The sequence below is a fragment of the Prionailurus viverrinus genome, chromosome C1, assembly GCF_022837055.1.
Source record: "Prionailurus viverrinus isolate Anna chromosome C1, UM_Priviv_1.0, whole genome shotgun sequence".
NCBI lineage: Eukaryota > Metazoa > Chordata > Mammalia > Carnivora > Felidae > Prionailurus > Prionailurus viverrinus.
This window is the reverse complement of record NC_062568.1, coordinates 38280044-38352132: the sequence shown is the minus strand read 5'-3', so window position 1 is coordinate 38352132 and position 72089 is coordinate 38280044. Positions and strand designations below refer to the sequence as shown.

The following is a 72089-nucleotide window of genomic DNA, read 5'->3' as shown; positions in this document are numbered from 1 at the left end:
ATGTTCCCATTCAATATAGTAAAAGTTGGGCGTCGGAAGGAGGCGGACTTCAGTTGTTAGAGTGATTCACCTCGGCAAAATGAAAACGTCCCAGTTCTACCGGATAAGTGCTTCTTTCTATAGATGGCAGACAAGCTCCTGCTTGGAATTCGTGATGATTTGGCTATAATTCTCAATATGAGCACGTGAGAAAAAAAAAGCTTGGGGGTTTTCGTATCCCGATGGTCCTCAGGTGGGGTCTTAGCCTCCTGTCGAGGCTTCACAGTCCCTGAGATTCACTAGCAGGTTTCAAAGAAGATGTTCATCAGACAACTTTAATTTAAGCCATCCCCCCTGAAATGTACAGTGGATTAATATTTTAATGACTTCTCTAATGCTTTCATGAATAGTGCAATTGCACGGCACTGGATTTTGCGTGTACGTGTGTTAGACATAGTGATATGTTTAGTGGAAGCATTAAAGACGTACTACAATTTCTATAACCTTGTTTTGGCATTTCTTCATGTTGTAGTCTACCAGGAGGCCCCAAAGTGGGTGCCACCTGGCACCTGTGGGCTTTGGAAGGCCTTGTGGCAGAATGTGCTCCGTGATCACCCCTGCCTCCCCTCTGAATCATCTCCTCCAGTCCGCACCTCATGTCTCTGGCCACGTTCTGCCTCCTGTCATAGTTATTGATGAAGGTGTTTCATCTGTCTTGCAGGATTGTGAGCTTAATTACCAGCAACTATCCCTCCCGCAGTAAATGTACCTAGTCTTTGTTTTCTTTCTTTCTTTTTTTAATGTTTATTTATTTATTTTTGAGGGAGAGACAGAGAGAGAATCCCAAGCAGGCTCCGCACTGTCAGCACAGAGCCTGACGCGGGGCTTGAACTCACAGACGGTGAGATCATGACCTGAGCCGAAATCAAGAGTGGGACGCCTAACCGACTGAGCCACCCGGGTGCCCCTACTCTTTATCTTCTACCTGTTAAACCATTTGAGTTCTCTGTAGTGTTTGTTGCACACACCTTCCAAGGTAACGAACGCTCAGAACTTATTATGCTCAAAGGAAGATCACCCAGAATGCTTTGCTAGAGAGCTTGAACACCTCACTGCAGTGGTGTGCTGGCAAATGGTGAGCAACTACTCCTGGGGCTGGGGGTGATGGTGGGGGGAGGCGGGGAGAGCCTGACTCTTAGTGTTTCCTGGCTCTGCACCTCTCTGAATGTGGAGCTGGGCCATGCACACAATTGGCTTTTGCCGGTCAGTCAGACTTCAGAAGTTTCCGGTGTATGTCTGGCTCACGGCTCAGGGGTAGTGAGAGACGCTCTTCTGTAAAGAATGGAGAAGCCCACTGAATCCCTTCTCCACCTGCACGAGGCAAGCCTATTCACCAGACCATCTCACTTTCCAGGTTTCACTCCTCTCAGCCCTCCCCAACTAATTGCACAAGATCTCGACAAACCCTGAAATAGCTTTCAAGTCATGGGCAGTGAGTCATAAAATGGATCCACTCAGAAGCTTTAAGGGTCACTAAGATGAAGGCAGTTCAAAATTCTCAAAATTAGTAATGTGTATGCACAGGCTGACTTCGGGGTCATAGTCATTAACCCTCCCAAACATTTTTTTCAAGCATTAGCTCAATTCCCTACCCCTTTGCACACACATACTTTTTAGCCATGTGCTAATGTGTCCGTGATTTGGCAGTTTTTCTCAGTGAGAGGCAGTGTCCCCCCATCCTACTTCCTTTCCCCCACTTCCATTTACCAGAGGGAATACATTTTGAACTTCTTTAATCAGGAGTTTTGGTCTATTCTTCTATCTCCCAATAAGATGTTCTGTTCTCAATAGATAGTCAAAAAATATTTAACTCTCATCTTATGCGGTATATGAGAAATACACTTTTTCCAACTACAGGTGCTCATAAACGTTCATTAATTCTTGCACACACGAGATCATTTCTAATATGGAGGAAACGTCTTGTCTTGAGAAGGACAAGTTTCCCTGCTTAGACAACAAAGGTTGGACGAAGGAGGTGTCTGGCCTCGCTCTACCCTTCTTTGTTATAATCACAACACGTAGGTGTTCATCTCCCACAATCAAATTCTTCCCTAAATTGCCACAGTCTCGGAAGCCTTAGCCAGCTATGACCCAGATCTTGTGCTCAGCTACTCTGGTTTCTGGGATTTAGGGGGTGAGAAAAAATAGAGTCTTAAAAACAAATAAACCCATTGAAGATGACAATGAAAAAGACAGACAAAAACAACCACTAGTGAGGATGAAGAGAAACTGGGTGCCTCATGAGCTGTAGATGCGAATGTGTAATTGTACAGACCCTTTGGAAAATAGTTTGGGAGTTTCTAAAACGTTAAGCCTAAACTTGTCATATGGCCTAGCAATCCTGCTCGTAGGTATCTACCCAAGAACAACGAAAAGGTTATTTCCATATAAAGTAGGTATGAGAATGTTCACAGCAGGTTTATTCCTAACATTCCCAACTGGAAAAAATCCAAACGCCTGCCAACCTGTGACTGTAAGTAAACACAAACTGTGGTATGCCCATACAGTGAAATACTCTACAGAATAAAAAGTAAAGGCAAACGGGCACATATGCTACAATGTTGAGGAGCCCCGATTACGTTATGCTAAGTGAGAGAAGCCAGACACGACAAACTACAGTTATGTGAAATTTCTGGGAAAGGCCAATCTGTGAGAGACAGAGCGCACAGCGGTGGTTGTTTGGGGGCAGGAGATAGAAACGGGGATTGACTACAAATAAACACAAGGGTTCTTTTTAGAGTGATAGAAAATTGCACATTTTTGTGCAACTGTAAATTTACTAAAAATCATTAAATTGTGTGCCTTAAAATGGGTGAATTTGTAAAAAAAAATGTGATGTTTTTATTTATTTTGGGGAGACAGAGAGCATGAGTGGGGGAGGGGCAGAGAGAGAGGGAGACACAGAATCTGAAGCAGGCTCCAGGCTCCGAGCTGTCCTCACAGAGCCCAATGCGGGGCTCGAACCCACAAACCGTGAGAACATGACCTGAGTTGAAGTCACATGCTTAACCTACTAAGATACCCAGGTGCCCCTAAAATGGGCACATTTTATGACATGTAAACAACACAAGTAAAGGTCATTGCTAATTCTATGTAGCTTTCGGTTTTTCCTGTCTGATGACAAATCCCAGTGCAGCTACATGTCACCCAGTTACATCTTTTCTTTTTATTAGCCGATGAGGAGGATGGATAAATATGTTGCCGGAGGAGGCAGGGGCTAGCTCAGGCCTGACAGATCCATAGATGCATTGACAGGTTTTCTTTGGCAGCAGGCATGCTAGTTACATAGTCTGCAGGGAAGGACGTAGCTTATTCGTAGAGTTTCCACCTTTCCTTTCACATAGTGGGGCCTGGGAGGGAATGATGTTTCTGTGGAGGAGTGTGTGCCTCTGTGGTCATCTGCATGCTGGGGGAACTATTTTGGATGTAGAGTTTTCTGCTGTCTTGATTCCAGGAGACAAAGACACTCCTTGTTAAACTGACGCTAGTCTTAAAGAATGAGATCATTTCTCTGACCGCTAATCTCTTTCTTATCAAATGTCCTCTCTCCAGGCCCTAACAGAGCAGGAATCCCATAGGGAATCTTCTGGTTTTAACTTGAGCTTTTGATGTTGCCTTTGAAGAAATATCCCGGAGCCTTCTCCAGAACAGCCAAATATAAGGTGGCAAATCCCATAAGGGGACCAGCCAGGCGTTGGGAGAACGGGAGCTTCAGCAAGAAGTCTGTGATATGGTTCCAGCCCCCAGTGGAGAAAATAAACTATTTTTTGCCTCTCAAAGTGGCAAACTAGAAAATGAGAAAGTACACACTGTTCTAATTTGGAGTATAGAAAATAATGAGCCTGAGAGTATAGCCTGGGTGGCTTAATTTGCTTCGAGCAATACCCCTAAGGAATGTTTTGCCCTGGTGGTCTAGTTCCTCTGCCCCTGTGGCCCCAGCTACCTTTTGGTTTTCATGTCCTTTGATTCTTCTGTGTGTACCTGATTTTTTAAAGGTGTATTCGCCCTTAGAGAAAATAAACTTTATTTTTTTTACTATAGGAACACTTAACATGAGATCCACCCTTCCGGTAAGTGTTCAAGTTTACAATTCAGGATTGTTAACTACAGGCATGTTGTTGTACAGCAGATTTTTGAATTCTTTCATCTTATATAACTGAAACTTTATATCCGTTGAACAGCAGCTCCCTCCCTCCCGCCAGACCCTGGCAAGGACCATTCCACTCTCTGTTTCTACAAATGTGGCTATTTTAGACACCTCGTATAAGTAGAATCATGCAGTATTTGTCCATCTGTGTCTGGCTTATTTCACTTAGCATTGTGTCCTCCAAGTTTATCCATATTGTCACATATAGCAGAATTTCCTTGTTTTTAAAGACTGAACAATAGTCCATTATATGTATATGACATTTTTTTCTTCATTCATGCATCACGGACATTTAGGTTGTTTCCATATCTTTGGTTGTTGTGAATAATGTTGCAATGGACATGGGAGGGCGGATATCTCTTTCTGACCCTGATTTCAATGATTTTGGATAAATACTCAGAAGTGGGATTGCTGGATTATATGGTAATTCTAGCTTTTTTTTTTTTTTTTAAAGGAACCTCCAGCCTGTTTTCCATAGCGGCTGCATCATTTTGCATTCCCACCAACAGTGCACAAGGGTTCTCTTTTCTCCACATCCTTGCCAACGGTTGGGTTGTTGTCTTTTGTTTTCTTGATACTAGCCATCTTAACAGGTGTGAGGTGATGTCTCAGTGTGGTTTTAATTTGCATTTCCCTAATGACTTGTATTTGCCTTTCTATTACTAGTGCCTGGCAATGCCTAGAACAAGCAGATGTTCAATAAATATTTGTCGAGTCAGTGAATTAAGTTGTAAGTAATCCCTTCTTCAGTACACACACAAATGATGATTCAGTGTGAGCTATGAAGGTGGAAGGGGGAGCGTAGTGTCTATGACACAAAGGCCAAAGGTCTCCGGGCTGGTGGGTTTCCCTGGGGTTTCATATTTGAAGGCTGCCAAAAATGGCTGGGACCTGGGGACTTAGAGAAGTTCACCACAAAGGGGAAAAAATTAGTGTTTTGAGAAGAAGCTAAATTAGAGTATTTTGCACAATCTTGCAAAAATCACTCTCTTAAATATTTGCATTTTCTGAATGTTCGTGCTCTGGAGCAAAGCCCAGGAATGCTTGGTTTTTTGTTTGTGCTTTGTTTTGTTTTGTTTTGTCTTTTCAATGTCTCCCATCCTTCAAGGCTCAAGCATCTATCTCCACAGCTACTTTTCCCAAATCTCTCACTCACTGTAGCACAAGTTCTCTGCAACAAATATTTGTGTTCTCTCCTTCCTTTGGATCCTCGTAGCTCTCTATACACTCCTCGCCACTCACCCTACTCTACCTTGGTCTCCTGTGACAGCCCTCTGCCCTTACCTAATCCTGCCTCCTCCATGGCAAGCTCTGAGCCAGCAGCACCCTTGTGTCCCATACGGAAACCGCCACTTAGGTACTCAACATCTGTTTAAATGGACTGATTACTGAAATCATTTCATTAGTATCAGATTCCTTTTTTAGGCAGGGAAGGCAACTAATGAAATGGCTTATGGACCGCATGTACTGTTTAAAAATAGCTCCATTTCAAAAAACTGTTGTCTATGCATAGGTGTCGTGATTCAATTTTAAAACAGAAAAGCAATATTTTTCCCCCAAAATCCTTGACGGGTACAGAAGGAATATTTTCAGAAAGGATATTATCAAAAAAAAAAAAAAAGTCTAATTTCAGGAAGGAAGGCAGGCAGAGCTAGGGTGAGGTTCCAGGTCTTTGTTAGATTGTTACTATGAAAATATGTGGTCAATATTTGACACTAGTGAATGATATTTATGAAATGTTTTGCCCCGTAAGGACATACCCCTAATTAATATTTTATATGAACAAGGCAAGCTTAAAAAATCAATCTGGACTTTTGTTAGTTACATAGTGTCTGTAAACAGTTTCAGTGTAAACCTTTCTCAGTATTTTCCCCAAACTCCTATCAGCATGAGCATTTCTGGAAAGATCATGGTTTTCCTTCTGTCTCTACATGGCATGACAGAGGCAGCCACATCCACTGGGTGATATTTGTGTGAGCTGGAGTCTAATCGTGACTTTGGCAGTGAACAAATGGGTAATCTGGAACAGCCACTTGAGACCTCAACCTCCTATGCGAATCTGAATTATAAGGGAAGTGGATATCATGATTTGTCATCAGCAAACAGTAGGATTTCCTGTTCCCTCCTCACCTGCAAGGCCCACAGCTGAGGCTCTCTGGTTCACTTCTTTTTTCCCCTCCATGCAGCTGCACCCAACCACTTTCAAAAGAATCAGGATCAAGTTCCTGGAGGCTGAGTGATGACCAGCTGATAGGAAGGCTGTGATACCGTGCTTGGGGTGGGCAGCAGGGACGGGCCGGGAGGTGAGGAGATGTGGGCATGGGAAGGAAAAGTCACAGTGAGCATGGATCCTGCCCATGCTCAGCATCTTGGGGCAGAGGGAAAGAGAAGACAAGGGGGTGAAGACGGAGGGAACTAGCTGGGCTGGGAGAGCTGTGCTCGAATTGGCTGGGCCCCAAGTCTTAGTGTCGTTCGTCACTAGGAGACTTAGGTCCTTAGACAATACAACCTCCCTCTCCAAATCCATGCACTCTAGGGTAGACTTCTAACAGCCTCATTAAGGGCCAATTCTGGTTTAAAACTTCCTTATATTATAGGGTAAGTAAATACCCAGCAATGATTAGATCTTCTGGGGCAAAAGGGCACGAGAACATTGTGAGTCTAAAGTGCCAACAGGCCCCCTCTCTACGGTGTGCTCACCAGAGAAAGGTTTCTCTTTCCCAGTTGGAGCTCATGTAAGCCCACCTCTGCTCCACTGGGTAAACCCTGAGGGTTTACCTCCGCTCCTGGACTCCACATTTTCCAGTGCCTTCAGTCTTCAGGATTGTGGCCTGACTCCCTGTACCAAGGCTGGACCTCAGGAATGCAGGACTGAATGCTTCCATGCCTTTCTTTCAGTCCAGCTGCAACATTCTTTTAAGTTGGGGGAGGGCAGAGTTCCAAGGAGGGTGCAAACAGGAGACACAGCTTACGCTACTTTCTGATTTTGCTCAGGTTGGGCTGGGCCTCTCCTCCACATTTTAACAGACTAAACTAAGAAGCCAACAAAAAGGCAGTGCAGGGGGCATTCGGCAGCGTGGAGTATGGCACGTTCGTTAAGGGAACACTGTGCTGCCCTATTCTTAAAACTCATCTGCCTTGGCTAATAGCTCTGCAATCTTGACCTGTACATCTCACATCTGCTCGTCTTTCCTCGTATTTATTTGTAAAGCTTCCTGACAAGGCAGGTATGCTAGAATTTCCTGAAGCATTCTTTACCCATCTCCACAATTAGGGTTTTTTTTCTTTTGAAGAAAAAAAGTCTTTAAATTAGATATCCAATATCTCAGATGACTATTAAGGAAATCTTACTGCTTTGCCCTCTCTACCAACTCAGATCCTAGTCCTGTTTCTACGGGATATTGTTTTATTTAGAGTTAGGGTGTTGTTGGTAATGTTAACCCCTACATCACTTTATCCTCACTTTGAAAAAGCCCACAGCAAAATTTCCATTAGACCTAAGTATGGGAAGCTTTTTACTTCTTTTTTTTTTAACTAGTACATTTTTATAGATGATAATGTGATTCTTTTAACAATCACATTGCTTTTTCACCTTGGCACAGCTCAACTATAGTAATTGTGTAAAAATCCTACGGCATGTCTCCTTGGACCAATTTTCAGATTGGTTTCATCACTGTGTGTGTGCGTGTGTGTGTGTGTCCTGGAAGGAAATAATTCACGGTTTCAAAGTTTCAACTGAACAGGTTAATTTATGAGTCCTTTTTTGCATGTCCATATTTTCTAATTTGTGTGTGTGTTGAGTAACATTGCTTTCATACCAAGAGAAAATTAACAAAAGAACTTAAATAATAAAATAAAGCATGGAAGGAAATATGTGAAAATTCTGTCTTAATGAATTCCTTTATTAATGGATATTTAGTTGTTTTAACTCATCTACTTTTGTTGGCCATTTAGATCATTCTGTTGCTGTTGAACAATTCTTTTCCCCCAACTTTTTGGTATTGTAAGAAGCAAAGAACATAAGTAATTTGCTTAAAAAAAAGGAAAGAAAGAAAGAAAGAAAGAAAGAAAGAAAGAAAGAAAGAAAGAAGGGGCACTTGGGTGGCACAGTTAGTTTAAGTGACTCTTGATTTCAGCTCAGGTAATAATCTCATGATCATGATCTCATGAGATTGAGCCCTATGTCGGGCTCTGTGCTGACAGTGTGGGGCCTGCTTAGGATTCTCTCTCTCCCTCTCTCTATGCCCCTCCCCTGCTCATGCCCTCTCTCTCATTCTCTCTCTCAAAATAAATAAACCTTTAAAAAAAAGGAACCAGTTATAACAATCAGACAAAAATGCTTACGATGCACAATGAGCTACAAGGTCAGTTCACAATATACATTCCAAAATCACCAGCGCTAAAAGAAGCAGTCATTGTGGTTACTCATTGTCATAAAAGTATTATTTTACCAATTTTCCTACTGACCAAATTACTTTTAAACTAAATACCTATAAACACTTTATATTTGGTCAAATTGTGTTTGGCGAGATTTCATTTGGCCAGATTGTTTTCAGTCAAATTATCTGCTGCAGTTTGTGAACTGCATTTCCAGTCAGGGCTTGATATGCTTGATATGCTGGACTGTGAGGCAAAGAGGGTGGTTTTATCAGTTCTGAAGCCAGTGCAGTCTACCTTCCGGAAGATGCCCACCATTCAAAAGAATGGCTTGTTCTAATATTTCAGAGATAAGCAAGAGCTCCATTCTGCAGTGAGGAATGTGGCTCTGGTGGAAGTTTGGCCAAATAGAAACCAAAACGAGAATAAGCTATTCCCCTTTTCCATTACTTTAGGTAACCATTTAGTCCATTATGAGCCTTGAGGCCACTCTGGATGTAACTAAGACTTTTTTTTTTTTTTTAATTTTTTTTAACGTTTATTTATTTTTGAGACAGAGACAGAGCATGAACGGGGGAGGGTCAGAGAGAGGGGAGACACAGAATCTGAAACAGGCTCCAGGCTCTGAGCCGTCAGCACAGAGTCCGACATGGGGCTCGAACTCACAGACCGTGAGATCATGACCTGAGCCGCAGTCGGCCGCTTAACCGACTGAGCCACCCAGGCGCTCCTGTAACTAAGACTTTCTATCTGAGTCTAGTGCAAGAAAAGAAAATCCGAAGTAACACTAAAACTTTGCAGTAAAAAAACTTCATTCTTCAAGATGTTCAGTTTCCAGGGAAGTTGTCACAAAGCTGAAATGATGGAGGCTTCTAGTGGATGTAATCCCCATGTTCACAGCTTCTTGCCTTTTGTATATATTGGGATGAGAATAGGGGTAAGGATAGGCTTAGAGTTTAGTTTCTTAAATGGCTGGTAAGCAAAGGTAACTTGGAGAAGATAATTTAAAGTCTTTTTGTTTTCCATAATAAGTCTTTTTGAGCCATGTCGCTATCCTTAAAACCCTGCACATCCTGATACTGTGCTTTCAGGGTCCTTTTGTTTCTAGTGTCACAACATTCTACCTGCCCCGACATAGTTTTAGAGCTATTTAAAAACAGAATTTCCAACAACAGCAACAAAAAACCCATCTGTGTAGACCTAGTGGGTCTGTGGATTGGAAAATAGTCCTGGAGTCTAGGATTCTAGCCTAACTATGCACCTAACTTCCTGAGTAGGATGGGACAAATTGGTTGCTTTGCTGCTTACTTTCTTGATCCATCTATTCGTCCATTCTTCTGACAGATAATCATTAAGCGGCAGGACCCTATGGATACAAGAATAAGTAGAACTTGGTTCCTTTATCAAGATCCTTAGAACTCTGGGAAAAAGACAAAAATCAAAGGTTGTAATGCAGTGTGGTAAGTATGGTGTTGGAAGTGTGCGTACAGTGCTCAAGGAGCAAAGGGAAAAAACATCAAATCCCAGTTGGAGGTGGTGGGGAGGAGAATCAGGGACCACTTGGAAAAGCTGATGTCTTCTGGAAGCTTGAACTCTATAAAATGAGAGGGGTCCTTTAGTCGATCTATAAGAACAGTTCTACGTATTATGTTAATTGAAGAAATGCCCAACTGAGCTCCTTGCACAGGGAGATGCTTTCCAGAGCTTCAAGAAAGAAACAAAATATATTAATAAGTTTGCCTAATTTATCCATGACTGCTTACATTACTCACTGTGCATCGTAAGCATTTTTGTCTGATTGTTATAACTGGTTCCTTTTTTTTAAAGGTTTATTTATTTTGAGAGAGAGAATGAGAGAGAGGGCATGAGCAGGGGAGGGGCATAGAGAGAGGGAGAGAGAGAATCCTAAGGAGTGGCCTAGGTCTCAAGACCTCCTTCTTAAGGTGCACCATGAAGATAATAGTGGCTCCCAGGATCTTCCTGTCACTTATTTACCAGCAGTCATTTGAAGGGTATCTGGCCTTCATCACATGCCAGCCACCTTTATGGCTCCTTCCTCTGAACATTTCCTTGTAATAAACTGTGTAGTCTTTTTACTCTAGGTGGAGTCATTCAAGTGTAAAATATTCACAGAGAAGCAACCACCAAGCTTTGCCTCCATTTATGGGTACATGTAGCCTGAAAGTTAGTTGTTCACTAAATATCATTTGATTTCTAACTCAAACAATGCCTCACTTTTCTAAAAGTAATCTGCTCCAAATCTGAACTAATTATAGAAACATTTACAAATCTACAAAAATTATTTGAAAACCATAAGCCGACAAACAACTTCAATTTTTAGCATACACTGTTGGTTCTCTTCCCAATGTCTAGTTTTTCCTCTTCTTGTTCCTAAGAGAATTCCAATGTGGTCCAGGGTGGATGCTAGTTAGCCCAAGTCAATCCCCGAAGTTGTAGCCCCGAAGTCAGTGGTTGATTTGAGCAAGGGCAATTCTGGGCCCTGAGGGGGAAGCTGGCTGAGGGAGCTGGAGTAGATCTGGAAAAGGTTTCCTTCCCCTAAAGGAGACACAGAAGGAAATGTTCTCTCTTCTTCCTGGGAACATTGCTGTGTCTGGGATGTGCCTCTGGAACCACTGCAGCCACATTGCCACCTGGAGGATGAAGCCAAGTGTGGAAGACAGGGGTCTGGTAGAATTATCCAGAAGTAAAATGGGGCCCGAAGTGCTGTGCTGGACTCTATCCTTTTTGGAGCCTCTTTGTTCTATGACGCAATGCATTGGCTTGTTGGTTAGGCCGTGATGGGTCGGGGTTTTCAATTATTTGCAGCCCAAAGCATCCTAACTGATAGCCAAGTATGCACTGAAGTTTATGCACTCTGTTCATAGAACATTATGTCAGGCATTTGGTTCTAGGAAACAGGCTTATCTGATTTCCCAGTTCTAGGAAACAGGCTTATCTGATTTCCCAGTTCGTGGCAGATTAGAAATAGCATGTTTGAAGTGGAGAAAGGGGCTGTTAGAAGCAGGCAGCCAGACAGGGAAGGAAGCATAAAGGTAGAAACCAGAACCCAGCATGTAGCAGTGTGGGATTAATGTTGGGGCGAACAAGTCTGCCCACCTCCCGGCTCTTGTGGGTATCAGAGTACATCTCAATGACTAATCCAAAATGCCGACCACGTGCCATCAAGGGAAGCTTGCTTTCTGCTTAGTGTATTCTGCTTTAGAAGGGGGGATGAGGCTGATTAATATTTTTAAACATTTCTTTGTAAACAAAGAAAAGGTTAAATGATTAAAGGGATAAGCTTATCTGAAAAGGCACACAGAGAACCAACTCACTCACTTGCTCTGCTCAGTAAATGAGTGTCATACATACATGCAAATGGACTCTGTTAGAAGTTTGCTTCATCCAGAGAAAAGGGAGGGTGAAAAATGAGGCCGTGTTTTGATTGCTGCACACAGCAGCTCATTTCTGTTTTGGTCCCCGTGAGAAGCCCCAGCAGAGGAGAAGCAAAGCTGGTGAATAAGGACCTGGTGCGGCTCTTCTGCAAGTTACTTTATTTTGGTTCAGTGGCTCAGCAAGCCTGGCTAAGCGGTTTCCTCAGAAGCCTGCCAGTAGGAAGTAAATAAGCTGCTTGACTCTCCTACTACGGGGGGTTGAGCACTTGTAATTAAAATGTAAATAATTCTCAGGGCCAACAGCGTGTAGACAAAAATGACTGGAAAGATCACAGACACTAAAATTGTACCACACAAAACAGGTTCTAAGCCTTTGTCTACACAAATGCTAAGCCCACCAGTCGATGTAGTTGCTTCGGTGAGAAAGAACTCAAAATAAGTCATTTGCAACTATGTTCAGGAAGACAGCTGGTTGCCATACTCCTCTGACTCCAGGGACTGAAATTGAGGGTGGCTTGTTTTCTCAAGTTTCCGGGGCCTGGACAATTCAGAACACAAGTGTTAAGATGAACCCAGGCCTTTTCTGCAATCAGCTGGTGAATCTGTGGCCCCACAGGCTTCCCACCCCTTGGAAGTGGGAGAGCAGCTCCAAGCTGCATAGCTGTGAGCTCAGCCTGGTTCCCCGTTTGCCCACCCGTGGCCTGCCAAGGCTCAGAAGAAGATGTGCTGTCTCCACAGCCCTCTGCCCATCAGGGTGTTACTTGGGTTTTAAATTATCCTCCGTTTGCGGGGTACCCTGAAATTTAAATAATATGCAAATAAAAGCTAAATTAGGTGGTAGGAAACCTAATACTACATTTTGTAATTACCATCAAATGTGCATGTACCTTATACACAGTAGGTACTCATAATTTTTGATAATTGATAAGTGATTTATCAACCTGTATGAGGGAAATATATAAAGAATCAGAGAATTTCACTAGAGAAACAGACTAGGGGTGTCTGGCGGCCTCAGTTGGTAGAGTGTAAGACTCTTGATCTCGGGGTTGTGAGTTCAAGCCCCATGTTGGGTGTGGAGCCTACTAAAAAAGTAAATAAAAAAAGAATGAAACAGACTATTTAGAGTCATTGGTTTCCAGAGGCATTTTTCCTTCCTCCTACTGTTTTGCTGTTCATATTGAGATTGTCACTGGAAATTATTATTATTATTATTATTATTATTATTATTATGAGTCAACATTTGGGGATTGCACTAAATGCTTTATACTTGTGCGTTCACTTTGTTATCAACAGCAAGCACACAATTATTAAACCCGTTTTAAAGATGGAGAAAATGAGGCTTAGAGACATAAGGTCACTTACCAGGGGACATAGATTGAGGCAATGGTTGGATTATCAGTCATTTATAAGTCTGTTCCAATGCCAGAGCCCTAACTACTATAGTTATTGATGACAGTTGTGTTGAATTTTTCCAAGGTTTTCCCTAGTTTTTTAAATAAAAGGGACTTGAGAATCTCTCGCCAGCATTTGAATTTGTTGCTTTATAGGAGAGAGGAGACTGGAATCATGGCTAATATATAGACAATGGTGAGAAATTATGCACACTCATGAAGTCTCGTATGTTGTCCCAGGAGGGGCAAGACTAACACATGATATTAGAGTTATTTATTCAGGCAACTCTAATTAAAACTGAGTTGAGCCCAATGGTGGAGTATTCTACAACTCAAATTTGTAAATACTTTTCATTCTAGTGTTTTCATTTTCCTTAAATGTTTAGGATTCTTAATGATTTTTTTAGGTTTCATTAAAGTTTTCTTACACTCGATATTCATTCATATTTTAGACTCATTCATTCATTCAGTTAGCATTTATTACCTCCATAATGTCTAAACAACACCATGCGTGCAGTGGAAAGTAATGACACTGGAGACTTGTCTTCATGCAGTCAATTGTGGACTTTCCTACTTTCCTTCTTGATGACTTTTTGGGCTCACAAGGTGTACCAGACACTGGGTTTCACTTTGGTGATCTCCAGGTGGATCCCCCTGCATGCCTTTGGGATGTATAAAGTAGTTCAGGTGCCCATATTTTAGAGTGCTGTTCTTCCATATTAATTTTTATATACATTTGTATATATGTGTATATACATATATATGTGGATATATACGCATATATAAATTAATATACCTATTAGTATACATAATATACACATGATACATAACACATAATACATAATATATACATATATACATATATGGCTTTGGTAACATATATGCATAGAAAATACATGCTTACTATTCTAGCAACTCATGTTCACAGAAAAAAAGTATTAAATAATAAGAAAAGTATGAAGCTGAAGTGCAAAATTTCAGAAGTTCTACCACTAAAGATAATAGGCTTTTTTTTTTTTATTTAGTGTTTTGCCTTCCATGTTTTGGAGTTGACTATTTTGTTTGGAAGAGTTCTTGACTCTACCTCTCCCCCATTTTTGTGGGAACTTCTCTTTCCTTCACTTTTTTATTGACCCCATTCGGTTCAATTCGATTCTACTTCCAGGAGTTTTTCCCCTGGGTGGGACCCTGTCCTGGAAGGGAGCTGTGTCCTCAAATTCCCTATTTTGTGGATCTCTTCGTCGCAGTCTTTAAGACCCCCAGGTGCTTCTTCTCTGTACCTTTTCTCACAGTGTCTGTGGTTTGCCATCACCTGTTTTTACTTTGTGGTCTGTGGGAACATGTTGTGCCCTGTTTGGCTGCATACGTTATTCATGGGCTTTTGGTTTTTCTCTTTAGTTGTTTTGTCTCTATGTAGAAATACAGAAAGATTCAAAAGCGAGGTCACTGTCAGTTCCATCTTCCCAGAATCTCCCTCCACTCCCAGGCCTCGTATGAATAACACGTTAAAGCTAGCTCCAGAACAAGATCAATGCCATCCTTGCCTGGCCCCAGACTAAGAACTAATGCTCTACATATGCTATGTTTGTCAACCTTGGCTGCACATCAGCAAGGACCTCGAGGGCTACAAAAATGCTGATGTGAGGGTCCTAACCCCAAGAAACTCCAAGAAATTTAATTGGTCGGGGATTATGTGCTCTCCGGGTAGTTCCAATGTATAGCCAATAATAATGTAACCAGTAATGATAAGAAAAATAATTTTTAAAGCATTTCAAATTCCTTAGCAATCTGCTGAGAACAAATCAGTTACTGTTTGCTCAGTCTGCACATGAGTATAGTCTCTTTCCCCATTCTTGTCCTGTATGGTTTAGGTGAGACTTACCCATGCCCCAGAAACTGCAGTAGTCCAGTTACCCAGGTCTGGCCAATCAGGGTGCTCCAGTCCTATCTAGACACATGACCCAAGCTGAACCAATGAAACATTTCCCTGTGTTCTTTGCTAGAATTATCGTGAAAGAGTTACTTTCTTTTTACAGAAATTGTGACATGAAAGAGCAGTGTAAACCTTGAACTTTGCCATCTTTCCTCCAGAATGAGGAAAATCTGCTGAAGAATGAAACGGAGAGAGGAAACCACTGTTGAGAGATGGAAAGAGAGAATATCCTGATAACACGGCTGATGGAATTTTTAGCGGTCTAAAATATAATACCCCTCTTTGTCAATTCAGAATAAGTTTTGAAATAGATGCAGATGCAGAGGTCAGGTAAATGGAGAGGAACTGGTTTCATTACTGAGAAACTGACTGAGCGCTTGTCTTTGGGTTGCTGCCCAAAAGAACTTTCTAACACTCTACTCCTTTGTTACTTTGATTTACAACCAGTCACTGGCATGGCTGGAATCTTTTAGACTTTGCTCTCCACTGCAGACTGCTTAGCACAGTGTACGAGAGCAAACTGGGAAGACAGAAGATCTGACCAGACAGCATGGAGGGCACCGGAAGAGCCGAGCCCACATGCCCACATGCCCACGTGCCAGATCCTTTTCCCAATTCCGCAGGCCATGGCTCATGGTTTGGTGACATGAATGTCTGCTAGATTTTAATCCCCACTCGTCCCCTTGGAGCCACAGACCCAGGTCTCTTCTTCTACCTTTGGGAAAAATAAGTGAGGAGACTGAAGGTGCCAGGGTTCTTATGTTTGCTCATCCTGAGAGATTTGCAATTGTTTGCGCCCCTGGATCCAGCTACCTATGAAGCCACTGGCACTCCTGAATTTCCCAATTATGATCAAATAAATCATCTTTGTGAAGTTCTTCTGCCTGCTCACACCTTTTGCAAAAAGTCCTTTTGTTAATATTTTTTTTTTTTTGTTCTTCTTTGTAGCATCCTTTCCCATTGGCCTCCTGACCGATAGCAGATCAGTCGTGTTACATTGACACAGGCATACCTTCGCTGGCACTAGAATGTTCTCAGGAGAGCTGACATAGTCACATAGTCACTTTTAAATATATTTACTATACAAAGGCCAAAACCTTTGAATATTTTGCCCAAGAGGAAATTTTTACCGCCCCCGCACCCCCAACAAGTACAGTGCTTGGCTATTATATACAAGAGAAAGCAATTTTTCAGAAGAAATAGCCCCCTCCTTTTTTTTATTGGGTTATCAAGAACACTAAAACACCAATATCTGGATAGGAGGAAGTGTCTGCTCTTCTCAGAATCCTCCAAGTGGTGAGAAGAACTTAAACAATTTATTATCAGGCTGCTGTGTTTTAATCTGTTCCTCCTGTGGTGGAGGAGGTGGAATGTGAGAGATCTTTTCTAGAGGGGGAGGGTCCAGCAGGGTTTCTGCAGCCGGAAAAGGGTTAGCCGTTGCCAACACTGGGTTATGAGGTGTTACAAGTGCGAGGTGGAGGTGTTAGAATAGCACTGGCATCAGGTGACATTGCTAATAATTATTCTTTCTAGTCTAGTGGTATTCAATTAGGACACTTGTTCTTTGGGAGAATCTGCTGAAAGCTGTGTGGTTTTTTGTTGTTTTTTTTTTTTTTTTTGCTGCTCACAGTTGTTTCTTTGCTGATACCATGTCTTTTGCTAATTTAAAACACTTTTTGCTTCTTCTGTGGTAAAATAAACAAACAATTTACTATCATTATGCTGTACACCTTAAACTTACACAGGGCTGTATGTCAATTATATCTCAATAAAACTGAAAAAAAAATCACTTAGTCAATTTAAACTGTAAATACTGTTTCTAAGTATTACATTAAAAATGAGCTTGAGAATGAAGTGGGCTTTTTTTTTTTTTTTTTGGAGCGGGGGGCGGTAATGTGCTATGGTTTCTCGTGTACTATTCTCAGCGGAGTGTATTATTTCTGTTTTCCCCTCTTTCTTCTCTTTAACCAAAGGACAAAGCATCTAATATTTTATTTCTAATCCCTAGTTTTTTTCATTACCTATCTACTAACTTCATTTGGTATTAAAGGAGCACTAAACATAATGAAGATTACTTTGGGGAGGTGTATTTTAAATGGTGCTGATGTGCTGCTAGGGTTCTGTTAGCTACGCAGTAGAAAGGACTCAACAGCTTTCACTACAATCCAGAATAGCCAGTGAGAAAACATATGGGAGAAGGAGACATCTCCTGCACAAAAGTATGAACGGGCATAAAATATTTATGAGTAGCCTTAACAAGAAATGTGCATGACCTAGATGAAGACAATTATGTAACTGTATCGAGTATATAAAGAAGATGAATAATGATAATAAAGGTTAGCATTTCTGTGTCGCTCATGCCAGGTGCTGTGCTTCATCTCTCCCTGAGTCACCTCCTTACCTACAAAGCAGAGCACTGCAGTAGCAAGCATGAGTGTGGCTGTCGAGCCGGACTCAGTTTACTTAACTTCTCTGTGCTTCAGTTTACAAAATTAGGAGAGGACCAATATGTGCCCCACAGAACTGTTGTAGGATTTGATAAGGCACTGCAATAAACTGCTAAGAACAGTGCCCGGCAAACAGCACCATAGGCACCATTATTATAACCATGTTCCAGAAGAAGGAATTGATACCACAGAGGCTAGAGGCTTGCCTAACTTCATCCAGCAGCTAAGTGACTGGGATTCTTTTTTTTTTAATGTTTATTTATTTTTGAGAGAAAGACAGAGAGAGAGCAGGGAAGGCGCAGAGAATGAGGGAGACACAGAATCCAAAGCAGCTCCAGGCTCTGAGCTGTCAGCACAGGGCCTGATGTGGGGCTTGAACCCATGGACCATGAGATCATGACCTGAGCTGAAGTGGGACGCTCAACCGACTGAGCCACCCGGGCACCCCTTGACTGGGATTCGTATGTTACTGTGTCCAACTCAACAGCTAAGACTCGAAATTTATTATATGTTTGTGTAAGAAGGCAATGGCACTCGTTCTGATACTTTGTAGAATAATTCTAGAGTTCATCTGGAAGAATTAACTGGTGAAGTATTTTATTTTATTTATTTATTTTTTTTTAATTTTTTTTTTTCAACATTTATTTATTTTTAGGACAGAGAGAGACAGAGCATGAACGGGGGAGGGGCAGAGAGAGAGGGAGACACAGAATGGGAAACAGGCTCCAGGCTCTGAGCCATCAGCCCAGAGCCCGACGCGGGGCTCGAACTCACGGTCCGCGAGATCGTGACCTGGCTGAAGTCGGACGCTTAACCGACTGCGCCACCCAGGCGCCCCGGTGAAGTATTTTAAAAATAGAGAAATAATGGGAAATAAGTCATATATGATTGCATCAAAAATGTAAACATTTCTATGTTAAAATAGAAGATAATAAGAGTGACGGAAATGTTCTCCATCTTGATTGTGGTGATGGTAACATGACTATAATCCTAGCCAACATTTTTCAAACTTCACATTTAAAAGGGATGGATTAAAAATAAATAAATAAACACATACATACATACATACATACATACATGAAATGAATATTATGTGTGAAAATTATATTATAATAAAACTTGGAGGAAAAAAAGATAACTATAATTAAAAAGGCAAGCAATCTGGAGTGCCTGGGTGGCTCAGTTGGTTAGGCATCCAACTCTGTTTTTTCAATATATATATATATATTTTTACATTTATTTATTTTTGAGATACAGAGAGAGACAGAGCACAAGTCAAGGAGGGGCAGAGAGAGGAGACACAGAATCCAAAGCAGGCTCCAGGCTCTAAGCTGTCAGCACAGAGCCCAACGTGGGGCTCAAACCCACAAGCTGTAAGATCATGACGTGAGCTGAAGTCGGATGACTAATCAACTGAGCCAGTCAGGTGCCCCAGGCGTCCAACTCTGGATTTTAGCTCAGATCATGATCCCAGGGTCATGGGTTGAGCCCCACCTCAGGCTCCATGCTGGGTATAAAGTCTGCTTGGGATTCTCTCTCCCTCTGCTTCTGCCCCCATGCTTGCACATGCGTGTTTGCACGCTCTCTCTCTCAAAAGAAAAAAAAGGGGGGGGGCAAGCAAAAAACTAGGGGGAAATTTACCCAAATATGGCAAAGAGGCAATATGTTTGCTACAGCACCAACCAAGGCTAGTTAATCATATAACCTATGACCCAGCAATTCCAGTTCTGGGTATCCACACAGAAATAAGTGCTTATATCTGCCAAAAGGCATGTAGAGAATGTTCACAGCAGCCTTATTCATAGTACCTCCAAATTGTAAACAACCTAAATTTCCATCAACAAGAGAATGAGTAAATAAGTTGTGGTATTTCCATACAGTGGACAACAACACAGCAATGAAAATGAATGAACAACACTTGCAACATGGATGAATCTCCCAAACATAATGTTTGGAAGAAACGAAGGAAGCCTGACACAGAAGAGTACCGGCAGCATGTTTCCATTCACAGGAAGTACAAAACAGGTTGAAGTTATCTATGACAGAAGTTAGAATAGTGGATGCTTGGGAGTGTTGACTGGGAGACTCTGGGTCCTGGAAATGTTCTGTGTCTTGACTGGGTGGTGGCTACAGGGGGCATACATATGTAAAAATCTGTTGAGCTATGCATTTAAGACTTGTTTACTTTCCTGTATGTAAATTCACCTCAAAAACCAAAAGACCTAATATGAATTAATAAGATGGACCGAAGACTTGAGGTCACAAAGGAAGAGATCAATGGACTTAACTCTTTATGGACACAAAGATGCATATTCCATCTGATAGTGAAATGTTATTTTTAACTGAAGAAATGAAAAGTTTAATTGAACAAGTGAATATTTGTTTTTAAATTTAAAACGCATAGCTGAGCAAGATGAGGACATTAGGAAGAAGGCTCTGAGATGAAGATTTGTGGGCCAATGATGACCAAGCAAGTTCTTACATGAGATGCCAGTAAGGAAGTGAGACGAGTAGAAGAAGGAGGGGAAGAAACCCAGGAAAGGTATAATTTCAGGTAAGGTCTCACGCTCAGCCTAGTCCCATGGGAATTCTGGAGTGTAAATGACTGGATGGTTTATTCTGCCTCAAGACAGGTGAGCTGGGCTTTCATACTCCTCTATCAGTCAGGGGTTGGCTACATCACCCTCCCACACCACGCCATTTCTGACTCTCAGTACGTCCTGCCTGAGGGACTCCCGTAACCCAAGAGAAACTCTCTGAAGAAGGTTCCAAGTGAGTTATGTTAGGACTAAGGGTGCAGCAGTTGGGGGATGGGCATATAGAAACAATAAAGGGGATCCAGGGAATCTAGGTGGAATCCTCCTGATGGTATCTGCAACAATTGTGTTGATGACAGGTTAGGGGGTTAGTAGCCAGAGGTATCATTTTGCATGAGATTGAAATGACCAATTATGACCAGTTGAACAAGTGAAGAAATAAAGCCAGGGATGAATGAATGGTCTTTCCCCAAATGACTCTGTCTTTCCAATAACCTTCTTATGCTTTTATATAAAATTATATAAAATAGGTGCTTTGTGGCCAAGTTTAGCAGATTTATAGACAAAGGAATGAAGAATTAATTTGTTCAGAAAATATTCAGATCTTATTCAAATCTTAGAATCGAATGGGTGCTGTATGTGCTAAAGAGAAGCACCTGGGTTGTAAAATTGTGTGTGCTCTCTGGCAGGTCCATTTGGTCGCCTTTAAGTCTTATCCTACCTTGCACGGTCATATACAGTCCTTTCTTTGCTAGAGTACTTTGCACTTGATCGTATTTGGTCTTAACGACATCCTATGAGGCCGCAGGGCCAGTTGTTTTCCAGACAAGGAAAGTGAGGCCAGATGGGTTAAATCTCTGCTTCTCTAACTTAACAGTACATCACAGCCACTTGTGGCAGTTTTGTAAACTATTATTTGGAGTGCCTGGAAGTGAGGACCAAACCCTATTTTTTAAAAAAACTCTGAAGGTGATCCTGAAGTATAGCCAGATTTGGAAACAGCGAGATTAAGTGATCTTCCCAGAGTCCTGAGGAAAGAAAGAAAATATACCCAAACCATTAATTTTTTCAATCATCCACCCACTTATTTATTGAGCATTTACTTTGCATTAAGGATTCTGCTAAACACTGGGAATATAACACAGAAAAGACAGTAATAATCCTCCTGGTCTCATAAAAGATTATGGTCTGGGGAAGGGTTAGGGTATTGCATCACACAATTCTAGGGCACCATTCAACAGCGTTGACAAAGCCTGCAATTAACTTGGGGATGAGACAGATATTAAATTAACGATTCCAGTGGCTCAGCTGGTTGAATGTGTCCGACTTCAGCTCAGATCATGATCTTGCGGTTCGCGGATTCGAGCCCCGCTTCTGGGCTCTGTGCTGACAGCTCACGGCCTGGAGCCTGCTTCAGATTCTGTATCTCCCTCTCTCTCTGCCCCTCACCCACTGGCACTCTGGTGCACTGTCTCTCTCTCCCTTTCTCTCTCTCTCAAAAATAAATAAATATTAAAAAAATGTTTTGTAAATTAATAATTCCAAGTGTGATAAACCTTATAAAACTGGAGCCTTAGTGTATTTAGGGAATGATAATGTCAATCATCTTCATATTCAGGAGAATCTCTGGTCATTTTGGGCTACTGGCATTGTCTTATCCTGAAGGCAATCAAAACTGCTAACTGGTTATATATGTTAAGTGCTCCCTTTTATTAAAACATTACATAAGTAAATGGGTAGGTTGCTGCACAGAGATGCCCCTGACCTTTTGATCTCAAATTCCACAAACCAGATTGAACTTCCTACTGTGGGATTTTTTATAGTTATCTAAGCAAAAGATAATCCTGCAGAGAATTTGCCTCGAGTCCAAACAGATCTACAATTCAGCTTTTATTTCCCTATTCTTTTATTGATTCAGTAGGGGACTGGGAGAAGTTGTTTGTGTATTTGTTTTCTGTTTTAGATAAGATAGGTAGACCTATGTATTTGGTGAAGATGAGCACCCAGGTTTTAAGTTTCAAGGCCTTTAGACAAATATTCTCCAAAAGCAAGTGTGAGCCATCTGTCTGGGTCCTGCAGCCCAGCGTGTGGTGAGGGCCATAGGACTCACCTTCACATGGGGACTGGAGAGTAATGGCCTCACTGGGACAGGGCAGCTCTATGGAGAGTCCAGGAAAGAGATGCAGGGACCCCAATTCCAGCACGCTTTCCTCTATACAGCAGCTGCCAACACATATGCCATTTGCCCCATAAAGTTGGGCTCTCTTTGTGTTTGAAAATGCAATCTGTTTAAAGTATCCTTAGCATATTTTTAGCAAGCCTCAAGATAATTCTAAAGAATGATTTAGTGTTCCTAACACCATTCTTATAGACTCCTGCCGTTCTGATTTATTGAATCACAGTCTCCTTTCACCTTTTTTTAAACAATTTTTTATGTTCTTTGAATTCATCAAAATCCTCGTGAGCATCATGTCAGTTCCTTCAAATTCTTCTCCTTTTTCTTCCTCTGTAGTACCATTTTGGTGGGGGTGGGTAGTCAGTACTACAGGAGTTGGTTAAGTTTTGGATTTCAAAGTGTTTCCCTGAAGACAGTATAATGTCAACAAAGCAAGTAATTAAACTGAGGAGGTGCTGACTGCGGATGAGCCCATGCCAAGTTGTTAACACAGCAAGTCATTAAGCGAAGTGACTACTCAACTCAATAAAGCAAGATTTGCCCTGGATGAGCTACCCTGGGATAATACAAAGTTGACTACATTGGGCAAATTTTCAACCAGGGGAAAGGTTGAAGGCAAAGATAACCTGCACTAAACAGCCTTTCAGAGTTGAAGAAATGGAGTGGACCTCAACAGATCACTGGTTCCAAGCCCTTCTCTTAAACACATGATTAACTGACCCTTCTGGCTATAAGCCTGTCCATCCTGGTTTTCAAAGTTCATCAGAAAAGACATGCAACTTATTTTTTTAAAACAGCTTATTCCATATGGAAGTGTCCAGTCACTACATTGTATAGCTGAAACTAATATGACACTGTATATAAACGAAGTGTAATTTAAATAAAACTTTAAAAAAAAAATCCAGCTTATTCCAGTGTTTAGTTGCTTCTAACTGGGTTTCCCTTGTGTCTAAATTCTTCCAAATTCCAAGACTCTTCCAAATTTAAGATCAGTTTCCCTTGGCCAAATTTCTAGTTTCTTGGAAAGAATTTCTCATCATCTTTCTCATTAAAGGCATTAAAACACACAGGCTCTAGAGCCAGATTGCCTGGGATATGGACACCAATTCAACCACTTGGACCCACAGCTACTTAACCTCTTAACCTGCCTAAGTTTCCTCATTGGTAACATGGAGATTCTACCAGTTAGCTACCTCAGAGGGTAGCTAGCTGTGAGGACTAAATGGGATAACATATTTAAAGTTTGCTTACTGCTGGTACATAGTAAGTATTCAATAATGTTAATGATAATAATAAAATTGTTATTATATATATAATATATATTTAATGTTTATTTATTTTTGAGAGAGAGAGACAGAGACAGAGACAGAGAGATAACGTGAGTGAGGGAGGGGTAGAGAGAAAGAGAGAGAGAGAATCCCAAGCAGGCTCACTGTCAGCACAGAGCCCGACTGGGGGCTCAGTTCCACAAACCATGAGATCATGACCTGAGCTGAAATCAAGAGTCACATGCTTAACTAACTGAGTGCCCCTAGAACTGTTATTTTTAATGCTTCTCCTATTGAAAGGTGGTAACTGAACCAAACTCTTAGTCTTCTGTGGAGCATTAAAAAAATTCAAATTCCTTTTTGAAAACTTCAAAATTGTCTCACATTTTTTTTCTGAACAATTAGTCTGAGGCTATTTAACATACTGGTTGATATTCCTATCCACTCAAAAGACTAGAAATTGGGGCGCCTGGGTGGCGCAGTCGGTTAAGCGTCTGACTTCAGCCAGGTCACGATCTCGCGGTCCGTGAGTTTGAGCCCCACGTCAGGCTCTGGGCTGATGGCTCAGAGCCTGGAGCCAGCTTCTGATTCTGTGTCTCCCTCTCTCTCTGCCCCTCCCCCGTTCATGCTCTGTCTCTCTCTGTCCCAAAAATAAAAAAAAATAAAAAAAAAAGACTAGAAATTTACTATATCATACCATTTTTTTTATAACAATGACCTTGAATCTTTAAAGGAAAGATTGCATGACACAATACACTGAAATTCTTCTGAACTTGAGGAAAATGTTAGCCAAGACACATATTAATTTTTCTTTTTCAATCAATCATTAAAGAGACAATCAGAAATTAGCTAGGTCCTGAGAATCTAGTGGTGAAAAGTAATAGACATGCTCTTTGCTCTCGTGCTGCTTACAATCTGGTGGGGGAGGCAGATATTAATAAAAATATCGTAAAAAGCAGAGGCCTAGGTAACAAGTGAGATAAGTGCTATAAGGAAGTGAAGCACGCTTCTGTGTGAGTACATTATGAAAAAGCCTGACCTCACCAGGTTTGCCTGAGGAAGTGACGCCAGAAGGGGAGACTTAAGCAATGAGTAGGCAATAATCTGGGCCCAGGGAAGGGGCAGTTAGGCTGCTGAGAGCAGCTGTGGGAGGGAGCTGCTCTGCTTCAAGGGACTGTGGGGGAACAAGCATCAGAAAAAAAGGATCAGAAAAGAGGCAGCAAGGCTGGGAGCTAAGAGTGAGGGGAGGAGCACCACTGGATAAGGCCAGAGAAGAAGCCAGGCCAGTCCTACAGACCCTTCCAGGCCTGCTGAGGATTGGCCTCCTTAGTTCAAGAGTAGTGGGAAATCATTGAATATTTCACACAGATTGCATAGAGCGAGATCTGACTTGCATTTTGCAAAGGTGACTCTGGCAGCACTGTGAGAAGTGGACAGGTGAGGGGTAGGAATGGTTGCAGAGAGGTCAGTTAGGACACAACTAGAGAAGTATAGTGAGATGCGTTGCTAACTTGAACTGGAGTCTTCACAGAAGAGATGGAAAGAAATAGACTCCTGTCATAAATTTTGTAGGCAGAATTTGGTAATGGATAGATGTGGGGGCTGAGGGATGACAAGGTGTTAAAATGACTCCTAAGTTTCTGACATGAGTAAATGAAAGGATGAGGTACCACTTACTAAGATGTAGAACTTTATAAGAGAAATTGGTGTGGGTGTTAGAATATGAATTCCTTGGACATGTTGAGTTTCACATAATTATAGTATTTCTGGTGAGCATGTAATCAAAACAAAAAAAAAAAAATGGAGAGTCCTGATGAACATTTTGTTCAACTTGGTTATCATGTTTCTTTAGTGACTGTTTCTTTGCTAGATTTAGTATTTGTCTTTCTAAAACAGAACAAACTTGGCAAACTTTTCTATAACATACTGATAATAGCTTAGGATCTGAGGCAGTCCAGTTAAAGACATCAGATTGAACATAAGCATTTGAATACCTTCCCTCCTTCACCCAGCTAAGAGAACAACAAAATTATCATTAACCAAACATAAATGTGCAAGGACAAAAGCAATGAAATGGAAGACAATAGCAATAAAACTTTAAAAACTAGGAAGCTAATAAACAAGTAGTAACTGAATTTGGATACTCAAGAAAGTAATAAATCCTCTTTTAGAGAGGCATTGTTAAGATGAAAAAAAGTTCTGTGTGTCTGGAACATAAAAGAGATTCAAATAAAGTGTGTTCCTCAAAGAAAAAAAGTGAAAAACCAAGAAACAGACTCTTAACTATAGAGAACAAATTGTGGTTATCAGAAGGGAGGTGGGTGGGGGGATGGGTGAAATAGGTAAAGGGCATTAAGGGCACACTTATCTTGATGAGCACTGAGCAATGTATTGAATTGTTGAATCACTGTATTGTACACCTGAAACTAGTATGACACTGTATGTTAATTATACTGGAGTTATAATAAAAAACAAACAAAAACAAAAAAAGAAAGCTGAATCTTAAACTTGATAACCAACCCAAGTCGGTTGGACCCAACATGCAGTCCTAAAAAACTGAAGCTTTTTTAGGTACCTTAGGAAGTGGGAGTGAGGGTGGGGTTACAAGGATGATTTGGTGGAAAGTCTTTTTGTTTTTTTAAAGAGAGAGAGGAGCTCTTGCCTGCAAGCAGGGAGGGCTGGGAAGCAGAGGGTAGAGGGGGAGGGGAAGGCGGGGGAAGGAAGGGGAGAGGAGGGGAGAGGGACAGAGGGACAGGAGCAGAGAGAGAGACTCTTAGTAGGCTCCATGCTCAGCTTAACTCAGCACTCAGTGCAGAGTCCCCCACATGGGGCTTGAACCCATTACCCTGGGATCATGACCTGAGCTGAAATCAAGAGTCTGATGCTCAACGGACTGAGCCACTCAGGCACAGTTGGTGGAAAGTCTTTGTAAGAAGCTGACAGAGCCTCAGTTCCCACCCCTATTCCCTGAAGGTAAAAGACGGCCTCTTCTTCATTCAGAATGAAACTGAAGTCTTGTTCTCCTGAAAAGAACAGAGGGGCTCTGGATTGGGGTGTTGGGGAGAGACGAGAGCTATTAAAGACTGGGTATTATATGTAGATCTATAAATTGTGTGTTGAAACTTCCTCAATCTTCTTTCTTCACGTGGCTCCTGTCGGCCTTCCTGTCAGAGGGCTGGAAGAATTCTCTGGTTAACCCTATTGCTGAAGAGAAAATCTACAGACCTGGACCCAGTATGTCAACCTATGTAGCAAACTCAGTGGAGAGTCTCCTTATGCATAAAGATTATCCTCTCTTCAATGTTCCATTCTGAAAATAACTACAGACAGCCAGTAATCACCAGATAATTGAGGAATGCCTATTAATGAAAGGTAGGGACGAAGACAAACAGAGGGAAGCAACTTGCAGGAAACAAACTTTGCCAATAGAAAACTTAGAAAATAAACAACCTTCTCCTCAGAGAGGTAAGAGAAGATACGAAACAGCGGGGTGATCTATAAAAAGAATATTCAGCAAGTTCAAAAGGAATTTAGATATTAAAAATATGACATTAAAAATGAGAAGTTCAATATAAGTGCTAAAAGATAAAATTGAGGCCATCTCCCAGGAAGTAGACTTAAAAAAAAAAAAAAGGACTACAGTATACAGATATAGGAGAGAAAAGATATGAATATTGGAGGACCAGTCCGGGATGCCTAATATCTAATAACAGGGCTATGAAAAGAAGGGATAAGAGGATAGGAAATCATCAAAAGAAAAAAAAGTAATGAATATATCCTACAATCTCAGTTTCTAGACTGAAGGGCCCACCAACTACCCAGAACAGAATAAGAGTTAAAAATGGATGCCCACCTGAGAATATCATAATAAAACTTCCAGCGATGTATTCTCAGCACCTATAAGTGCCTGGCACCTAGTAGGCACTCAATAAATTTGTACTGAAGAGTAAACAAAATATCCAAAACAAGAGGGACAAAGAAATGGAACCTCCAGTTTCCGGGGTGGGGCGGGGGGAGGAGTTTTAATATAACAAATCAAGCATCAGAATGTCATCTGTCTTCTCAATAGCAACACCCAAATCTAGAAGACAATGGAGAAAATGCTTTCAAAATTCAGAGGAAAAATAGATTTCTAAGCTCTGGAAAAGTATTAAATGTAGAATGAAGATATTTTCGGATATGCAAGATCTCAAAAATTTTACTTCTTTGTGCTTTTTCTCAGGAAGGTCCTGAGTTGTGTCCTTCACTAAACAAGGGAACAAACCAAGAAAGTGAAAGACATAGAGAGCAGGAAGTAGGATCTAAGACTAGAGAGAAGTGAAGAGAATCTCCCGTAAGAGGCTAAATGGGTATCAGTCTCCTAACTGGAACTAATGTTACAGAGCATCTGACCCAGATTGGAGCAACCAAGTCCGATTTCTTCCAGAAGACGAAATGATTAGAGTTTCTAGTTCATTTGAATATATTAAAAGGCGAATTAGATAATTGTGGGGGAGTTTGGATTTGTATTAAGTATAAAGAAAACAAAGCAAACAACAATAAAACACTCATGACAATAAGTCCAGAGAATATAGGAGGTTGTGTAGTAAAGGAAAAGTGGTCATGGTGGTGTACAGGTATCGTAGATATTTGCCTGTTCATAATAATGTGAATATTGAAAACTAGATGTAATGAGAATCACGGGAGGACTGCCTTAGTCTATTTGGGCTGCTATAACAAACTACCATAGACTGGGTGGTTTATAAACAATAAAAATATATTTCTCACAGTTCTAGAGGCTGGGAAGTCCCACATCAAGGCACTGGTAGATTCAGTGTTTGCTGAAAGCCAGCTTCCTGATTCAGAGACAGTGCCTTCCGGCGCTAACCTCACATGGCAGAAGAGGTGAGGGACCTCTCTGGGTCTTTTTATAACTGTGTTAATCCCATTCATGAGGGCTCCACCCTATGATCTAATCATCTCCTGAAGATCCCACCTTCAAATGTCATCACATTGGGGATTAGGTTTCATACAAGATATTTTGCAGGGGGGGGGGGGACACAATCATTCAGCAGACTATATTGAGAGAAGGGGCAGTGGGGGCAAGAGCTCATGTGGGAGTGGGAAATACGGAAGACAGAGCTGAATCCTCACCTTGTAGAGATGCCAATAGAGAATGCCTAAAATGAAAATAACAATCCAAGCACATGAGCAATATAGATGTAAATACCTTAAGAATCAGCTGTTGGAGGGGGTGGGAATGAAAGTAGTTGCTTCTAGGTTGTAAGAAATAGGGTAGTGAGGAATTAGGGACTGTTGTTTTCAAAGCAAACCTTGAAGAATTATTTGATTCTTTAAATTATGTGTTACTTCAGTAAAAATGTAAATTAAAAAAAAATCAGGCTCTGGAAGTATACCGCTTGAGTACAGATCCAATTCCTAGCATTTACTAATTGCGTGATGTTGGGTAAGTTATTTACTGGTTGCGTAAGTTATTTACTTGCTTTGCCCATCAGATTCTTCATGTGAAAAATGGGAAAAGCAATGGTACCTATTCTGTAAGATAGTTGAATAGAGTATATGAAGTAAATAAAACCTATAAAGCTTTAGCACCATGCCTGGTCTACATTCTGGGATTTTGGGGCTTCCTTTTGCTTTGTTTCTGCCAATGTTCATATTCTCTTCACTCAGTCTTTCCCAGGATTCTCAAATTACTATCACATTTCAGATCAGACCCGTTTCTCAGACATTAGGCCCAATTCATTAGGCTTAGAATTCTGAGTGCTTTTTAATACATTGAAAGACAATACCAATAACATCTTATTAAGTCTCAAAAAAGCATATATAGCATGATACCATCCCATGTGTATGAGGAATTCTTCCAAAATTTATTTGGAAATATATAGACCAGGAATTACGAGTAATCCTCACTTGCTTCTTTATGGTCTTTTTTTCTTTTTTTCTTTTTTTTTTTTTTTTTTAGTATAATAGATATACAGTACTCTATGAAATGCAAAAATACTTATTTTAAAAACAACTGTTTTGTCATAAATTTACAATTTAATCATTTATTCCTAGAGTGACTCTGTAAGAGCCAATGTATTTCCACATTCCTGGTGGCACCTCACTGCCTCTGCCCAGCAAAGCAACATTCGCAGCCTGTTTGGAACATAAATTATACCAATTTGCCAATAAAGAAATTGAGGTTCACTGGTGTGTCTGAAAGCCACAACCAGAAAGGGGCAAGTTAAGACCTAATTTCAAATTTTTTCATTCTAAGCTTAATGTTCTTTCTACCATATGAACTGAGGGCCTAAGCACTCTGGTCTCAAATTTATGATATGGTGGTGTGGAGTAGATGATCTTTGAATTCTTACAACCCTAACAGTGCATGAATTACTTAGGTATGTGACAAGAGTAGGCCCATGACATTAACAACATTTATTTCTTCCACAAGGGGACTATGGCTTTCATGAAACCCCAAAGGCTGTAGGATCATGAAGTCCAAGTTCCTTGCATGCAATTTTCACTCCCTGTCTTACTCATAAATACTAAGGCACAAAATAGCTTTGGGTTTTATTTTCACTTTTGCAATCACTTGGGAATCTCATGGAAGCTGAGCAAGAGATCTGGGAACTCATAATGCATTTCCCAAGAAGCTGCAAAGGTTGTGAAATTCACAGGGCTCTAATCTCCCCAAGAGAATGGGAGCTGAGTGGACAAGACAGCTCATTTCCAGTAATGTTCCTGGGTAATTCTCTGGAAATAATGGAGAGGGCATGGTAGTTACAGCCTAGTTGTAGGCTCCCAGTTAAGGCTTATATCCAGTGGGACACCCACAGGATTTTCTTCGCCTTCTGTCCCAGACATACGCTCAGCAAGCTGCACTTAGCCACCAGGAAAGACCATAAATGCTACAGCCTAGCCCACTCCCCTGCCAGAGCTCAGAAGACACAAAAACCAAGTTGTTGCCAGTGACAGAGTTTCAAACTGGATACAAATCAAAGAAACAGAGTGGGATTGCCTTTTGCTCAGCTCTTGGCTAAACTGTGTGCAATTAACTGTGTGATCCACTTTTTCAGTCATTCCACTCTACTTGCTGACCCCTCACAGCAATTAGTCAGAGGTCTTCTTCAGGCTGAGTGATTGTAGGCCTTGGTAAATTATGCCTCTGTGAGAGATAACCTTTAGTCTATGCTTAAAGGCCTAGGATCAACTCTTGAGAATACTCTTTTGAAAAACAAATCGCTGTGAAACTGTTCTGAGAGCTGATTGTATTAAAGAAAATACTAAACACCCTTCATAAGCACCCATAAGCAACATGTGAAGACTGTCTAATGCATCGATTAGAAGTTACTGGCCTTTGAGCATGCAGATATTTAATGAGCCATTAAATAAAGTTAATTGTTTTGACACTGCAGACTCAAAAAATCCATCCTGACATTTGTTTTCCCAAACATTCTTAAGGGAGATTTAAAACTGGGAGAGGGGCGACGGTGGTGATTATATTTCAGGGACTACTCTGAGCTTTTACTCAGTCTTGCCTTTTAGTGTCCCTTCTCAGCAGGACTCTGTCTCAACCTACCACATGTGCGGAGCTTTCTCCCTCTCCCCATTAAAATGTCATCCTGTAACCAATATGATGAAATCAGTCAAAATGGTGTGTAAAGACCGGTTGAGTTTATAGTGTTCCCTCTTGCAGGGTTATATTCATTTTAGTAGCTCTTAGGACAAATGAGAGTCTGGAGTCAGGGTTTACTTTGGAGGAGGGAGCAGTATGGAAGCTAAGTAGTATGGATTCCGTCACTTAGCTCCCAAGGGCAATGTCTGAGCATTCATTGATAAGGCCCAAGGGGTGGTATAATCCACATTAAATTAACTGTTTGGAACTTGCTCAGAGTATATTGGCTTCTGCTCTGGACTGGTAACTAGAAAACAATGCATTTAGTTTTCATGACCTTTGCTAATGGGAGCCTGTGAAATATCCAGGGGATTACAACTCTGAGAACCCTAACAGGAAATGTTTACAAAGTTTCGGACACGTACAAGCTTCCCCAGAAGGGCTTCGAATTTACAGAGTTTGCTGAGATGTCAGTTCCGATGGAAGGGCTTCTGAGGCCAGTAAGAAAGTCGCTGTGCGAATGAGCAAGGCCAGAACGCTGCCTGGCCTGTGTGTCTCGTCTTCCTGGTGTTGTTCTCAACTTGTTTCATAGGCAGTCAGTTGTCTCATTTTTCACATGTCTCCTGATCGTTAGTTCTGATAATACAGGTGAAGCTCTAAGAAAATGATTGTTCGTAGTGAGGCAACCGAGTCTTAGTGTAAGTTAGTGTGTGTATTATATAATTTGGAGTTAATTTCAGTCTGTGACATGAATAAGTCTTTTTACCAAACCAACAAAATATTAAAGTGTTTTAGTGAGTATTACCATCCAGTGCAAAAGTTGTTCTAGTGAAAATGATATTTTGGGTGAAAAATGAAAAGGCAGTAATTTATTCTACAGATATGCCCCCAAATATGTCGAAATGACCTATGTCTCATCTTATACATTGCAGCATTGTTTGTAATATCAAAAGATTGGAAATCATTCAAATGTCCATTGGATTAATCAAACAAATTATAATATACCCATCAATGGAATATCATGAAGACCTATAAAAAAATGAGCAAGTTGGGGCGCCTGGGTGGCGCAGTCGGTTAAGCGTCCGACTTCAGCCAGGTCACGATCTCGCGGTCCGTGAGTTCGAGCCCCGCGTCGGGCTCTGGGCTGATGGCTCAGAGCCTGGAGCCTGTTTCCGATTCTGTGTCTCCCTCTCTCTCTGCCCCTCCCCCATTCATGCTCTGTCTCTCTCTGTCCCCAAAATAAATAAAAATGTTGAAAAAAAAATTAAAAAAAAATGAGCAAGTTGTATACCATTATGGAAAGATCACTAAGATGTATTAATAAAGATTAAAAAAAAAAAACCCAAGGCACAGATATTGTAAAATAGGGACAGAGGGAAAGAATATGTTTACATATTTGCTTATAAAGGCAGAGACTGACTATGAGATGATCTACAAGAAAATGGTAACTTTGGTGGTAGAGGGAACAGGAGAACAGAGTACAGAGATAGGAAAGGGAAAACTCCTGAGACACACTTAAGTACCTTTAGAATTATTTGGGGCACCTGGGTGGCCCCATCATTTAAGTGTCTGATTTCAGCTCAGGTTACAATCTTCTGGTTCATGGGTTCAAGCCCTGCATGGGGTTCTGTGCTGACAGCTCAGAGCATGGAGCCTGCTTCCGATTCTGTGTGTGTGTGTCTCTCTCTGTCCCTCCCCTGCTGGCACTCTGTCTCTCTCTCTCTCTCTCTCTCTTTAAGGAAATGGATGGACATTAAAAAAAAAAAAGAATTATTAATCATGTGAATGCATATTCTTCCCAAAAATAAATTGTATTATTTTTTTATTTAAAAGGTAAATGAAGAAATAAAGAAAAAATTAATTTATTTAAAAGGTAAATAAAGGTAAATAATTTGCAGGGTGTTGAGTTTATGCATAGGAAATGATAGGCCCATCAATGGCATGAGAAGAAAGCCAAGAAATAGAAAATTTTTAATTTTCACAATTTTGGAAATTTCAAAAATTTCCACAATTACCTTTTAGAAATTTTAAACAATTACTGTGTGATGAACATATCTGGCCACTTAAGATCAGTTGAATCTGTAAGTGTCAAATGGGAAAATAATGACAAGTTGTATTGTTTAACCAGGACTGTATTTCTTCATACTGTGTCTTAGCAGACCCTTTATCAGAAAATCATATTCATTTTGGTGAATATAGTGACTGACCTGACAACATCCATTCAACTCCATCTTTCATCGTATTGTTGAGTTGCCAGTGACTGGCCAAGGTTAATTTAGGCCAGTAACAGAATCCCATCTCCCTTACTGATGTTTGTTTGTTTGTTTTTTAAAGTTTATTTATTTTGAGAGAGACAGAGACAGTGCAAGTGGGAGAGGGGCAGAGAGAGAGGGAGAGAGAGAATCCCAACCAGGCTCCACGCCGCCAGTGCAGAGCCCAACGCAGGGCTCGAAGTCACAAAACAGTGAGATCAGGACCTGAGCCAAAACCGAGAGTCTGACGCTCAACTGACTGAGCCACCCAGGCGCCCCTCCCTTACTAATGTTTAATTGGTTCAGGGATGAACAACCTGTACCAATCGAAAAAGGTCTTCATATGTATAGGTTTTCTATTTCTGTTCTAATTTATAGTTAGTTTGTGTTTTCATAGCAATTATATTATTTGTGGTTTTCTTCATACATGTTTTCAGTTACCACGGAACTTAGAGAATGGTATTTGTAATGAGATTCCTTGGTGGCCAAGAGGTTAAGGCAAAAGGAATTGGACTCCTTTTCTAAAATACTTCCTCTAGGAGAAGGCAGAGTGGGCAGATCCCGCAGCAACTCTGTACAGCTCTCCAGTGTCTGCCTGACAGTGATCCCGTCTCCCCGGGACAGCATTGGATACTGATTCTATTCCAGAGGTCGGCACAGTTTTTCTGTAACAGGTCAGATTGTAAACATTTTGGGCTCTAAGGACCATGTGATTTCTGTCACAACTACTCAACTCTGTCCTCGTGGCCAGAAGCAGTCATCGGCAACAACAGCAAACACACGTGGTTGGCACCTTTCCAGTAAGTTTGGGGCCATAATTTGCTGACCCTTCTTCAATTCTAATTTTGTTTTTAAAATTCAGTCTCTAAGCAGATTACTCCATTTTGGGGATGATATCCAGAATAGGTCCTATTTATATAAAGCAGTTTGTATCTGTGGTGTGATAACCTGGCCATGTATTTAGGGTGGTGGAGACCCAAACTTTGGATTCAGGGAAACTTGGTTGAAATTTCAGTTCTGCTCTGCAGTAGGGGTGGAGCCTGAAGCCTCCCTCCTATCTTCATTTTCCCATCTGTGGGATGTGGATAAGAGTCCTACTTTAGAGAAGTGTTGCAATGATTAAGTGACAGCATATGTTAAGTGCCTGAACCAAAGAAATTGCCCCCAAAATAGAATTTTTTTTTCTCCAAGCCCACAGTAGTATCCTCCCCTCCACACATATAAGAATTGGGCAACACCCCAAATTCATCCACATGTATTTGTAAACCCTCTTTTCTATGGCTAACCTTACAGATTTGAAATTAGTTCTAATTAGCTTCAATTTTAGATGATGCTGTTTTAAAAAAAACCAAAAAACAAAAAACCTGTCCTCGATTTCTGGGAATATATTTCATTTAGTTCTTGAAACCTCTTGTGTGTTAACGACAGCCAACTACAGTATGTCATCAAAGCATTTAAAAAAAAGTCTTAATTCTAATAGCTCTCAAGGAAGTAAAGGAAAGCTGCGGAATATCTATCAGATTTTAAAAGGCCACTAATCAAAAGAGATCTTGCAGAAAGAGTAACAAACTTAGACTCTATTTAATGTTTGCTGCGATCATAACTATGCTTTTTAGAATTGGTTGTATGTAAAATCTCTTAGGCAATTAATTCACTTTTAGTACCAGAAGTAGTGGATTGTGAAAACAATACTACTTGAAATTATTCCCGTTTGGAAAATTAATTAAAAATATGCATAGATACATGAGGCACTAGTGATAGGAAGTACTTTCATAGCAGGAGAGCAATTCTGTGTTTACTTATTTGTATAAACATACTTGGAGACTACAAAATTGAGTGTACTTAGCATATACTTTTTTCGATGGGGCATATTTAAGTCCTCCCATATTTAGAAAATAAAAAAAGAAGTTTATTTTCACTAGGAAAGTCATTAGAACCAATGCTAATACGGCTATTGAACATCTGTAAAGTAATAATATCTTCAAGAAAATAACATAAAAGCAATGCAATTTTAGAAAAGAAAAAGTTCCCCAATAGATGAGAGAGATTATTGTTTTAAGCATGGGAATTAAGAATGGTCTGTAATGGTCAAGGAGATCTGGCCTTAAATCCTGGAGTCAGAACTGTTCAATATGTGACTCGTTGCATTTGTTTCTTGGTTCGTTTGTTCATTTGTTCATTCATTCATTCACCAAATATACGCTTATTAAAAAATTACCAGGGTGCCTGGGTGGCTTGGCCAGTTAAGCATCTTACTTCGACTCAGGTCATGATCTTGTGGTTCTTGAGTTTGAGCCCCTCATCAGACTGTGCTCACAGCTCAGAGCCTGGAGCCTGCTTCATATACTCTGTCTCCCTCTCTCTCTGCCCCTTGCCCACTCGTGATCTGTCTCTCTCTCTCTCTCGCTCTCTCTCAAAAATAAATAAATGTTAAAAAGTTTTTTTAAAAATTACCATTTATGAAGCATTGTGCTAGGAACATAATTTGTTTCAGAGAAAATGCCTTAATAGTTGATTACAATATGCTTTGTAATTGTTACTACAGAAATATGTACCAATAGCTGAGATAGCAGTGCAGAGGGAAAGAATCACTCCAGAGAGGCCAGAGTGTGGGGAGAGAGGTGGTCATAGAGGCTTCATAGATAATGCAAACAGCATTTGAGCTAGCTTTGCGTAAGGATGAAAACCCCTGAAATTCTAAACAGAATGAAAAACATGACCAAAATAAAAAAGGAATAAAAGTCCACTTTGCATTTGAGTATAGTTGTGTGTAGTTTGATATGACTGGAACATGGCTTCACGGCGGTAGGTGGGGAGTTTCACTCTACGCTATGAATCTTGGTCCTTCACCCAGTTGGCCAGTGACCTCTTGGCCACCATATTAGTTTTCCTCTTTAAGTCTATGTTTTGAATGGCTGAAAACCCAGGTGTATTAGTGAGGTGCTTTCAGGTTTCAAGGAGCACAGCACAAGGCATGTTTCTGATCCTGGATGATTGGAATTTATTACAAAGGTACAAAAAGAAATTAGGAGGCAAGAAAATGGAGCCATTTTAATGGAACAATCAGGCCTCAGGAAGAAGCAGAGAATTGTTCATCAGTCCCTAGGATCACAGAGCAATTCTAATGTCCCAAAAGCAATACTGGGGTTGTTGCCATATAGATGGGAATTCCTCTTGCACAAGATACCCTTCCATTCACTTGATTCAGCTTCTTTCTTCTCTGTTTCTTCCTCCTGCTGTTATTACTGCCCTCTGGCTAGTTTATTTATCTCATGAATTTTATTTACTCATTGCCTCTATTAGCTCATGGAGTTGGCTTAGTCTCTGCTTAGTTTTCTGGTTCCTATTTCACCTTGCTTGGAGCATCTCTCTGTGTGCTTTTGTGCAGAAAACAGTTAATAAAAGGCCCCGGGACTGCTGTTCTTAGAAAGACCTGCTTGCAAGGCTGGCCCTTGACTAGCATCTGAGAACTTAGGTTTCAGGAGGGTTCTGACCATTTGCTAAATGTCTAAGAGTAGCTCAAGCTGCCTCAACTGTTTGTGCAAACAGTAATGGCTTATGCTAAATACATACTTTCCTTCTGGCAGTCAGGAATTTGGCATGGACCAGGAAAAGGACACCCATGTAACCAATCCTCAAAAAAACCTTGGGTGCTGAGTCTGTAATAAGCTTCCCTGGTAGAGAGCATTTCATACCTGTTGTCACAGTTTGTCACTGGAGGAAATAAGTTCCTCTTGTGTGACTCCACTGAAGATTCTTGGAAGCTTGTACTTGATTTCCTCCACACTTTGCCTTATGTACTTTTTCCCTTTGCTCATTTTGCTCTGCATCCTGTTACTTTTTTGGCCATTAAGTCTGACTGTACGCTGAGCCCTGTGAATCCTTCTAGCAAATTATTGAACCTGGGGGTGACCTTGTGAACCCCTGACACAACTTTGCTTTCAGACTCCTAAAGAAAGCATATCTTACACTCCACTACCCAGTCCTTATTATAGTCTAATCTCCAGCTATCTCCACATCCCCATCTCCTATCACTCCCCCAGCTCCTTTTCTAGTTACGCCAGATTCCTTACTTCAAACATTCCAAACATGCTCCTGCTTTATAAGGCCTTTGAAGTCACGGTTCTCTTGGCCTGTGCCTTTTCCCCTAGAACTTCGTGCCTGTTCCTCACCTCATTCGTGTCCCTGCTCACATGTCAGGGACACGAATCCCTTCCTATCCACATGCCTTAACTATATATCCCCTTGCCTACACCAATTATTCATAGCACAAAATCAGTATTTTACAATATACTGTTTATTGCCTATCTTTCCCAACTAGAGTTTATTAACTGAAGGAAGGCAGGGACTTTGCTTTGTTTACTACCCTATTCTTAGTAGCTAGAACAGTGCTTGGCTTATAGAAAGGACACAATGTATACTATGTTTGCAGAAGGAATTAGTTAATAAATCATACATCTCTGTTGGGCATATATCTCATACCAGGCCACATTACATGCCTTTAGGTCAAGCATGTGGTAGAGACTGCTGATCACCCATCAGTATCTACTCTCTCCTTATTTTGTAGTAATAGAACTCCGGAGTTTTGGCCAGTCACACGGCCACCAGTACATTTCCCAATCTCCTGTGTTGATAAGTATGGCTATGTGACTAAGTGCAGGCCAATGGGATATAAGAGGAAGATGGATGTGTAACTTCCATAAAATATCCTTAAATAGAGTGGGTTCTATTTTTCCTCCCCCTCTCCCTTCCTGTTGGGTGGAATTGGTTGTGACAATTATATCATGATCATGAGGCAACCTTAAAAATGGGAGGTACTGTTGCTCAATGGAGCAACAGATAGAAGGGGCCAATACCAATCCTGAAGAACCTACCTCTGGACTTTGACAAGAGCCAGAAATAAACTTCTATCTTGTTTAAACCCAGCCATGTGGGATTTTGTCTCACTGGAACGTGGTTCTAATCCTAACTAATATAAGCACTAATTTCCAGTCCAACTTTTTACAGCCAGGTGGTGGAGTTACACAGTACAAAGTATGAAACCATATGAATTATTCCATTTGTTTGTTTATTTATTTCTAAAGTTTGTTTGTTTGTTTGTTTAGAGAGGGAGAGAGCAAGTGTGGGAGAAGGGCAGAGAGACAGGGAGAGAGAATCCCAAGCAGGATCCCTGCAGTCAGCGCAGAGCATGACACAGGGCTCAATCTCACCAACCGTGAGATCATAACCTAAGCTGAAATCAAGAGTTGGACACTTAACCGACTGAGCCACCCAAGCACCCCTATTTAAAGGAAGCTGTGGGCATAACAGGAAGGCTGGCAAGCAGAATGTTATCCTGTGGGAAATGTCAGCTATGGAAAAACATTATAATAATGCTCCCCAATGAGTCACACTTTCCTGTATCCACATGCATTTTTGCAGTATGATGTTGCCACCCTTTCCATCAAGATGCAGAGGCTATCTCTCCACTCCCTTGAATCTGGGTGGGCCTTGAGACTGTCCTTGACCAACAGACGGTGACAAAAGAAACGCTGTGTGAGTTCCAGAGTCTTAGCCGTAAGAGACCTTGTGTGGTTGCTGGCGAGGCCGTCAGAAGTCACTCTCAGACGGCCATCCTACAGAATCATAAAAATAAAGCAGTTGCTGTTTTAAGCCACTAAGTTTTGTCAAGATTTGTTATGCAGCAACAGGTACCTGAAAACTAATCTAAATGAATATCTGTTTCTTGCTGCATGAAGATCCTAAGACAAGTTATAAGTGAAAAGCATTTATATTAGTTGAGTTTGGTAACTTTTAAAGAAAAATATAAAATCTTCAGCTTACACACTTTAGTGTTAAAAAATGACGAACACAAGTTTTAGTTAACAATTAAATGCTAAAAAGAAGTAGCACAGGATAGTAGAAAGAATGTTAGGTGAGACATTGGTAGAACTGGGTTACGGTCCTCCTACCATTAAGTAATTTTGCGACCTTAAAACTGTTGCCTAGCCTTTTGGTGTCTCATTTTCCTCAGGTGTAATAGCGGACCACCTTACTGCTCACTCATTCATTCCAGAATCACTGATTACCTCTAACTTTTGGGAGTGACTACCATGAAGAGTGAGATGAAAGGAGATTTTGACTTTCTACTTCTACATTTGTGTGTAGAACTGATTTGATTTAAAAATAAAAACATGGGGGCACCTGGGTGGCTTAGTTGTTGAGTGTCTTGAGTCTTGATTTCGATTCAGGTCATAATCTCAGGGTCAGGGAATGGAGCCCTGCATCGCACTCTGTGCCAAGTGTGGAGTCTGCTTAAGATTCTCTCTCTCCCTCTGCCCCTTTCCCCTGCTCACTCTAATATAAAAAACTAATCAAAAAAATCAATCAATAATAAACACATTGATTAGTTTATAATCCTCAAAGATCATAAAGATGTTGTTATGGGCTGAATTATGTCTGCACCCAAACTGATATGTTGAAGTCCTAATTCCCAGTACTTCAAAATGTGCCGGTTTTTAAAAAAATTTATTTAGTTATTTTGAGAGAAAGAGAGACAGAGAGACAGAGCGGCAGAGAGAAAGGGAGATAAGAGAATCCAAGCAGGCTCCACACTGTCAGCACAGGGACCAGTGCAGGGCTCCGGTTCACCAACCGTGAGATCATGACCTGAGCTGAAATCAAGAGCTGGACACTTAAACAACTAAGCCACCCAGGTGCCCCCAAAATGTGCCTGTTTTTAAACACAGAGCCTTTAAAGAGGTGATTAAGTTAAAATGAGGCTGTTGGGGTGAGTTCTAATGTAGTCTGACTGGTGTCTTTATAAGGAGAGGACATTTGGGTGCATAAAGAGACACCAGGGATCCCTTCCCACAAACGAAAGATCACGTGAAGACACAGTGAGAAGGTGGCCATGTGTAAGCCAAGGAGAGAAACCTCAGAAGCAACCAATCCTGCTGGCACCTTGACTTTAGAATGATACACTGTGATAAGGCAAATTTCTGTTGTTCAAACCACCTAGGACTGTAGTATTTTGCTGGGGTGGGCCCAACAAACTAATACAGATATTTCCTGTTCAAAAAGAACTAGTATCTTCAATGGGCACAGGGTCCCTATTCCGAGGTGCTCATGTTCAAATAGGAGAAACATTAACGTTTCATACAATGCAGTAGGATAAATGCTATGGTGGAACCATGTAAAGAGTATTATGGGAGTCCAGAGGAGGGGAACCTAACTGGCTATGGAGAGGGAGACGATGGTAGCTCCAGCAGGGAGAGTTTAGAAAACCTAACCTATGGGTGAGATGCCATCTTCGTGTTGAGGGAAGAGTAGGGGATAATAACCATCCTAATTACTGGCCTCTCTGCTGACCCTCTGTGTTTGGTTGTCATATGGAACATTGGTCCTGTATAAACATTTGAAGGATCAGTAAAATCTCAACAAACACACAGACACAAAATGGAAAATGGGAATACTGATGTAGTATTGTCAATGTTGTTTTACTTAAAAAAAAAAAAAAAAAAGACATGCAATCTACCATTCTCACTGTATCGAAGGCATTTTAACATAAAAAATAGAAAGGACGTTATCTCATAATAAAAAAACAATCCTTTAAATTAAACGCATTTAGCTTTAAATTACTTCCACAGGCTTTAGCTTTTGCACTGCACACAAATTAGTAGTCTTAGACCAGCATTTCATGGCCAATAGGGTTTCAATGCCACTTTTATCAGTCAGCTTACGAGCACAATATTTGATTTCTTTGTATGGCAAAAACTCCTGGTTTCTCCCTGCCTATATTTTCCTTCTTCCATAAAAATAGATGGATGGTTACTAGATACATGGCTACTCAGCTAGACTACATCTTTATCCTCTTTTCAAAACTAGATATGATTATGTGGCTAAGTTTTAGCTAATGGGATGTAAGCTGAAGTAATGTGTTATTTCTGGGTCATCTCGATCTTAAAAGATAAGCCACTTGCCTTAGAATTCCTCTTTGCCTTTTCCATAGGTGGGAGCACTGAATGTGCCCACAACCTAACTTTGACCATAGGGATGAAGAGATTACCTCAGGGAACAGTGAAGCAATAATAAATGGAAGGAGGGTGGATCCTGGAGTGACTCTATGGAGTAGAGACTCCCTGCCAAGCAGAACTGCTCACCTTACTGTAACATGAGAAGGACGTGAACTTCCATGTTATTTACACTCCGCATGTAGATGTAGATATACTTTTTGGCGTTTCATTTTGGGGACAGCTTGGTCTTTTCCCTAATAAGCAAGTCCTGCTTTCTCTTGCTTTTACCATGATTATTTGCCTTCCAACTTCCCCTTCAGAAGTTTCACGCCACTCTTATGGCTCCTGCCCACAGAGGATATGTGAACAGCTAGGTTACCAGAGAAAGACCCTGACATAATACTCTCCTATCTAGGTGTGGAATTCCCCCAATGGAGAGGGCCAGTGACCTTCTTAGTTCTCTTGAGTAGTTTTTCCAGTTAAGTCTCCACCTTGTTCCCTTTGACCTACTTAGATGGCAGTTAAGGGAACCATTCCCGGGGTGGACTGGCTTACCAATCAATGAACCCAGCTCATCCTCAGGACTTTCCACTATGTCTATATCACTTCTCTTTTCTATCTACCGAACACTGCCTCTTTTACTTTCTGGAGAACTACATAACACACATTCTCTTTCAAATCATTGACATTTGCAGCAAAGAGTTATTGAACAATTACTTCATAAGGTATAACAGAAAATGATGAAATAGGGAAAGTACCTGACTTTTCAGTCTGCTTGGAAAAAATGGACTAAAAGGCAATTATAAATTAAAGTGAAAAGTTGTAGAATTCAAATCAATATAGTATGGCATGGGAATACTTGAAGAAGCACCCAGCCCAGTGTTTGTGGGAGGGAGTGGTCAACAGTTTAGGTGCAGAGAAAGGTGAAGTAAATGTATACACTGGCTGTATAAAACTATATGCCTGTTAAGAATAATACCTAATTTTAAAACTTCAAATAACAGAAAGTAAAAAGTGAAAGTTCTTCCCACACACACTGGTTTTAATACCCACTGTGAGTTGTTAATATTTGTTTGATGTGTCCTTCCCGATAAATAGATGTGAAAACAGATATACCGATATATACCTATGTAGGGTTTTATTTTTCAAAAATCTAATCATAATATACATATTATTATGCAGCCTCATTTTTTCCCCCACATAATCTTCTTTATCATGTGCATATATTTACCTCATTTTAAAAATAGTTCAGACTTCCCTACTAATGATTCACTAACTTATTGTTAATAAATCTTTTTTTTTGACATACAGGTTGTTTTCCATTTTTTTCCCTTGTCATAATAGTATTTCAAGGAACATTTTATCCATTGAACTTAGAGACAACTATCAAGAGAAAAAAACTACAATCTGAAGATCCTATACCTGCCCAAAAAATCATATGCATAAGAGGAAAAAAAATTTTTTTTGTAAAGTATCAGAAATTTACCTTCTGCTTTTCTTTCTGGGGAATTTACTTGAGGACTCATTCTAGCAAAATCAAAATCAAAGTAAAACTGTATCTCAGGGGTATTTGAAGTGTATAAAAACATGAATGAGTAATCAACCCGGTACAATTTAAAAGACCAGAATAGAGAATCAGAGCATGATTCCTGAATGAGGAACTTAAATATTATACATTTTTATTAATGTTTATTTATTTTTGAGAGAGAGAGAGACAGAGGGTGAGCAGTGGAGGGATAGAGAGAGATGGAGACACTGAATCTGAAGCAGGCTCCAGGCTCTGAGCTATCAGCACAGAGCCGGATGCGGGGCTCAAACCCACGAACTGTGAGATCATGACCTGAGCCAAAGTCGGACGCTTAACTGACTGAGGCACCCAGGCGCCCCTGGGAACTTAAATATTATAAAGAAATTGATATTTCCCAAATTAAAATTTAGGCTTATTTGATTCCAAAAAAATCCTGAGAGGGGTCTGTTTTTGAATCATGACAGTATTTTCTAGAAAAATAAGTAAGAATGGTTAAAGAATGTCTGTAACAGAGAGGCTGGAGGCTGGTATTTGCCTTATCTGATCCTGAAGAATTATGAACATACAATTGTTAAAGCATTTTAAGTATTGAGAATTAGTAACTTAGAAATGATAACCTGGAACTAGAACTTATAAAATATAGAAAGATATTTTAAAGAAATCACAAACTCAAGGATAAGGAATTGGTTCTTTAATAATGTGGAGAAGAAGAAACTTTTTATTTATTTATTTATTTATTTATTTATTTTTTAATTTTTTTTTTCAACGTTTATTTATTTTTGGGACAGAGAGAGACAGAGCATGAACGGGGGAGGGGCAGAGAGAGAGGGAGACACAGAATGGGAAACAGGCTCCAGGCTCTGAGCCATCAGCCCAGAGCCCGACGCGGGGCTCGAACTCACAGACCGCAAGATCGTGACCTGGCTGAAGTCGGACGCTTAACCGACTGCGCCACCCAGGCGCCCCAAGAAGAAACATTTAAAGACTATTTTATTAGAACTTTGCATCACAGCATACATACAGATAGATTAAAGAGTTAAAATTCGACCATAAGAAATTGGGGAAGGTATAGAAGAAAGTTTGTATCATCCCTTCTTGAGGAAGGACTCCCTCAAGTAAAAGCTCAATGGAAGAAACCATAGGAAAAGATAATAGATTTGACCATATGAAAATAAACAGTTACTGTAGTACAAAAAAATTGAGATAGAAGGAAAAGGCAAATCACAAACCAGGAAAGATCTGTAAAACATGTACTGTAAACAAAACAGGGTTACTATCACTTGTCAAAACTCCAACACTGGCAATTCAGTAGGTCTCAGTCTAGTCTGTGCCCAAACCTTCACAGATGGACATATCTGAAGAAAAAAATACAAAACTACGTGCGGTGGTCTAACTCTAAATTTACTGTGAATTGCCTTCAAGTAAGAAATCGGTCCTGTTGTAAAATCGTAATACATTTCCCTAGTTCACTCACTGTCCCACATTCCCTGACGATGATTTCATATCCTCGTCCACACTTCAAACTTCCAGCGTCTCCTCCCCATCTTCACTCTAAATGGATGATCTGGCTTATTTCACTCAAAAAAGTAGTAGCAACCGGAAGAGGATTTCCATACGCTCACACCACCACGACATTCCACCCACTAGCATCTCCCCTAGTGCTAGAATCTTCCATGCTCCCATCAACCCTTTCACAGGGCCCCTCGCTCCCACCCCTTCTTACCTACTCAAGCACAAGAAGGTGTCTCCAGAAATTCCATCTACTGAATCATTCTCTTCAGCCCACAGTCATGATATTATTTTTCATATATTAAAAAAAAAATCTCTTTTGTTCCATTTTTCTTAAGTTATTGGCCCCTTTCTCTCCTCTGCTCTGCAGTAATCCCCCTCAAAAGAGTTAGGCATCCTTGTTTTACCATTTCCAATTCCTTGACTTCCATTCTCTCTCGACTGGATCCATTCAAGCTTTCACCAGCTCCAGCTTGTCAAGGTCAGCCATGACTTTCCTTTTTGCTGATCAACCCTCAGTTTTAGCTCACCTCATCTATCAGCTGCATTTGACACAACAATCACCACCTCTTCATGGAAACATTTGGTTCACCTGGCATCCGGGACACCGCTCTCCTTGCGGTGTTCTTCCTTCTCACAGTTTTTCATGTCTAACGTGGCCCTCTGGATCCCCCCAACTGTTCCACATCCCCCCAACTGTTCCACTTGGTAGTCTTCCCCTTTTCGGTGAGTTGACGGCTTTCTTTCCAGTTGCTCAGACCAAAAGTTTGGAAGTCATATTTGATGCATCTCATTTTCTCAAACTCCGCTTACAACCAGAGAGTAAGCCTGTTGGCTCTATCTTCAAAATAGACCTAAATTCTTATCACATCTTACCAAGGTCACTGTTTCCATCCTGGGTGCAAGCCACAACATATCTCAAATGGATTTATACAATAATCTCTTAACTGTCTTTCCTGCTTCCACCCTTGCTCCTTTTATTTCTCTATAGTCAGAGTGATCCTGTTAAGTCTGATTAGCATGTGGGTCATTGCTCAAAACATTCCAACAGATTCCTGTCTCAGGGTCAAAGTCCAAGTCCTCCTATATGATATGTCCCCTTCCCATTCATCTTTTACACATTCTCCTTGCTCACTCTGCTTCAGTCACAGCACCCTGCTTACTGTTGCTGGAAAAAGCCAGGCAGCCTGAGCCTTTTCGATGGCTTCCTCTTCTTTTTATCTTTACTCAAATGTCACCTTTCCTGCCACTCTCACCAGTCATTCCTGCTCAATTCCCTCCCTTGCTTCATTTTCCAACTTAGCATTCATCACCCTCTAACATACTATATAACTTGATTTAGTCTATTGTTTCTGTCTACTCCCATTAGAATGAATGTAAGTTCCATGAAGTCAGAGATTTTTGTATTAATTTTTTTTTTAACTGATGCAGTCCCAGTGCTGGCACATAGTAGTTGTTCAATAAAGGTTTGTTGAATAAGTTAATAAACTATGTTTGATGAATATACAAAGGGCAAATGGGGGTATAAATCTCTTCAAAATTCCTAAAATGTCAATTGACAATACATGTCAGAAGTCTTCACTATACATTCAGTAATTTCATTTCTGGAAATTTATCTCAGTGCAGGACTGCTCAAGCTAGAGTAAAGGAAATAGTGTTCCAGAGTATTAATATGTATGTGGAAAATAAGGAAAATATTTTGGAAAAAAGATCCTTTTTACCTGCTGTGGTTTAGCATACAGTGATGCCTGAGTCCCACCTTTAGGGATCCTGATTTAATTGTTTTGGACTGGATGTCCCCCTTGTCATGATAATGATTATTACTGAGATCCATTAATTCATTAGGGGCTGTAGTGCTACTCTTGTTCACATTTCTGGGCCTATATTTTTTTCATATACAAAAAGAAGGGGTTAGAGTACATTATCTACATGTAAGCATTCTTCCAACCCAGACACTCCATGTCCACATGGAAAATACTCTTAATTAGGGGTGTGTATGGAAGCATTGGCTGTTTCTTCCAGGTTACTTATTGACATACATGCCTGCTTGCATGCGTGTGAAAGGAGAGAATGTGCGTGAGCTTTTTAATGCTCTATAGGTTGATTTTTTAAAAAAAAAATACTTATTTTTGAGAGTGCGAGAGAGGGAGGGGCAGAGAATCTGAAGCAGGCTCCGTGCTGTCAGCCCAAAGCCCGACGTGGGGCTTGAGCCCACGAATTGTGAGATCATGACCTGTACTGAAGTTGGATGTTCAACTGACTGAGCCACCCAGGCACCCCATATAATGCTCTAAAATAAGAAGAGCATGCAGCTCTCCATCTTGGGGTTGTGAGTTCAAGCCCCACATTGGGTGCAGAGATTACTTAAATAAATAAAAAAGAAAAAAGATTAAATGGTATAATGTTCTGCAATAAGAAAAGGTATTTATTTTTATTATCGGCAAACCAAGAGAATAAACATTCCATGAAGAGTCATCGAGCCCTCTACCCTAACACGTTCAGGCAGGATGTTATGCGAAACTGTTACATGCTCCTTGTAAGGCCAACTAGAGTATGTTAAGGAATGCGATTCTGAAACCAGGAGAGTTGATTTTGAAAATTACCCTGGATTTATTTATTTTTACATATGTGTTAGTCTATGGGGGCTGCTTTAACAGAATACCATTGACTGGGTGGTTTCTAAAAAACAAATTTATTTCTCGCAGCTTTGGAGACTGGGGAGTCAAAGACCGAGGCACTGGCAGATTTGGTGTATGGTAAGGGCCTGCCTGTCTTTTTGCTGCATCCTCCCAATGGCATAAGGGCTGAAGGAACTTGCTGGGGTCTCTTTTATAAGGGCATCAATCCCATTCATGAGGGCTCTACCTTCTTACCTAATCATCTCTCAGTGCATGCAAGTGACTCTTTTTGAGGCATCTAGACACACAGTATGAAAAAGAATTCTGATTCAACAGAGACCTTCTCATGTTCTTTGTATGTGTGATTTGTAGCATTTCCTACAATGTTCCTATAAGTCTGAGGATTATGATACATACTCCAGTTAGAAAAATCTCCCAATAAAGAAATGTTTTATGAATTCTGAGTTCAGTTCCCAGTAATATTTTGTTTTCTCAGCTGCATAAACAATAAATTCAGGCGGTTATTTAGATGTGTGGTGCACTTGAAAGACACTTTTTAGAACACAGAAACCAAAGTTGTTCATGCTATCATTAAAAAGATAATCTAGCTCAGTTGAATTAACCTACTTAGGGATGCATTTCTTCCCAAGAGGAGCTACAAAGTTATTCCTCACAAGGGGACTTCACTGCCCCCACTGCAATCAGACATTAGGGATTAAGTAATGTGTAATTTCACTTATCACTATGAACTACAAAGCCTTCAAAAAAAATCCAATTACCCACTTAGATAACCAAAGAAATGCACTTTTAAGGGCAGATAACCTGTTTTACAGATAAAACTATTTCATGGAACAGTTTTAAATCGTAGCTCCATAACTTACTATAAAATGACTTCCTGTGTATTATTAAATATATTAATATATTAATAACTTCTTGTATATTAATTATTAAATAATATATTAATAAGTATAAAGTGCTTATAAGTATAAAATGCCTGGCCCATAGCAAATGCTCAGTGTGTTAGCATTACATATTGAAAATATTACTAAACATTACTTATGAGTCTTTTGGTTAAATCTTTTTAAGAAGAGTAAGAAAACACCATTTCTTGCTGATCTTGCCAATTATATTACAAAGTAGATCACCTCTGTAATATGAGAACACTGTAGTTCTTGTTAATTTTTTGTTAGTTTCACCACAGAAGATGTCTAATTTCAAATACTACTGGTCAGCTATTTTCCTTGGCCAGCTATTTTGATGTTGTAATAGTTTTGAATGGATGCATAATGCAACGAAAGTGAAAATGATTTTTGTGATCCCAGAAAGCAAAACACGTTAGTGAGCATGGGTGTGGGTGGTGGCAAAATTTACAGGAAAACCTTTATCACTGAGGACCCAGATAACCAGAACCTTATGTACAGGATTCTGATGGATATCCTTCTGTATTGTACTGGATCTCACTAAACAATATCTTCTTTACACGGAATGGTGGTCTTGAGGTTCTGGCCATTAGCCTCTGTCTCATAAGTTTATGTTTGGTCTCTGCAAATGAGGAGGGCCTGAGGAACAATAGTCTTAAAAGGAAAATCATGAAGTAATCTTGTGAAAGTAGTGAAGAATCAGCGGTATAATCATTATGACCTAACTGACTCGTCCTCAGTGACAAAGGATCTTTGTTTATTTCATTGAATTGTACATTAGGAAAGATTATCTGCGTTGGCAACTGTTGTTTTTCTAGACAGCCCCTTTCTCTTTTTGTTAACCACCACTCTTGAGGAGTGATTGGGCTTCGTTGAAACCAACTGGCCTGGATTGAAGAGTTCCAGCACTGACCACACCATCTTGTTTCTCAGATGTCTTTAATTTTAGCGAATGAAAAAGCACTTGGTTGCCACTTCCTTTCTGAGAACAGCTGAGTTAGTCAGGGAAGGAAGTAGATGTTTGGGCTGAGTTCTCTCCAGTGGGGTAAGGGCGGGGCTGGGCTGAGGAGCATCAGCTTCTGCTTTTGTGGGGCTTGGTTTCCTAACTGGTTCCTCTTTATCAGTGTCAATAAAATTAGTCTGAGCAGCTCTACTTAATCCCCTTTCTGGGAACAAATGACTGAGACTGCAAGGAGTGGCTAATTTGCTTTGTCCAAACTCTCGGCTACATGGTGCCCAACATTCTTAATTGGTTTCCTATCTATTGTTAATCCTTGAAACATCTTGTCCACCTTTTTTTTTTTTTTTTAAAAAGGTCTTATTTAAATATTACTTCTGTGAGAACGTTTTTGCCTGTGTTGAAGAACATACCTTTGAGTAAAATCTAAATGAAGCACAAGTCCCGCTAGATTAATCTTGGTGGAATCAGAGCTTCTGATCTGAAGTGATGGTAGTCTTTGGGAGCCCTGAGGATGGATGTGGTTCTGCCATTACATGTTTCATCATTTGTTTTATTTGATGTTGAAATCATACCTATGAGATTATTTCACACCACTTTCTAGCATTACACCCGTGCTTTGGCTCTCCTGGCCTTATTTGTCCATGTGATGGGAGCTTCTGCTTCCTTAAGAATGTCTTGTTTCTCCTATTAATCTGATCATTCTGAAACTCTTCTCGGGCTGTAATATATCTATGCCACTTCCTCGCAGATGTTTGGGAAGTGGGAGTTGATCTAAAAATATTAAGAATCAAGGAAAAATTAAGGCTTCTGCCCTGCAAATTCTGACTCTTCTCAACATTTCTGTCACCATCACAAATAGTTAAGGAGATGATTCTTTAAAGCCCTACAGATGCATTGTACTACTAAAATGTTTAATTCTACCGCTGTAATTTAAGTCTAAACATTACCTTTAAGCTGGAGGGCTCTGGAGTCAAGATTGCTTAGATTCAAAACTGAGTCTGGCCATTCTCTAGCTATGTGGTCTCTGGTGAGTTTCATCATCTGTAAATTGGGGATAAAAGTGAGCAGTCACCACATAGGATTGATGGAAGGATTAAGCAATCACAGTTTAAGCTACTCTTGTTCTCCTCTTCTTTTATTATTTTTTTCATGTTTGTTTATTTTTGAGATAGCAGGTGAGTGCACGGGTGTGTGCTTGCGGAGGGGTAGAGAGACAGGGAGACTGAGGATCGAAAGCCAGTTCTGCAGGGACAGCAGAGAGCCTGATTGTGGGACTTGAACTCACAAACCTGTGAGATTATGACCTGTGCGAAAGTGGGATGTTTAACTGACTGGGCCACTCAGGCGCCCCTTCTCTTCTTTAATAATAAAAAATAAGTGGGGGAAATAGTATTGAGTATCTACTATTTACTAGGCACTGGTTAGACTATTTGTGATCCTACGTAATTCCCTGAGGCCAGCTTCATCTTTCAGATTTTAAATTATGACTAGAAAGCTTAATCAATTTTCCCAAAGGTCACACAGTTAAGGAGTTGGAGCCCAGGTTTGTTTCTAAAGCACATGCCTCTCCACTATGTGGGGCAAAGAGGTAAAGAAAACTTTATTCATTTTTTTTCCAGGTTATAATATCTCAGGGTTTCTAACTGCTGTTACAGGATTTTTTGGATGTATAAAAACAAATGCATAACTTGATAGGACATGAAAAGGCAGAGGAAACTTAAATGCACGTTACTAAGAAGCCAATCTGAAAGGGTCACACACTATATGTTGCCAACCATATGACATTCTGGAAAAGCCAAGACTGGGGAGACAGTAAAAAGATCAGTGGTTGCTGGGGGAGAGGGAGGGATGAGTAAGTGACACACAGATTCTGAGGGCAGTGAAACTACACCGTATGATGCTGTCATGGTGACTACAAGTTATCACAGATTTGTCCAAACCCATAAAACATAAAACACCAAGAGTGGGCCCTAAGGTTAACTATAAACTTTGGGGGATAGTGATGTGTTAATGTAGGTTCATCAACTATCACAAATGTACCACTCCACTGGGGAACATGAAAATGGGAGAGGACAAGCATGCATGGGAGTAGGGGATATATGTGAAATCTCTATACTCTCCTTTAAATTTTGCTGTGAATCTAAAACTTCCCTAAAAGTAAGCCCATTAAAAAAAAAAAAAAAGCATAGAGAAGAAAAGCAAAGTGACAAAGGGGTGACATGTACGAGGGGAAGGGAAAAATAAGAAACTTGCAAAGGAATTTAACTACTTATCTGCCTACTATTACAGTGCCAAGGTGCCAAGGTGCCAAGACCAGGTCAGATGACTGGTGTTCAAGTCTTGCTTGCTCACAAGTTGCTGGGTGACTTTCAACAAAATATCTCACCCTTCCGGACCTCAATTTACATATGCTTAAAAAGAGGCGGTCGAATTAATCTTCAGTTCCCTTCTGGTACTAAAATTCCAGCATTGTGGCTAAAGACCCATCCCTGCCTATTTTGGTTTTTTTTTTTTTTCCTTCCACCCAACTAGTTACCCAGGCCTAAACCTGGACTCAACTGCACACTTTTTTTTTTAACGTACCCACTGAGTCCTAACACAGCAACTGCTCCTTGTGACCACGGGACTAAATGGCCGGGGTGGACGTCTGAACTCTGAGCGAGAGCAAAAATACCCTGAAGTTGGACAGCGAGCACTAGAAACCGGCACTGGGAAAATTGCAGGGCAAAGCGGACGCGGCGCAGCGATGGCGGAAGCAGGAACGGGCGGGGCGGGGCCGAGAGCCTATTGGAAGGCTGAGAGGGCGAGGTCCAGGCTGACAGCCGGGGAGGAAAGAGGGAGGCTGCGCGGACGACGCCGGACGGTTCCGGACCCCTCGCTTCTCTTCCTACAAGCCCGGAGGGCCGGGCGACGGGCGTGCCGACGCTACGTGACGTCACAAGGGGCGTGGCAGCCGGGGTTGGGGTCCAGCCTGCGCGCGGGTGCGTTCGGCAGTCGCTGTTTGGGACGCTGAGTGCGCGGTTGCTAGGTCTGCGCTCCGGGTTCGCTGTCACAGTCTGTCTCTTCTCGAAGCCTGGAACAGACTGGGCGCGCGCCCGCGTGTGGTGTGTGTGTGTTTGTGTGTGCTGTGACTGTGAGGGGGACTCAGGGCAGAGACGTCCCCTCGCTGCCTTTTTTTTTTTTTTGCCTTTTTACCCAAAGGAGGCGGTTCGCACGCTTGCCTTCCTGTCGCCCCGTTGGGAGCGGGGTTTGCGTGTGGACTAGTTCATCTTTTTTTTCTTTTTAAACTTGTGAGCCCGGTTTTTTCCTTCCTTTTTTTGGACTCAGTGCCGTCTGGGCTGGTTTCCGTGATCCCTGACTAACCGCTTTCTGCCCGTTCTCTCGCCACCCCCGCCCAGAGTCTCCCCTGCGCCCTCGCCCTTGCCCGGGAGGGTGGGAAGCTTTGTCCCACTCCCTGCCCACACGCGTCTCCGCAGCCGTAGCCGCACCTGCCTCAATATGAATGGGGTCAGCGACCCACCTCTTTTTATAAAAGATATTAAGCCCGGACTGAAAAACTTAAATGTCGTCTTTATTGTCCTGGAGATAGGTAAGTGGGGTCTGCAGCCCACCCCTCCGCCCCCTTGCGTTCTGGGGCAAGAGGGAAGGGCGCCGCCGCTGCTAGCCGGGGGCTCCCCTCCTCCTCTCCTCCGTTCCCCCTCCCCTCCCCCCATCCACGTGGCCCTGGTGGCCCCCGCCGGGGCTCGGATCCAACCTGCAGCGAAAACCCGGGGCTCGACCTCTTCCCACCTTTCCACTGCGTTTGGATCCCGGAGGAGGAGTTAGATCCTTTCTGGAAGTCCTCATCTAATACACCCCTTCCCCCCTTGTGATTTTTAAATCTTCACAGGACGCGTGACCAAAACCAAAGACGGCCATGAAGTGAGATCATGCAAAGTAGCAGATAAAACGGGCAGCATCACTATTTCCGTGTGGGATGAAATCGGAGGTCTTATACAGCCAGGGGATATTATTCGGTTGACCAGAGGGTAGGTGTGCACAAAATGGGGAGGAGGGAGAATGCTTCCAAAATAGCAGTCTGCCGAATCATTGCCTGATGGGGGATCTTGGCAAGTTCTGGAGTTCCATTCTTTTCTGTGGGCCTCCAAGCAGTTTTGAGCCCCTTGGATGTTAACTTTAGATAGTGGACAGCGTTGGGATGTAATACCCTCGCCAGTAAAAGTGTTCAGTTTCACCAGGGAATCTAACCCACTCCCCCCTCAGTTTACAGGTTAAGTAGATTTTTAAATACTCTTCGGGGATTATTGAGTATTTTTAGTAGATTGATAAAATTAATATAGTCAATACTTTTCTCCCCCCCACAAATTTTTGAATACAATTGTCAGCTCTTTTCCAACCTTTCCCCCTTTTTAGTGACTTTTGAAATCCTGCCTATATTTTATTTAGACAGTGAGGACATAAGATTGTAGTTGAACAATTTAGCAGTTTTTGTGGTGTGTCAAATTTGTACTCGGATGTAAATATTAAGAGGGGAAGTTGACAATATCTGGAAGGCACCTTCTGGAGAGTAATTTCCTGTGCCTATTGCTGTAAGGTCAGCATAGTACAAAAACCAGAATGATATGCAGGAAATGTTTGGCAGAAAGAGGTCTTTGCTACCTCCATCCAAAAGATTCAGTTGGCTGATTGGCCTTTAAAAATAATTTAGCACACCTTTTTTTGTCTGTTTTTTGATTGGCAATTATCCTGCCTTTAAAAATTTACCAGGTATTTAAATTAGGAGGGTATAAGGTCAGAAAAGGGTCTTGAAATGGATTTTGGAAGTTCTGTGGTCAGTAGAATTAGAATTTATTTGTCACAACTATAAGAAAAGTGGGAGGAGATTGATGTTGGCAAAGTAAATAGAATCTCAGAGAAGTGTTGGATCACCCTGAATGGAGGAGGTTAGAGCCCTTTGATAATATCTTCCAGGCCTTACAACATCTTCAGGAAGTGAGGCAGTGTCATCAAAGAAGGAAGTGAGAGTCAGAACGTAGACATTTTATTCTCATACAGTGACTCATTAGGACACTAATCGTGTCTTTTAAATTTCCATATCTGTAGCTTACACAAAAGAATTCCTGCCTGTGAGGGTGTGGTGAGGATTAGCATAATTAAAGTTTTTTTGGCTGCCAAAGTATTTCTCATCCAGTGATTAAAAGTATCTTATACAGTGTAAACAGCATCCCATTTCAGATATTTCATATTTTGTAGTCACGGAAAACACATAGATGTGGCCCTCAAAAGATTTGTGGAAAAACTAAATTCAGTATTTGTATAGTATTTGTACAGGAATTTCAAGGAATATAATTTAAAGGAAAATTCAAAAGTAAAGAAACTCCACTGTTTCCTAACTACAGTGTGACCTTGAGGTTAATACACTTCTCTAACTTCGTCTTCTGTAAAACGGAAATATTTATACTTTATTTACTAAAATAACATATCCAGCGGAGTCTGGCCTGTTTATTAGAAGGCCCTTAAATTCAGGTTGTATCTAAGAAAAGTAGTTTTCGAAGAAAGGCGGACATCTAAATAATGGTAATTTGAATATTCATAGGTTTATCAGGACACCCTGCTAATGTTGATCTCATTCCCAAAACACAAGTGCCAGTTAAATGTTTACTTGTAGTAACTTCCAATTTTTTCTCAATATGCATTAACTTTTACGCTACCAAGGTGAAATATTAGTGCACTATCTCTTCCAAGTCACTTTTTGTATAGTGTGAGTGTGCTGGAGTCTTTAATAAATATGTCCTTACTAAAGAGGAATATATAGTATGGAACTAGTAAGTATTAACCTATATTAAAAGAGGAACCGTCACTATACTTAAACAACATTTAGTTATAATTCACCCTTCTAAGTCATAAGGTTACCATTGTAGTTGTATGGAGAACAACTGAAAACCAAACCTTGGACTGATTTTATAATGTTTAATTTACATTTCTATTAGATTTGTGTGTAGGAATATTTAATGATGCTGTGTGCAAAGTTGATCAGAATAAATAATCTGTTCAGCCAAGTTGATGCTAAAAATTGCAGATTTGGAAAGGCAGATAGGTGAGAGATTGGGTTTTTTTTTTTTAAGGTCCTTGATTGAATTTTACTAAATTTTCAGTAGCTTATCTACCCTATGTGTTTTAAGGAGGCAGAGGAAAAACTATTCTATTAATTTCTGAGTAGACCAAGTAAATGAGTGTAAAAGTAAACACTTGGTGTTGATTTTTATAAATTCTGTGATTGAAAAATAATTTCTGCTTAAATCTCTACAGTTTAAAGTTCTTTTGTTAATAGGCTAAAGACGTGATCTTTGGAGTATAACAATGCTTATTACCTTGCAAAAAAGACTTTCAACTCTCTAAGGGTAGTTATAGGTAAGACAATTATGTCAGAATTTGGCAGTTGTTTTTCGTTGTATTCCTTTGTAAGTAACAATCAAAATGAGATGAATTGTATTTGATTTATTACCATAAACACAGAGTTTGATCTCCACCTAACCCTAATGCAAAAAAAACCAAAGGATAAAGTTTTACTTAAGTAGAAGGACATACACGTGACTATAGAACTGATGTTTCTTTTTTGTCTAGGTATGCCTCCATGTGGAAAGGGTGTTTGACACTTTATACTGGAAGGGGTGGAGAACTTCAAAAAATTGGGGAGTAAGTATTAAAATGCATTTCCTATAATTGAATACATTGCATAAAATATCTACAGAGTAACTGGTAGGTATTAACTGTAATAAATTTCTCTTGGCTTTTCTTGACTGGTATACTGAATGCCTTCCACAGCAGACTGTAGAAACCACTTTACACGTATGTACCAGTTTAATAGCCATCTATTCTGTTTCTTGTGGTTGAGAATGTCCATTTTCCCCAGCAAAGAGAATCCAGTTGCACTTGAGACGAGCTCCACGGGGGCCATTTCTGTAGGCTTTGGGAATGTGCAGCTTTCAGGTGTCACAGTGCCATTTGAAATAAGTTCTGTCTTCTAGGGAATTGCCAAATAAGCAGCTAGGTAAGAAGCTAGGTTTCAGGCCGTAAATTTATCTCTTTTCATTTATGGGTGAATTGTACTCGTGATAAAAGGACTTACAGCGATGACCATTGAAGTCCTGTATTTATCCACAGTCTAGGTACCGTACAGGCAGCCACAATGCGAGCTTCCATACACTACTACCCTCGTAATCTCCACCCTGACTTGGAGGAACCATCCTCTCTAGGGGTGTAAAGGTAATTCAGCCTCCATATCAGCCTAGACATTTGGGATGTATTCATAAAGTATTGTGTTAGCAATGAGCCACATCATTAGTCCATTCTGTTTGGTTAATGCTTAGATACCTATGTAATGCCCATCACACTGGAGGATATTTTTAAAGAGAAGCCACACGTGGCACTGAAAAAAGGGTTGTGGGGGAGATACTCTTCCACACTACAGGGATAAGATTCTTTGTTTGGAAAAGATAAAGCAATGTTGCTGGCTTTTGAAGATCAGAAACAACATTTTGCTTTTGCTAGGAGAAAAATTAGAATTCACTTATGTTTGTTTTTAGAATAGTATTAGAGCAACATGTTATTGAAAGCTCTTAGCATCGTTATTATCAACGGATTTAGGATCTTGTCCTGACCTTCATGTGTACAGAAGTATTTATAATAATAGAGGTCACTTAAGTGAAGAACCACTGGAGGTCAATCGGTTCTTAGTGACTGACAAGGTCAGTCTAGGATTTGCCAAAATTGATTTTAACTTCTTATTTATGGGGTGAGGAGCTAAGTAAATGCTTATGTGTAATGTTAACATATGCCATAGTCGACCTACAAGAAGCATTGGGATAAACTTGTCTTTATAGCCACTTGTCTTTATTCATACCTGCACATTCCACTCTTAACCGTGAATGATTATCTTTGCAGATTCACAGTGATTGGTCAAAAGAGGGACTGGATGAGAGTGTGTGAATGGATCAGTGCAAATCCATCACCACTGCTGGAAAAACCACTCTGGAACCCTAAACATGGTTCAGTGGAATCAGCCTATATGGAAAAACAGCACAAAGATGTGTTTCTGTGTCTTTGATCTTTGACATGATTTATTTTTTGCAGTACAGAATTAAAATAAAAAATAGAATGTTTTATACATGTAGGCAGTTGGATATTTTCAACTACTTTGTTTTATGGAACAAAATAGCATTTTGGAACTTTTTGTTGTATAAGTAGTTAGCATGTTGCTTTTTGGTTAATTCATTTGACACCTAAATTCTTCTTTCCTATCAGTTATGCATGTTCTATGAAGAAAGGTTGATTATTTTAGAAGTCATTTAACTTTGTGCTTTATTTTCTTTCAGATTTTGTATGGTTTATTCAGAAGTGCCAAATTTCAGTGAACCCAACCCAGATTATCGAGGACAACAGAGCAGAGGGGTAATTAATCCACACGTATAGTCTATTTTTATGGTTAGGCTAATTTCGACTGGGTACTCTAATTCTGTGACTAGGTGCCCAACCCTGTCGTACCCAGGGTATAATGAAGACAGTTGAAAAAAAAATCTTCTTAAAGTATTTTTATTCTCTATGTTTTGTGAGTCTGTATATGTATTTAGTATCGTGTATTAAATATATATGCCATTTAGTACTTTGAGGAGTAGGGAGTAATGTCAGGAAAATACAGTAAGATGTAACAGAAGCTGTGAAAGATTTGGGAAATATTCCTGAATGTTAACATTGAATGGACTTGGGTAGATCTTTAAAAAAATTTATTAAAAAAAAAACCAAAAACCAAAAAGCTTTAACAATTAAAGAGTGGATACAACATGTTATTATAATAATTTTTTAATAGATTTTCAACTGGTTAAATTAAAAACATATTTTTTAGGCACAAAATGAACAGAAGAATAATTCCATGAATAATAATATGGGTACAGGTACATTTGGACCAGTGGGTAAGATTTTTTTTTTTTTCGTGTTTGTGATCAGATGTTAAGAATTAAGAGACTGTATCCTGTGAAAGGTTTAGAAGAAAATTGTCTTTAGGCGTAGACTTGCACTAAAAGGGAAGTGCTGGTTAACAGGGAATTCCTAAATAACTGATTGTCTAGATAGCAGATACCTTCTGCAGCTAATTTATTGAGCACATTTTTTAAAAATGTTTCTACACATATATTTATTTGCGTAATTTAAATTCCAGTGTAGTTAACATACAGTGTTACATTAGTTTCAGGTGTACAGTGTAGTGATTCAGCAATTCCATGTGTGCTCAGTGCTCATGAAGATAGTGTCCTCCTAATCCCCTCTATTCCACCCATCCCCCCACCCACCTCCAGAGCACATTCTATATTTAAACAGTGGCTAATAACAAGAAATCTGTTTTGGTGATGCATAATATGTTTTTCCATCGATTTTTTTTTTTTTAAACAAAATTTCTGTGATCTAGTGGTTATTTAATAGGTGCACAATTACTGGTCATTTTGGCACACCAAAAGCCTTTTTTCTTTAGACTAATAACTCAACCTTAATTTTTCACATGCTGATAGCTGCCTCTTTAAAAGAATCGCCTTTACAAAGACCTCAAATACTCTCAAATGTCATGTTAATGGTGCTTACAGCTGTGTTAAAGGTCTTTTGAAGTTTTTATTCTTAAATAACTGAGGAAAAGTCTTTGGGATTGGAGTTTGTTAGGGTGGCTGAAGTTTTATTTGACCTGGGGCTGCGTGTTTTGGCACAGCTGGTGATCATCACATTGTGGGAAACCTTGCTGTCTTTTCTTTGCAAAGTTAGAATTACACTGTTCTTCTGAAGTATTATTAACCGTGTTTGAACCTAATGCCAGTGTTCATACACCATCTTCCCCTTTGTTTTTTTTTTCTTTTTCCCTTACAATGTAGGCAGTGCATTACCTTTGCTTTTGTACTCTACTAATTTTTCATTCTATTGCCCAATCATCTATTTCTGTCTCCCTGTTGATCAGCATCAAGTGAATGTATTTACAGTAATCATACATCTGGAAAAACCTAGAGCCCACATTGAGTTTTTTCCAGTAGTTTAACAGTAAAGGCCTTTGTTTTCTCTAATACTACTTGTTAGCATTAATAGTGTGTGTTAGGACTTCAGATAGGTGTACTTCTGTAGATCTAGGTCAGTGTCTGAAAATGATGATGAACTTTTATATTCTCTTTTAGGAAATGGGGTTCAAACTGGCCCAGAATCAAGGGGATGCCAATTTTCATATGCTGGTAGAAGCAATGGCCGGGGACCTACAAATCCACAGCTACAAGGAACGGCTAATAATCAAACAGTCATGACCACAATAAGTAATGGCAGGGACCCTCGGAGAGCCTTTAAAAGATGACCTATGCCAAATACTCACATGTGGTTTTTAAACTACATGCCCTACTTGAACACTTACTGCACTTTTATTTATCGTTAACTGTGAAAACTATGTCCTTTATCGGTTTCCTTTTCTGTTTTTGGTTTGGTAACAAGAGTGGTTTGTTTTTATAGCAAAACTGTTAAGCTGCTCAAGTCTCCTGTGGAAGAATTTGAAGAATGGGAACACTCTGAAAAGTAGGGGCATTTATTTTTAGAGCCAGAAGATCTATGGTTATCCTCTAAAAAGCCTGCACCCATTTCGTGGGTGAGTTACTTAAGACATCAGCATTATAGCCTCTATGAGTCTATCTTCTGTATACATTTTGTAATATTTAAAATAAGGCTTAGTGGGAGATGTTCTTTTGTCTTAAATTCAGGTATTGCCAACTGAAGCAATAACCACTAAAAAAACCACAAAAACTCAGTCAATGCTAATAGCAATTTTTGAGTTGGGACTCTAGGAATGATTGATGTCTTCACTGAGTGACTGCCATTAAGGTTTTCCAAGGACTGAACCATTCTAAACTCTTGTTTTATTACCAAAAAATATATTCTTTGTCAGAATTACAGAATAGAATGGGAACTGTATTATAACAAGTAATTTTTATAAGAAAGCTGCATTTATTTTAGGGTAGTCCTATTAATATTTGTTATCTACTTTGCGCATTACACTGAAGGAAAATTTAAAACTTGAGGCCTTGAATATTTATTTTTTGAAACTACCATGTCAAATATTAACGTGTAATTTGAGGGAGTTATAAAGTCATAATAAATGTTGATTTAATTATTAAAAATTGTGATGGATAGATATTAGAATGAAGGCAATTCAAATCGAATTCGTGTGGAAATATGCAGTCTTAAGTCAGAGAGTCCTAAGTACTTACAGAAACTCATCCTGGAGTGAAAATCCTAGGGACTTGCCTTCTTTGAAGAGTGTATGTATGTGTGTGTTGTCAGAGTTTCTGAACACAATTCACAAAGCCTTATCAGCAAAAGTTACATGGCTCTCTCTCTCTCAAGTGAATACAGCTTTATTCAGAAATGTAAAGGTAGAATTTATTTATGTGTTTTAAGTGGTCCCCAGTTCCACTTTTTACTGTAGAGTGGATAACTGGTAAATTTTTCTGTTGTTAGAATTCAGTTCTTCAGTACTATCTCTTGAATAAAACTTGCATTAATGTTAACAGACCTACCTTATTTTTGCTCTTTGAATGATTTACAGTGGAGAGCCAGCACATTTTACCGTAGTTGTAATGGTTGCTTCAGCCTGGCGACTGCTTAGCTCTGTATTTGTCACTGTCTTTTTTCCCCTACCTAAGTCACAAAATAAGTAGACTCTGTTTTATTAAGAGCTCCATAGCCTTCGAATATAAAAGTTGGCGCCAGAATATTCACGTACCCTAATTCAGTGTATCTAACGATTTCATTACACGCTGCATATTCGGCACTGTGGAGAGTGTTAGAGGTGGATGATGACTAATCTCAAGGAACTTATTTATGGTTCATAGTACTTCAGTAACTGGGGTTTATGTGTGCTAGAAGTTTTTCCTTAATCATCTACTCAATGATTGTAGCTAATTTGGCTTTGTGACTAATATTTTCTTAAGATGTTCACAAAATTAACAAACGCTTGGAGTAAAAAAAATACTAAAATACTAAAAAAACCTTTTTTAAAATCTAAGTAGCGGTAGGAGCGATAATACTGTAAGCTGTTTATGGGAGAATATAGTGTTAAAGATGATTTTAAAAGAAAGAATTTTGGAGTTTCTGAAAAGTAAACTCTCAGGTTGAGCTCATTGCTGGGCTTCCAATCCCAGCCCTGTTGTCTCCTCATCTATGATGGTAGGCAAATTATGACACTTAAAACCTGTGAGCCTTAAGTTCCACAACTTGAACAAACAAGTAAGTAATATCCCTTTATAGAGTTATTGAGGATTTCCCATGTAAGTGATCAGAATCATTTCTGGCTACAATAGGCAGTCAAATGTTTGTCCTCTAATCATACCTCAAGAATAGAAAAAAATGCAGTTAGGTGTGGAAATACTGTTACCCTTTAACATGGATATTAAATAGAGAAAGATCTAAGCTTTTACTTTTGTAACTGACATTTGCCTCAGTAATTTAATCTTGTTGTTCTGTATTCTTTATCATTTATTAACAAATCTCTTTTTTCTTAAGGGAAGCCTTCAAAACCCAAGTGAATTACAATCCATAATGAATATTTGCCCTACCAGTCTGCTTGGACGGTACTCATCAAGAAGAGGAAGAAAGTTTTCTACCTTCCTCTTTCCTGGTGCTTTCACCTGTGAATTTTTAAATGTTTAAACACCTACCGAAAACAAAAATCATTTAGTATAGCAATACACGCTGCTAGGATTGGGTCCCATTTCATTTTGGCAGAACAGTCCTGAAGAGGTTTGAAGTGTCATCGGCCAGCTGGCCCCTCCTCTCTGGGCCAGTATTGGGTTGTTACTACGATCCAGAAGTTCGTAAGGCCAGAAGATGATGGGTAAAGTGAAGGGTGCAGTGTGCTTTCCCCTAGGCATTTACACAGGATTTGCTTTTTTATTACCAGCTCTTGCTTTGTTCCTGTAGTTTTAGGAATCTGCTTTAGCTTTGAGGACAGTTTAATTTGATGCCCTGAGTATCTGTAGCACTGAGTACTTGCCACTCATATTTTGATCATTTAACATTTTGAAAGAATGTTGAATTTGCTGGGTTGAGTAATATAAGGCCAAAGGGATGATGCTGAAAACAAACAGATGGGAGGTTAGTAAAAAAGAATCTTTAGAGTAGAGGTAGCTAGTTAACTAGTCCTGAAAAGTTTTCTCAGAGGTACAGATTGACTGTTCTACATCAGTGTGAAGACACAACGGCAGTTTTAAGTTTATATAGATCTGGAATTTCAGTTACTGAAATGACTTCCCTTTTCTGTTAGAAAGTGATTACTGTTTGCTCCAAGCAAATTTAGGCTGCTGTGACTCTTAAGACCCTTTTCTCTAATGTATTTGGAAAGGGTCTAGAGACAACAAACCTTGGAAACCGTGGAAAAGGCAGTATCAACATGGAGCACTTGCCCCCCTTTCCTATCTGATGAGTCTTTACATTTCTGATAGAAAAGAGGGTGACAGTTCTCTGGTAGGGGTTGGTTGTATGACGGGTAAAAGCAGATGTTCTTGGCTGTGGTGGAAACCAGGTTTCAGCCAATGATTAAATGTCAGGGTAATTAAAACACTCCCATATTTCGCAAAGAAGTCCTAATGATTAACAGTTAAGGTATGCTTCTGAGGAAATCTGATTGTGACCTTTGGAAAACAGCACTGCCATGAATGGTATGTTGTTAGGTCCTCAGGGAGAAGCTTAGGAAAAATATTTTGCTTTCCAGGTGTATTCAACTTTTCTCCAAATTCCTGGAAGTTTGTTTTATTAGGCACACACCAGACTTTTGTTCAAATATTGTGACCAGATTACTCCAGGTTTCTGGGCTGAAAGTGTCTAATGATGTTTCTCAAAGCACAGATCACAAAGTAAGAAACAGACTGGAGAAAACCAAGTCCGACTGTTCCTAATAAGCCATTTATTTAGTACTTTTCGCACTAAGAACATTCAACCCAAAGATGTTTTTAAGGGCTGTTTACCAGTATGAGGTAACTGGTATGATGCAGTAAAATGAGCATTTTAACCAGTTTGACTGGTAGACACTTCAGCCTTTTGAGAGGCCTCGGTAGGTAACCCACAACTGCAGTGTGACTCCCCAAGTTTTAGGACCACGCTAACCCAAAGCTTGGAGACTAGCTATTGAACTGCGAATAGACTCCACAGTCCTCACTATCACGCGTGCTTACTGACAACCTCAACGTAAGGAGTTGGCCTGGCTTTAGAAACCGGTTCTTTACCCTTTTCAGCCAAAAAGTTTTGTTTTACTCCAGCAAAATCTTTTGGACGTAGAGTTAGTTCAGTGTCTTGTGCATATGTTGACTGTATGTTGAGTAAAACTGAAGCAATGGTTTATAAGCCAGTTGTAGGAGATTTTCCCCAGGAACTTGTTAGGACTAGGAATTGGTTCCCTGCTGGACCAGAAGGGGACTTTGTAAGTGTAGGTCTGGTAGAGCAGCACTTGAGATAATGACCCTGAAGATTTTTGTGTCTTGCCCTTGACATTTCCCCCAATACAGAAATAACTTTGCTTTGAAACGACACATGCATATCTCCATACATCCTTAGTTTCATTTACTATTGTGAAGCTAGAACATACCAAAATTCTGGTTTGTAAAACATGGGAAAATTGTACTTAGAAGCATATGTCTCCAAAGCACAGAATTGATGGGTAAAGTAGGGTAGTCCCAAGCAGAGTAGGGTTTGAGTATGGCCTCTAGATGTGAGCATTGTTGACTTTTGAATTAGGTTCAAATAGGACTATTCAAATTATGTCCATACTAAGATCAGATTATTTATAATGGAGTCACCTAGCTTCATTTGGGCCTAAAAGTGAAAAGCTTTTTCACCCTAGGTTTCTGTTGAATTTTTTACAAGTAGATTTTATTATTGTTTATCTCAGCAAAGTACATGTTTACAGTATCTTCTACCTTCCTCTTATCTCCCAGAGCATTCCTCAGCCCCCTACTTTATTATGTGGAGTGAGGCTGGCCAAAGTGAAAAGTAGGGTGGTCGAGGCATGGTAAACATTCCTAAAAATGCCCAGTAGATCCCACTACTTACAGGATGGCGGTCTTGTTCTGTACAAGGGCAGCTAAGTATTTTCCACAAGTAACATGCAAGGCATTACTTGGTTGCTATGTGGGGCTAGTCTTGTTTCAGATAACAGCCCTAATAGAGTAAGATCTCTGACCTAGGTCCTGGGACTAAGGATAGAAAAGGAATAAAAAGAGTAGTCCGCACAACTAGTGCCATCTACTGGGTGATTATAGTTTCTGTAGTTTAGGGATCTAGTTTAACACGTGGGGAAAAGCTTCCATTCCATTGGATAAGAATTTTTGTCATGGTCTGAGCATGATACAGAAGATCACTAGGGATTAGTTGGACTGTTTAATTTTAACATATGAACTAGCAACACTGACATCAAGAGTAAATTCCTTTCAGTTAACCAGGTTTCTTAAACCCCAAACTGCCCCCCAAAGCCATAGAAAATATGGAAAAGTTTGCCAGATTTTCTGTTATTTGTCAGCAGAATGTAAAAATTATATATTGACAAACTATATATTGACTAGTGTAAACTGTCAAAAATACCCCTTGGTGGGTGGTGTTTTGGTAAAAATGGGCGAAGTAGAATATGAAAGTACCTTTCTTTGTAAAGTCCTGGCCCCATGACTACTGTTGTTCTTGTAGTTACGTTAGCTTTGCAGGACATAACCTATTTTAAATGTCAGTGACAATGTGCTTTGGTGAAAAAGTTTTGAGCTGAGGAGATCCTGGTTTTTGAGTCCTAGATCTGTTTACTGGCTCCATGACCATGAGCTTTGTTATAAAATGAGGATAATGGGGCTGCGTGAGCCAATGAATGCAAAAACATCGCAACCATATCTGGGGCTCAAAAAATGTCAAGCTCTTTCTCCATGAGCAGTGGAAATAAGGCAAATACTCATCATTTTCTTCATGCTGTCAGAAGACAATCTTTTCTATAATTTTATATCTGAAATACTAAGCAATTTATATTAGTTATTGCAATTAGGCTGTGTGTGTGTGTGTGTGTGAGTGTGTGACACACACAGTCAAGCTTTTGCAGCCTTCTCTGGGCACAGAAAAGTATGTATGCTGGCAATTTACCATGACAGCACTGTAGGGTTGAGTCTTCACAAAGATCTGCTCAATCCCTGTGCTGTTTTTTCCTTCACCTTTGCCCAGTGGGTGAGGGTGTGGTTATGAAATGGCAGAGGGAGAGAGAGGACATGTGGGCCAGAGTGTGTGCCACAGAGGAGGTCAATGGCCAAGGGGAAGGCAGAGGGTACACTGGAAGGAATTCCATATTCCCAGTGACAGTCCTCAGAATTGCTGTGCACCCAGAGGGCAGAGTGTTTGTTTGCTTCTGATAAAGCATTGGGTAACTTCCCAACATCTTATGAAAATTTTCTTTTTTTTTTTTTTTTTTTTTTTTTTTTAAATTTTTTTTTTCAACGTTTATTTATTTTTGGGACAGAGAGAGACAGAGCATGAACGGGGGAGGGGCAGAGAGAGAGGGAGACACAGAATGGGAAACAGGCTCCAGGCTCCGAGCCATCAGCCCAGAGCCTGACGCGGGGCTCGAACTCCCGGACCGCGAGATCGTGACCTGGCTGAAGTCGGACGCTTAACCGACTACGCCACCCAGGCGCCCCTCTTATGAAAATTTTCAAATATACAGTGATGTTGGACAAGTTATAGAGCAAACATTTGTACATTCACCACTAAAATTAAAAAAAAAATTATTAAAAAAATTTTTTTTTAAATATTTACTTTTGAGATAGAGTGCAGGTGGGGGAGGGGCAGAGAGAGAGAGGGAGGGGCAGAGAGAGAGAGGGAGACACAGAATCCGAAGCAGGGTCCAGGCTCTGAGATGTCAGCACAGAGCCTGATGTGGGGACTCGAACTCAGGGACTGCAAGGTTATGACCTGAGCCGAAGTCAGACGCTTAACCGACTGAGCCACCAGGTGCCCCTAATCTTTATTTTTGAGAGAGAGAGAGACAGAGACAGAGTGTGAGCAGGGGAGGACAGAGAGAGAGGGAGACACAGAATCTGAAGCAGGCTCCTAGGCTCTGAGCTGTCTGCACAGAGCTCGATGCAGGGTTTGAACCCAGGAACTGTGAGATCATGACTTGATCCAAAGTCAGACACTCCCCAGACTGAGCCACCCAAGCACCCCTCACCACTTAGATTTTATCATTAACATCTGAGACTGGTTTTATCACATCCATCGCATTCATTTATCCATTTTTAATACATTTCAAGCAGACATCATGAGTATTTATTTCAGCATATTTATTCACTAGAGTTCAATATTTTGCAGTTTTTAGTGTAAAATTTACATACAAAGAAATGCACAAATCTTAGGTGTACATTTGTGAGTTTTAATGAATGCCCATGCCTATGTAACTCAAGCCCCTATCAAGATACAGAATATTGCCATCACTGCAGAAACTTTTCTCAAGCACTTTCCTAAATTAACCCCTCTTCCCATGGACCAGGGGCAGTTCACTCTTCTGATATTTAAAAAGCCATTGTTGGCTTAATTCAAATGTGCCAAGGTCGGCTCTAGATTTCCTCACTGAGTTAAAGAACTCCAACCATGTCAGAGTACTGCCAAACCCAGCCTCTCACACATCTCAAAAATGTAATCCCAAGACCTTGGTATTTTTTACCCTGTTCCCTTATTTCAATTTAGCTCCAGCTCTGCCCTTACTATCTTTATTTATTTATTTATTTGGCCTTGAGATTTATACTTGGCATCCTAGACTCTTCAGACGGAAACTACTGGAATGAAGACCAGCTGGGCAGGATGCCTTTCAGTCCTAGGACTGTGGCTGGAAGGAGTTGGCTACCTGGGGTATACCACTTTGATCTGAGCAGTTCTAGTTGAGATGGGAGCCTCTGGCAGGACATGATAAGAAGTGGCAGGTGTAGAAGGTACACTGAATGCCAGGAGTAGAAGGGATACACTGGAACTTCAGTGTTTTCAGGTCAGGTGTTCAACTATTCAGATTTTGATTCTAAAAACTCTAATTTTCTTAAGGTATGAGCCGTCCGAAAGTGCCTTCTGCCCCTTAGGGTTTTGCCCTTTCTTTTCATAGTTAACGTTTCAGTGTTGGCATACTCAAAGTTGTATAAATTCCTTGCCAAGCAAAGACCCTACTATTCAGTCTACAGAAAGGCATCCCTGAATGAAACATATAATTGTGTGTTTTTTCCCAGCTTATTCATGTGCTCATGCAAGTGTACCCACCAATGACATATTAATTGCTGCCAACAAAGCTATTTCTGCATTAAGCTCCATATTTTCCAATCTTAGATACTTTTTTTTTTGTCACTTAGTGCTTAAGGGTTCTCTCCTCCACTTTAATTGGCTACCTGTAATTTATTAAGTACTTACTATGAGCCAGTACAATGGTAGTGAGTCACCTAGATTATCTCAATTAAATGAACGTGTGGGGGAGGTTTTGCTATTTTCATGTTACCAATAGAGACTATGATTTAGAAGGATTGAGTAATTTCATATCGCACTACCAGAAATTGACAAAGACCCACACAATGAAGCCTATACTTTTAACTACTTAATCGATGTGGAAGCTTGGAGACTGCTGCTGACTCACTGGACAGTGCTGGACAGGAGGTGGAGTTTGATTTTAAAAGGGAGTGCAGATTCAGCTATAGCGAAGGGGAAGATGGAGAATAGAAATACAGAATTTGACTAATTCACATGTTTAACTAGGATTAGTCATACTTTATTTATTTTTGGATTAGTCATACTTTATACATCAACTGAATACAGACCCAATTAAAGAAATTTAGTCTACAATATAGGTGGTATCTCGATAGGGAAAATGGGATAATTGAATAGCACCCCCACATACAAATATTAGAAGACCATGGGTGAGTTATTTGAGAATGGAGAAAACTTTTCTAACAATGGCTCAAAGTCTGGAAACATTAAAGATTAATTTGACTACATTTGCATGGTTACAAAAGTATGAAGACAAACTGGGAAAAATATTTGTAATTTATACCACTGAAAAAGAGCTAATATTCCTGATATATTAAAAGCTTGTAAAAGAGATGAACACTCACTCTGGAAAAATGGACAAAAAATATAAGCAGTTCACACAAAATTCACATGGCCTCTAAGCATATGAAAGGAATGTTAAACCTTATAATAAGGGATGCAAATTAAAATGTTATTGAGTGGTGCCTGGGTGGCTCAGTAGGTTAAGTGGTTAAACGTCTGACTTCAGCTCAGGTCATGATCTCATGGCTCGTGAGTTCAAGCCCCATGTTGGGCTCTATGCTGACAGTTCAGAGCCTGGTGCCTGCTTCAGATTCTGTGTCTTTTCTCTCTGCCCCACTCGTGTTCTGTCTCTCACGCTCTCAAAGATAAACATTAAACAAAATGCCATTCCTCACTTTGATATTGGCAAAATTATAAAAGTTTGAAAACACACTCTCTTGGTGACACTATAAGAAACATTTTCAGGGCACCTGGGTGGTTTAGTAGTAAGCATCCAACTTCGGCTCAAGTCATGATCTCACAGTTCATGAGCTCGATCCCCGTATTGGGCTCTGGGCTGACAGTTCAGAGCCTGAAGCCTGCTTTAGATTCTGTGTCCCCTCCCAAACCCCCCACTCTGTCTCTCCCCTGCTCACACCCTGTCTCTCTCTGTCTCTCAAAAATGAATAAAAATGTTCAAAAAATTTATAAAAAAGAAACTTTCATTCATAGTTGGAGGGAATGTAAACTGTTTAAATCTCTAGGGTTGAGGGCGGGACTTGGCAATTTCATATTTGACTATGCCCTGTGACCCAACAATCCTGCCTCTATCTCTGTGGCCAACTGTTTGCAAAGGCTGCTGGAATACCCATGCCTGTTTGTCGATCTTTAGGTAGTCTCCTCTTCCCAATGACAATGGGCTGGCTTGTCCAGTGCCCTATGACAGTAGCAAACTTCATGCAAGGAGAAAATTGAAAAGCACTCGAGCTTTGGGGCTTGCTCTCTCTTAATGGGCTTGGAGCCCTGAGCGTGCCATGAGAACGTATAAATGAGTGCCAGTTCACCTACTGGAGGATGAGCGGCCACTTGAGGCACCTTGGCTGACTGCCTGCCAACCTCCTGACGTGTGAATAAGTCTATCTTGAACTATCCAGCTCCAACTGAGTTGACAGCTGACTTCAGTCACATGAGTGAGAGCAGCAGAAGGAAGGACAGGGCTGAGCCTACGTAAATTGCTGACCTACAGACTCTTAAGCTGATAAATGCTATTGCTTTATGCCACTAAGTTTTGAGGTAGTGTGCTATAGGTAGCCAAAGCTAACTGATACAGTACTAAAGATACATTGGCAAAAACATAAAAAGATATTTATTGAAGCATTGCCTATAAGAGCAAAGGAGTGGACACAACCCATGCCCACCAATTCAAGAATGGTTGAATACATTACATTATATTCACTGTGTTCACTCAGTGGAAGACTAAGCAGGTGCAATAGAAATCTCTACACACTTTTTTGTGAAGTGATTTTTAGAATATATTCAGTGGAAAAAAGCAGTTATAGAACAGTACATATAGTGCACTACCTTTTTTTAAAGGAAGGGAATATGGGGTGCCTGTGTGGCTAGTTGGTTGTGTGTCTGACTTCAGCTCAGGTCATGAGCTCATGGTCCATGAGTTCCAGCCCTGTGCCAGGCTCTGTGCCGACAGCCCGGAGCCTGGAGCCTGCTTCAGATTCTGTGTCTCCCTCTCTCTCTCTGCCCCTCCCCTGCTCACACTCTGTCTCTCTCCCTCTCTCTCAAAAAATAAACATTAAAAAATTTTTTTAAAAAGGGAATGTGAATATTTGCTTTAAATTTTAAAAATGAAAGAATTGTCAAACTAATAAAAAGTGATTACAATTTTTTTAATGTTTATTTATTTTTGAGAGAGAGAGACAAACAGAGGGCAAGAGGGGCAGAGAGAAAGAGGGAGACACAGAATCCAAAAGAGGTTCCCGGCTCCGAGCTGTTGGCACAGAGCCCGGCTCAGGACTTGAATCCACAAACCATGAGATTATGACCTGAGCTGAAGTCAGACGCTTAACCAACTTAGCCACCCAGGGATCCCAAAATGTGATTTCTTAAAAGGAAGAGAGCAGAGATGGAAGCTAGACTTTACTAAATACTTCTGTGTTGTGGATATAACTTTAGAATCATGGAAATGATTTTCATATAGATGCATACAACACACCCATATACATAAAATCACAATAAAATACATATCTAGAGCAAAAGCAAAATGAAATAAATTTCTGTGGGTGGTTTAGCCACAACAGAGAAGAATTATTTCAAATATTGTAAAAACACCGTCCTTTGTCTATGCATTCTTAATGGATATAACCTAAATTAAAAATGAATTAGGAAGATATATCATTAGTGATATTGTTATTCTGAATTATGTATATATACTCAAGATAAATAAAATACACAATTTTGTTAATGCTATTAGGAATCATGGAGAGAGAGAAAATCAAAGATGCTAAGTAAAATTATAAACTCTAAATATAATTATAAATTTGAATGGGAAATATTGTTATGAAGTCAAATGGCATTTTCTTCAAAAGAAAAAATAATAACTTCTAAAATAATTTTGGAATAATTGATGAGAACCTTCTTGATAGACCTCGTTGGCAATTCAGGATCTTCCTGATCAATCAAAAAAAAAAAAAAAAAAGACAACCAGACATTATGTACCTCCTCATATGAAGCAATAAAAAATACTATCACCAGTATTCTTTCAAAAAAAATTGAACTGGAATCTATTCAAGTCTCTAGATATAACTGCTAGTTTATAGGATGTACAGGGTACAGAGGATCGAGTTGAGCAATACCACAAGAAATTATAAGACCAGCAGCCCTGATTCTTCAACAAATCAATTATAAGGAAAACAAGGGCGACGTGGACAGGTGGTTGTAGAAAAGGCACTTAAGAGAAACATCAGTCAAATGAATTATTTGAATTATGATTGGAAAAGAAACAATTGGAGAGAAAATGCAAATTATTTATTAGACAGTTTGGATGATCTGAACAGTAATTAGATGATGATTAAGTGTGACATGATTTTGTGGCTGTGTTGAAAGAGTCCTTATTTTTTGGAATTACATTTTGTAGCAGTTGATGTAGTCAGAATAGAAACCACACAGTAGTTTGGAGAGAGTTTAATATAAAGAATTATTAATTAGTAACATTCACTGTAGGTAAACGGGGTAAAGCCAACACTAAACAATAGAACAAGAAGAGATACAAGGAGCAGCCACTACTCCCAGGGAAGAGACAGAGGACACAAGGAAGGGACAAGGCCCCCTCTCCCAGTCACCCTCCAATGGCAAGATCCAGATCTCCTCGGAGAGGTCGAGTTTGCGGTCCACTGGATAGCAGAGCAGTTCACTGGGGTGGCGCCAGCTAGGGGTGGGCATCCAACTCCATGGGAAGACACCGGTGGGGCACCTGTGAGACCCCCTGGGAAGCTAGCTGAAATACTAGCAGAACTCTAGAAATACTAGCGTCACTGTGCTCTCATGAGCTGTAGCTGCTTTCAACTATGGGAACAGGCAGGGACGGTGGAACTTCGAAAAGATGGTACTTCCTCTTCCAATATCCCTCTGGCGCCCTCTACAGACAAGGCCTAACGTCTCGCCTGCCTGCAAAAGAGAAATGTTGATAGGGTCCAGCTCCAGTATCTCACATTGGAGCAAAGAAGGGTGGATTTAGAGCTGGAGGGTTTTATTTATTTATTCTTATTTTTTTAATCTTTATTATTTTTTTAAATGTTTATTCATTTTGGAGGCCGAGAGAGTGAGCAAGCATGGGGGAGGGGCAGAGAGAGAGAGAGAGAAAGAGGCAGACAGAGGATCCTAAGCGGGCCCTGTGC

At 40.3% G+C, this 72089-nt stretch overlaps 1 protein-coding gene and 1 long non-coding RNA gene across 5 annotated transcripts; one reads left to right on the top strand and one right to left on the bottom strand.

The window, feature by feature from the left end:
- Nucleotides 1–13810: 13810 nt before the first annotated feature.
- LOC125172551 (uncharacterized) lies at nt 13811–51814 on the bottom strand. Of its 2 annotated transcripts, none has more exons than XR_007154749.1 (3): nt 51676–51814; nt 50040–50133; nt 13811–14011 (listed from the first exon to the last, which is right to left on the bottom strand). It is a non-coding gene; the product is annotated as an uncharacterized LOC125172551 (long non-coding RNA). The 2 variants fall into 2 exon arrangements; XR_007154748.1 differs by lacking the exon at nt 13811–14011 and adding an exon at nt 38813–39177.
- Nucleotides 51720–60671, top strand: NABP1 (nucleic acid binding protein 1). 3 transcript variants are annotated; one of them, XM_047870790.1, is made up of 6 exons: nt 51720–52073; nt 52982–53120; nt 55717–55788; nt 57468–57543; nt 57995–58061; nt 59298–60671. In XM_047870790.1, the coding sequence occupies exons 1-6, from the start codon at nt 51839–51841 to the stop codon at nt 59465–59467; spliced, it is 759 nt and encodes a 252-aa protein (XP_047726746.1). In that variant the 5' UTR covers nt 51720–51838; the 3' UTR covers nt 59468–60671. The 3 variants fall into 3 exon arrangements, with proteins under 3 accessions (XP_047726746.1, XP_047726747.1, XP_047726748.1); XM_047870791.1 differs by lacking the exon at nt 51720–52073 and adding an exon at nt 52080–52681; XM_047870792.1 differs by lacking the exon at nt 51720–52073 and adding an exon at nt 52087–52196.
- The last annotated feature ends 11418 nt before the right edge of the window (nt 60672–72089 follow it).

Excerpts from the sequence above, each read along its gene's own strand:
- NABP1 (XM_047870790.1), top strand. The coding sequence starts at position 51,839 with ATGGCGGAAGCAGGAACGGGCGGGGCGGGGCCGAGAGCCTATTGGAAG. Across the intron at positions 53,121-55,716 it reads ATTATTCGGTTGACCAGAGG|GTATGCCTCCATGTGGAAAG; the intron begins GTAGGTGTGCAC and ends TTTTTTGTCTAG. Across the intron at positions 55,789-57,467 it reads GAACTTCAAAAAATTGGGGA|ATTTTGTATGGTTTATTCAG; the intron begins GTAAGTATTAAA and ends ATTTTCTTTCAG.